This window comes from Gymnoscopelus braueri (genome assembly GCF_963280865.1).
Source record: "Gymnoscopelus braueri genome assembly, chromosome: 6".
NCBI lineage: Eukaryota > Metazoa > Chordata > Actinopteri > Myctophiformes > Myctophidae > Gymnoscopelus > Gymnoscopelus braueri.
The window spans coordinates 51,580,088-51,652,176 of NC_137607.1; the positions used below are offsets into that span (position 1 = coordinate 51,580,088).

Genomic DNA, 72,089 nt, shown 5'->3' on the forward strand with positions numbered 1-72,089 from the left:
AACGGAGAACCGTGGTAAAACTAATAACTAAAGTTTTCAAATAATTGTAGTGGAGCAAAAGTACCATTATTACCTCTGAGAGATGTAGTGGAGTAGAAGTAAAAATACAGACAATTGGAAATACTCCAGTAAAGCAAAAGTACCTCAACTTTTTACTTAAGTGGGCTACAGTAGGCTACTTGAGTAAATGTACTTAGTTACTTTACACTGTGGACCGTGGGGTTTTTCCCCTTCATAATTGCTCCACATTGTATCACCCGTTTGCACTACAAGGCAATTGTTATTGTCTTTCTTGCTGTTGTATTCAAATAAATCCCATATAGGACCATATTTCTCCCAACTTGTTTCTCCGTCGCCATTATAAAGTAACGTGCAGTGCCGTGCAGTCAGTCAGTCAGTCAGTGCTGCTCACGTGCTACGATGCACATTGAAAACAACCGGAGTACCTCGCCCCAAAACACGCTCGCCCCCAATTCTTTCGTACCAGTGATTCTAATACCGCCGGATTTGCCCTGGGGCGACGGTGTTTTGGGGCGACTACGTCAGCGGACCAACGGTGACTGCAACTGACGTAGAACTGCGCAGGGGAAATTAATCAAATTAATTTAAATCTAAAAGGCTTATAGATATTGACAAAAACTAAAATGAAGGGCATTTTGACTTAGTTTTAGTTAGTTTTGTAAACACACAATATAGTTTCAGTTAGTTATCGTTTTTCTTTTTTCTTCACAATATAGTTTCAGTTAGTTATCGTTTTTCTTTTTTCTTTTAGTTTTTATTTAGTTTAGTTAACTGAAATGTTTTTTCACCTTTAGTTTTCGTTATTTCGTTAGTTTTAGTTAACTATAATAACCTTGAAACATACATTTAAGGTAATATGATGAATGACATGTCGAAAGCATAATTTATGTGTTTTGAACCAGTTATACTGAATATATGGACCCGTCAAACGTGCATCTATACTACAATCGGCAAACTGGCTGTAACTGGTAACTGGTAAATTGTCAGTTGGGACACGTTTGTCAGTTGCATGTTAGGTTTCGCTTTTGGTTTGCATGATGCAGTTAGGTTTCGCTTTCGGTTTGCATGCTGCAGTTAGGTTTCGCTTTCGTTTTGCGTGTTGCCAAATCATGTGCGAGAAACAAGCACCGGTGTTGCAAGGAACGTCTACACGCTCTTCTGTCTCTGTCTCCGATGTGCGGGCCAGGCTACTAGACGGGAGGGCCGCGTAGCGGCCCGACCTTCTAGTACTGTACAACTGCAAATTCCACAGTAAATGGTCTTGTTTTTTGTCTGGGGGGACATCCGTCAAAGTGGATTCAATTTCTGAGCAGAAAAAAATACCACAGTTCATATATGTTCAATAGATTTGTCTGATTAACTGAACTATCGTTTAACACTTTACAGTAGGCCTACATACTCAAGTTTCCTCAAGTGGTATGTATGCATGGCAATGCACACACACACACACACACACACACACACACACACACACACATGCGCACACGCATGCACGCACGAAAACACACACACACACACGCGCACACATGCGCACACGCAAACACACACACACGCACGCACACGCACACACACACACACACACACACACACACACACACACACATGCACGCGTGTGCACACGCACACATACAGTACACCTGTCCTAGGGGAAAGCTCACAACCATGGTTCAAAATGTTATATAAGGGACTACATATAAAATCTTCCTTTGTGGAAACTGATGGACCTTTTTATAGAGGTAAAATCACCCACATACACTGCCCAACACACTCTCTCTGGGAGAGTAAGAGAGATAGACCTACCATACCATTACCTTTTTTTTTTGGAAGCTGATATGGGGGACGCAGATGTTAAATTGCATTGGCCAATGGCAAGCAGAGAGGGGCTGGATTGGTCTACACTCTGTATGGCCCTTCTTTTAAAACTCCTGTCCAGCCCCAACAATTCTCATATGAGTGAGACTAACAACTGGGCTCTCCTCTAACCACACAGCATTATTACTCCCACCTGGGAACCCATCAACTCAGTCCAGTTGTCCAGAGTTCATCTATCTATGCCCCAGAGGATCCAGGACAGACAGAGCGCCCGGTTGGGACTGACAGAGTGACAGCATGATGGACATTACAACAGTGTTACTCCTGCTCTCTGTGCTGACTGCAGTGGCTCTGGCACAAGGTAAGAGTACTACTATACAATACACTGTACAATTCTCAGTGTTCATTAACCCTTTTAAGACCGGGAACGCAGCATCTGTGTGTCATTTTTAGATTTCCTTGGGCTATTCAAAAATAGCAGATATACAAGCTCATAGCGTGGTACAGAGTGCCGCGCTATGAGCTTGTAGATCTGATATTTTTTGAAAAAATCATGAAAATGGGTGCAAATATATATATATATATTTTTTTGCAGCGGACATTAGTAACTCAAATATATTTTATATTACAAATGTTCAAATATATATTCCAAGATTTTCACGAATTTTCAAAAATAGCAGATCTACAAGCTCATAGTAGATGAGCTTGTAGCACTCTGTGCCGCGCTATGAGCTTGTATATCTGCTATTTTTGAATAGCCAAATAAATCTAAAAATGACACACAGATGCATTCCCGGTCTTAATGGGTTAAACCAATTTATAACTAAATTATAGTTACAAATTGGTAAACGAACACTAAGGATTTTAATGTGTAATGTATTCAGATCTTTTTCCCCCCGTTTTATTAGTGTATTCATGTGGTTTCAAGTAATTTATTGATTGACATTATGACAATAATTCACAGAAAGTTGTCAGAAACTTGACAGAATAACATAAATGTATGTCACCAAAAAACAAAATCTACATTTGAGGTGACAGAGGTCAGCCTGAGAGAATTGTTTTCTTTCAGTGAGTGGTTTCCACTTTCAACTCACATGCGCCTCCGCTGTCAATCAAAAGTGCAGCACATGCGGCAGTGGTACAGTACAGTGTGAATGCCCACACATGCACATCATTAGTGACATAACTGCAGACTTTTTGTTGACGGCATTTCCCAGAGGAGGTCAGTGGAGGACTGGTGGAGAACTGTCTGGTGGTGAGGTCATATGATAAGGAAAGCGTGTGTGTGTGTGTGTGTGTGTGTGTGTGTGTGTGTGTGTGTGTGTGTGTGTGTGTGTGTGTGTGTGTGTGCACGTGCGCGCGCACATGTGCACGTGTTGGGTTACAGACCACCGCAGGAGATGTTGATCCCTATTTGAAGTCAATTGGCACGTTCCATCTTCAAGCTAATCAGCAGCATGTGGCTACAGTGGAGTTTAAAATCTCCCAGGTCAATGCCGTCTACTTTTTCAACCTCTCCACCTCCACATCTCCATTATATTGGGTCTTCACTAATGCTCAGTAGGACGGTACCATTTCCGTGCACATGCTGTGTCTCAGAGGTGGACTGTGGAGAGTTCAAACATGTGCCATCAGCAGTGGTAATTTGAAACAAGATTTTTTTTTTAAATTGAGGCAACAGCAGGGGCTTCTATTTCAGCATGCTAATTTTTCAGGAAGATAAATATTGTAGTTTCCATTAACATGAAATCAGCTACAATGATGTCATTGGTAGGCAAATTTCTGAATTATCCACAGCCCACCTCTGAGACAGAAATGGTTATAATGGGCGTGTGGAGTCAAGGGCCAATTATATGAAGATAATACAGTAGCTAGCGTTCCTTTAAGCCTTAAAGCCTGGCTCAGTAGTTTTTTTTGTATTTTGTTGAACTCAGTTCCCTGCAGTGCAGACAGTACAAGAAGCAAAGCTGTTCATCATACTGTACAACCATTTGAATATAATAAAAAAAAATAAAACAAGTAAAAATGAAACAGAAAAATATGAGAATAAAATTACAGTGTAGGAAAATGATTTAAATAAATCTTAATAAAAGGCAGTGTCAATCAGAAAGGTTTTTAGCTTTGATTTAAAAGCACTAATACTTGTAGCGAACCTGCAGTTTTCTGGGAGTTTGTTCCAGATATGTGGTGCATAAAATCGTAATCCTGCTCCTCCATGCTTAGTTCTGATTCTGGGGACAGAAAGCAGACCTGTCCCAGATGAGCCGAGAGGTCTAATGGTCCATTATATACCTCAAGATCAGAAATATATTGAGGCTAAAACCTTTCAGTGCTTTAGAAACCAACAGTAATACTTTGAAATCAATTCTTTGACAGACAGGGAGCCAGTTTATCGATAGAAGAACCAGTGGTGTAAAGTAACTAAGTATATTTACTCAAGTATTGTACTTAAGTAACATTTTGAGGTACTTTTACTTTACTGGAGTATTTTCGATTGTCTATATTTTTACTTCTACTCCACTACATCTCAGAGGCAAACATTGTACTTTTACTCCACTACAATTATTTGAAAACTTTAGTTAGTTACTTTGCAGATATAAATTATTACATTATAAAACATACATTAACCACTTTAGCCCTATTTTATACTATAATATTTTAGTACTTTTACTTTTGGTACTTTAAGTATATTTTGATGCCAATACTTTTGTACTTTTACTCAAGTAATTTTTTCCCCAGACTTTTACTTGTAACAGAGTATTTCTATATTGCAGTATTGGTACTTTTACTTAAGTAAAACATTTGAGTACTTTTTCCACCACTGACAAGAACTGAAGTGATATGATCCACTTTCTTGGTATTCGTAAGGACTTAGCGTTCTCTGACTCGACTGCATGTCGTCTGATCAATTTCTTTTAGGGAAGACGGTCTGTGAAGAGGGTGTGTGAGTCTTTCTGTTAGTCTGTGTGTCTGTCCGGGGCTAAACTCGCAAACTGCTGGACCAATCACCACCACATTTTTTGTACACACAATGGAAGAACATATTCGAACTTTACATTTATACTGGAAGTCAATGGAGGTGGGATTTGGCTGAAATATTACCCAAACATGGAAATGATTGACAATCATAGTGACATCATAGAACTGACGTCATAAGGCTGGTGTCATAGACTGGACACATAATGTCCGAGATCCACATGGAAACCACACCTATTCAGTGGTGTAAAGTAACTAAGTACATTTTCTCAAGTACTGTACTTAAGTACAATTTTGAGGTACTTCTACTTTACTGGAGTATTTCCAATTGTCCATACTTTTACTTCTACTCCACTACATCTCAGAGGCAAATATTGTACTTTTACTCCACTGCAACTATTTGAAAACTTTAGTTACTAGTTACTTTGCCGATATAAATTATTACGTTATAAAACATACATTAACCACTTTAGCGCCTATTTTATACCTAGGCTATTTGACAATAGCCGATCTACAAGCTCTCAATGCGACGCGTTGTGAGCTTGTAGATCTGCTATTTTCAAACATTTTAGTACTTTAACTTTTGGTACTTTAAGTACATTTTGATACCAATACTTTTGTACTTTTACTCAGGTACATTTTGAATTCCGGACTTTTACTTGTAACAGTAACATACTACATTGCAGTATTGATACTTTTACTTAGGTAAAACATTTGAGTACTTTTTCCACCACTGCCGTTATTACACCCGGTCTTGTTTTTTCCATGTTAGTCAAGTCCGCTGCTGATATGCAAAGAACTGAAATTTGTCTGAAACTGGAATAATTAAAGGCCCATCAGTATTATGACCACGCAAGGTTGATTTGCAAGTGTCCTTATTTCACCTTCAAGCCCACTGCCAGCAGTCCCCAAGATATAAAAGCCGGTCACCAAGGAAACTGGCAATAATAACAAACCAAGCGCTCCACTTTCCCTCCTGCTGGGTTTGTGAGAGAGAGAAAAAGGAACAGAGGGAGGGGGGAGGGGGAGAGCGAGGACAGGTGAAATTAATGCCTTGCTGATTTTCCTTATCTTTCCTCCTTGTGACATTCTGTTGTTCATGTCCCTCTGTCTTTCACTGTTTCTCTTTTTCAGGGGTGCAACAGTTAGTTAATCAAACTATTCGACTTCATCGATTATAACATTTTAAATAAAATAATTGAATTTGGAAAAAAAAATCTTTTGAATAGCAAAAAAATTGGAAAATAGCACTATAAAAGCTCACAACACGTCGCATCGTGTGGGGAGCTATTTTTACACGGCACCATTGTACGACAAAGTATAAAATAGGGCTTGAGTGGTTAATCGGGCTAATTGATTTAGTCATATAAAAAGTTAGAATATTTTTGTGTTGATTTGTCGATGTACTAAATATAAATGTATTTTTAAAACACGCTTCTCATTTATTTGATTTATCGAAAAAGTAATAGATAGAATGATCGCTAAGAAGATAACCGAGAGTTGCAGCCCTATGTCTCTCTCCCCTTTCTGTTCTGATCTTCCGATCTCCCATCATCCCTCTCCCCTTGTTTTCCCAACTCTCTCTCTCTCCATCCTGGCTCTATGTTCTGTCAAGCGAAATCCTATCACCATAATTCTTCACCTCTTCCTCTCTGCCCAACGCCATAAGGCTCTCTCTGTCCCCACTGTCTCCACCTCTTTCCCCTCTCTCTCCACTCATTCACAGTCTTTCTTCGTCCCAAGTCTCTGTCACTCTCTCCATCTCCCTCAGGGTTTACAGATTTATGAGCTGTTTCACTATTTCAAGGGGACAGCTGTTGCAGAATGCCCCGTGTCACCGGGGTGGAACACTGAGGCTGACAGCCACCGTCCAGTCCACAGTAAACCCTGCATTAACTACAGTGCTATTCAAGACCCAGTGTGCCATGCAGTTAAACCCAAATGAGCTGTATTATTATTATCCTACGTGAAACCAAGCACCGTGTGGGCCTGCAATGGGCCATGAGGCACTGGAATCACCTTTTTTTCTCTTTGTACCGTGTTGTAGCCTACTTTGACAGAGTTGATTAGGAGGCCAATTCTATTCTATTCTATTCTATGCTATTCCAGAAGCAGCTGTTACGTTTGCCTAGCTGAAACCCAGACTGATGATGTGTGTGTGTGTGTGTGTGTGTGTGTGTGCATGTGTGTGTGTGCGTGTGTGTGTGTGTGTGTGTGTGTGTGTGTGTGTGTGTGAGTGTGAGTGTGAGTGTGTGTGTGCGTGTGCGTGTGCGTGCACGAGCTGTGAGGAGGCTGAGGACCTGTGTCTGTAAGACAGAAGGGAATGGCCAGTTCTCCAGATGTTGACCACAGTCTGGTCCAGTCACTCTAAACAGCAAGCTGTATAGTCTATTACAGTCCATTGACTAGAATGACCAAGACCGAGACAGCTAGGGCTTCAAATCAAAGGCACAAATTCTCTTATTCCCATCCCATCAACCACAAGATTAGGTTAGGTCCAATAACTCTCTCTCTCTCTCTCTCTCTCTCTCTCTCTCTCTTTTTTTCTCTCTTTATCGTATCTGTGTGTGTGTGTGCGTGTGCGTGTGCGTGTGCGTGTGCGTGTGCGTGTGCGTGTGCGTGTGCGCGTGTGCGTGTGCATGTGCATGTGCGTGCGTGTGCGTGTGCGTGTGCGTGTGCGTGTGCGTGTGTGTGTGTATGTGTGTGTGTGTGTTTGTGTGTGTTTGTGTGTGTGCGTGAGTGCATTCGTGCATGCATGAACGTGTGTGTTCGCAGGCTTACACAATGTACCTGCAGATGAGAAATGCAATATCATTATTTAGTCTAAGGCTATTTTTTTCGATTAGTTGTGTTTAGCTGTGCTATTTTCATTTAGCGGTGCTATTTTCAGCTTCTGGCACGGTGCCGTTGTTGTAGAAGTGCAGAAGTTAAAGTGAGGATTTCCAGACATTTTAATGGGTACAGGGGGGTTCTGTGCAGACCAGTTGGGAATGACGAAAAGTGTGGTGAGGTAGAAGAATCTGCTTGCAAAGAACACAAAGCCACTGTTATTCTTGTTTTGAATCCATCCAAATCTTGCGGTTGATTAGCTAATGTCACAGGCAAAATTGCAAATTGCATTTTGGATAATAGTCCACAGATGCTTAAGGAATCAGCCCTGGGCTTTTGAGATGAATAAGATGAAGTGAGAGAAAGAGAGAGAGAGAGAGAGAGAGAGAGAGAGAGAGAGAGAGAGAGAGAGAGAGAGAGAGAGAGAGAGAGAGAGAGAGAGAGAGAGAGAGAGAGAGAGAGAGACAGACAGACAGACAGACAGACAGACAGACAGACAGACAGACAGACAGACAGACAGACAGACAGACAGACAGACAGACAGACAGACAGACAGACAGAGAGACAGAGAGAAAGCAAATGAGAGAGACAGACCCAGACTGAGAGAGCAGACAAGCATAAAACAGCTTCCACATGACTACATGGTAAACAGACACACACACATGCGCACATGCATGTGCACGTGTCGTACACACACACACACACACACACACACACACACACACACACACACACACACACACACACACACACGCACACACTGGCACACACTGCTACAGCGCAGTTCCCAGGCATGCGCTCACATACATTAATTCATAAGAGGAATGGTTTGCCACATCCTTGTATAAATAAAAATAAAAAATGCCAATGATTTAGAACAAATACCTCTTTATTTCCTAAATCTCTGACTAAAGCAAGAGTTATATGTGACAGATGTTTCCAGTTGCACTCACACGCCACATTACGCACAGTAAAAGCCCTTAGAAGTCAATGTTTACACTCTCAGAGTTAAATAAAAACTCTCCGAATATATAAATGTACACATTGTACAATTATATTTGTGTACACTCTCACTCTCAGGCATATGCTGTGTATATATGCCTGTTATTGTACTTAAGTAGAGGTCCAGAGATGTTGGGCAGTAACTTATTACTAAATCATATATTTCTGTAATATAATTACTTTTCCCAGTAATAAATAGTGTAAAGGATTACAACTGCCAAAACAGCGATTATATTATACGGTAGTTACTAATCGAAGTTACTCAATTTGACTGATTGGTGAGATTACTCTTCCAATAAAGTGACTAATAATACTATAACAAGTAATGTACCTAATTACATTTTATACCAAGTAGCAAGTAAAGTAACAGTATTATTTTCTCTAAAGGAGTAATAAGTACAATTTTTGTAACTTATTACACTATTCTATGGTTATCATTGCTATAAACTCATACATGATACAGGATTAGCAAGTGAAAGTGGAGGTTATGAAACAAACTAAATGAACAGACTAAATTGGAACTGGAACAATAAATAAATTAAGCAGATTCATTATTTTTGTGCGGTTCTCTTTTGTTTGTATCAAGTTTGTATCTTGATCTGAGAATGAATTCCTATTTACTAAAGCTGGAGAGATGGGGAGATGAGGAGATGGGGAGATTTTTTCCTTTTTTTTCAAAACAAATCATATCACACTCCCTAAGCATAAGCAAATCTCACTTTGACCAATCTGTTACATAACAAGGGGAAGAGGCTTTTTCATCTTGTAAGGATCCTATTGTAAACAGCTGGGCCCAGACGTGCCGGAGGAGGCCTGTCTGCCAGCGTACCATCTGGCACGGCGATACCTCTCTGATCCGACTAAATCAATTTTCAGTGCGACTTCATAAAGTACCACCCCCACCCCCGCCCCCGCCCCCGCCCCCCACACCCTCTCTCCTATTCTGCAACTTTTTATTAGCCACTGGCACAGGCAGCACGCAAAAAAAACTCCAGTCTTGGAAAACTCACGCTCACCTTAGAAAAGTGATGAGGAGTGAGAGATTTACCTTGTCAAAGGAATTTCTTTTTTGATTATTATTGGTGTGCCTGCGGAGCAGCACACTCCTCTTATTTCTAATACTTATTTAATAGGATGATTATGATTATATTAGTCTTTGTATATAGCCTGCACATAACCTATTAACAGGAGAACTTCTATGACGTTAACTTTGAATTCAAGCCCGACCTTCAATAGCTCTGTTCAGCAAAATAAAGCTTGATTTATACTTACTGTAGTTGTACGCCGGCAAGTTGTGGATCAGTATTGGTACACTTTATGAGTTACAGACCAGTAAGGATCCATTTGGTTCCTATAACTATCAGTCATTTAGCTGGGGACCCCCTCAAGGACCCCCTCAAGGACCCCTGGAGGTACCCGGACCCCAGATAGAACCAGTGCAATAAACTCACGGTGAGTGCCTATATGTAGAACCTGACCATTAACACGTACAAAAACGCGGGTGCTAATGTATTGTTTCCGTTGACTGAGCTATATTTGCCCCCTCACTGTATCTCGTTACCTTTCTCAGAGTTTATGGCGGGTCAAGGTGAGGTCGGCTGAGGATTTATCGTAAACCTCATTGTTGGGGGTTCGCGTCAAAGGTGAAACAGAACCGGAGGAGTGATGTGTCCTTTTCAAGTATGGATAGGCAGTCCACCATCGTTCAGCATTCCTCTGGGTTTCCAGACAGAGCGCGGTAAAGCATAAAGGAAAAAGGAGAGAGAGTGTGAGGCCAAATGAAATGCATGCACAGTGAGCACATGGATGGGTTCCCAGACTAGTAGCCTACACCAGTTCACTGCAGCAGCAGCAGCAGCAGCAGCAGCAGCAGGGGCACCTTGTGATGGATTTACCTTAACATGGAAGAGGAAATCATTAGTTCTAACCTCGCTCCCCTTAAAGGTCTGTTTGAACTTGACTCTAGATGAGGTAAGCTCTCTCGCGTACCAGACGCATGAAGCAGTGCACGATAAAATGTGGTCCTTTTGAATTCATAAAGTGTTAACAAGCCACTTAAAAGAATGATAAGTGCAGCTCTACCACAACGAGAACCAGGCATGGGGCATACCCTCCATAAGGTCACTGTCCTAAGATTTCCCCGGGTTTGTATTACCCTCACCTCTTAATGGGCTACCATTATGCCCCTCATAAATTACCCGAATAAGCTTTTACTGCTTCATTGTCATTATCGACATCTTGAAGTGATAATCACAAACTAAATGGTCCCGCAGTGCAAACTCCAACGCCTCTGTCGTGGCACAGGCAGGGAGCTATTATATAACAATGCTCCAAAGGGAATGGCTACTCTTTTTAACTTCTATAAAGAAGAATATTTGAAGGGGACAAAATAGATGCACTTGAGGAGAGGCATAATCTAATTACTGTGCAGACACTCCTGAGGATGTGAAGTGATTGGAAGCCATTTCGCACCGAGTGTTAATCAACTCATTACGAAGCTGTGTTCAAGTTCACTTCCTTTAATCAAAGTTTCATCCAAGGATCTCAAGCTTCAAAGTGCTTGTTTTAATTTGGACTTTTCTGTTTGCCACTGCCAATTATTGACGCTTTCTAGCACAGCACTTAACATTATTTTTGTAATTTATCTGTCTTGTTTTGCTTGCCGATTTTCTATTTGCTTCTTTAATAACTATTTTAAATTGTATTAATGTGTTTCTTTTGCACTTTTCCTTAATGCTTTTACTGTTTTGTGTAAGGCACTTTCAATTGTCTTAATGTTGAAATGTGTTCCACAAATCAACTTGCCGTGCCATAAGAAAGCACGCTGTTCTATCTTTTCTTTTTTGTTATCAATTGTTTTTTATTTAGCATACTATTGACTCTTCACAGTTTGAACTTGTGGTTTATTCACTGATTGTGTAATATTGTTTGGAGGAAAACCTTCCATCCTGCACTGACATAATGGAATATGCTCTTTTGTGATATCTAAATTGTAATTGAGGGTAAACAATGCAGGGGAGACGAGCAGGGTGAAAGTATCGGGTTGTGATTGATTTGGTTTGAAACAAAACCATGCAGCAAGAGTCACATCTGCCTGACAGAAACTGTGGAAACATTTGTTTCTGCTTATCAAGCCATTCCATTGTATCTGTAAGAGATTGGTGATATGAGAAATGAAAAGCAATCAAATGGCCCCAAGGCTGCAGGCAGCACAACATTGACATAAAACTTATGTAATATGGTTCAGTCTTTGGCTGTATTAGGCAACAATTCTGCAATGCAAAATCCATCCAGCACAAAGTTAATGATTGAAAAAGAAATGTGCTGGTATAACAAAACAAAAAAATAGCAGTAATACAGTTTTGTTAAACTTCCCTCTTCCCTGTTGAGCAACAATCCTAGTTTAAAGTAAAGAAGACAAATGTGAATGGCTCAACCAGGGTTAGATTTGTTAAAAACAAAAAACAAAAGCAGAGGGGTGATTAGTTACCCAAATACTTATTTGTTGGTAAAATAGCCTTGCCGTTTTTGTTACTTCTCAAATCAAACATTAAATAATTAACATAATCAACATTAAATAAACATTTTGAAACGTTTTAAATGTTTTGAAAAATTAGGACAATTTGTGCAAAATACGGATGCCAGGGTTAATATTTAATTCAATCTGACCAGAAGCAGGGATAAAAATGAATGACTTAATAGGGGATATCAAAAACATAAGCAAAGATCCCATTGCCCCCAGCAAATCAAACCATAACAATTAAGAGTAATAAATCAGTGGGGACTGGATTTGATGCTCGCCTCTGAACGGAATACATTATGTCTCGTTATAAACTCAGAGGTGTGCAACTGTGCATTCTAAAATGCTCACTCTCTCCCTCACACAGACTTGCAAACACACACGCACACATGCACACACGCACACATGCACACACGCACACATACACACACGCGCACGCACGCACGCACGCACGCACACACACACACACACACACACACACACACACACACACACAGAGGTCGTACATATAAGCTGCCTTGTCTCGCAGCATTTCTGTCATAGAGCATGGCATTTATTTTTTCCACACATCCTGAGTCAAAACCCAGGATGAAATGTCAAGCAAACAGCTGACGCTTATTCAAAAACAGTTAAATTGGTACTGTAGGGAAAATTATTTTTGCTTCAAAGCAATAACGAAAAACCATGTCATAGCGTGTGCTTAATAAATCAGGATTTGGAATTAATGAAGAGTGTCAGTGTGAATATCTTTCTCGGTTCAGTGAGGCCATAGTTATTAAAAGTTCTGCGCTCGGCACTGGCAGTGTGTTGTTGCCACTGCTGACTAAAGGGTCACACAGCTGTGGGAGGCTGTGGCCCATCCCCCCCCCCCCGCCCTTTTGATGCCTGGCACAGCATTACATGGGGTGCATCTGTAATCAAAGACAGACTGCTACCCAGCACGGCTAATGAACAGATCAGATAGAGCGAGAGAGCAGAGGTAAGAGGACAGAGCTGAACAGAAGGGACTCCGCTTCATACTTAACCGGCTTATCTGCTGTTTTCACAGTAGGGAAGAATTATGTCGTTCCAGCATCAACATGCAGGCGATGTACAGGACACGCGTGCAGTAGTCATATCGCACAGCATGCAATGTAAAGCAAATTGGCACATGAGCATCCTCATTACGCTAGAACTCTTTCACAGCATGCTAGAAAACGAATAGTATAAAAATAGGCTTCATTTAAGATAAGCATTATTAATAATATGGATTGAGCCATAGACAGTAAAGAATATGGACAGCGTTACGCCCATAGACTCTAGAGACCGTAAATGAAGCCTATTTCTCAGCCATTTCAAATCCGCCATCTTTCTATATCCTATGGACTCGGAAATTAATGCTATTGGTTGGGACCAGAGCGGTGGTGGGGAATTAATGCTATTGGTTGCGTAGCTTGTCAATAAAATCATCACATGGTAACCACGCCCCTCCTACAGCATACCCTACTTTATCATCAATTTTAGAATAATTGGGACCATAATTTACAAAAACGCATATATAGGTGATTGAAAGAAGACTTTAAACTAGCGACTGGAAGCATATAGTATTTATGACAATGTTTATTAAGGTAATAAAATCAAGTGTAAAGTTCGGCAAAAACCCATCCGCTTGAATGGATGCGTCTGACACCAGTAGGGGTGAAACAGTGAGACTACAGGCCATTCATATGAACTTCCTATATAGCCTCAATTTACAACTTGGATGCTAGCCCCTTGCTATTAACTGAATAAAATGGTGTTATGTTGAGTCCTCACAACTCATCTCCCCATCTAAAATCACCCTAATCAATTATAAAGTGATACATTATTTCCAAATGGTCGAATGCAGCATACTGTATATCTGGTCTCTGTGACAGACTGGATTGGCTTCTATGAAACAGTTGAAAACAGACACAGACACAGACACACACTGTGACTGACCGACTTCCCACTCTGGAAAACACACTCTCGGGTCCTCGGCGATACCCACGCCAAGTTTGAAGTCGATCGGTTTGACAGTTCTCAAGGTGCGCTGGGGAAAGTCAGACACACAGACTGAGATTCCGTGCATTTATAGATAGATTACCATATTTTCCATATAAATACAGTATATATACGTGGTATGAGTTTATCCACGTGCACATGTGTAGGTATGTGTGGTTTGTGCAGTGATTGTGGTCTGATTTAGCCGGCTCTGCCAGGACCTTGAATAGATAGTATTCACTGCGGGATATAGGTCCAGGTTCATCAGTCCAAACAGGCTGAGGCACAAAATGGACAAGAGCAGAGGTATATTCTAGGTAACAGGCAGGGTTTCAGAACAAGAATAAATAGCCAGAATAAACTGGATAAATCCACAGATTCTAGGCTTAACCCTTTACCGGGAACGCATCTGTGTAACCACTTTAACCATTATTTGCAGAATCCCCAGAAGCAAAGATTTTAGTTACAAATGTTCGCTTTAAAAAATACACAAGATTTTCAAAAATGTTGACAATTTAAAAAAAATAGCAGATCTACAAGCTCATAGTGCGGCACTCGGTGACGCTTTATGAGCTTGTAGATCTGCTATTTTTGAATAGCCCAAAGAAATCTTAAAATGACACACAGATGCGTTCCCGGTCTTAATGGGTTAAGAAACTGGCAGAAAACTGGTCTGATTACTGGGCAAAGTAGAATGGCATCAGTGGAAATGGCCACAGGTGTAGAAATTGGCACAGGTGTGTGGAGACTTGAGCTCCTGTGATCGTCGGCGTGACAGGCTCAGCCTCCAGTGAACAGATGACTATGCATGCAGTGATTTGCCACAGCTGGGGCTCTGGTCCTCCGTACCAAAAGACTGTTGATAGGGACAACTGGGGAAAAGAAAGGACCGCAAGGTCAACGTTGAAAAGAATCAAGAGAATTAGCATGGGTGAGGAGCAGGGAGGAGAGGGGTGGCGAGAGGATTGTCTGAGAAGGGGAGGAAGATGAGAGGCGGGGTAGCAGACAGAGGTGGAAGATGAAGAGCTGAGGCAGGAAATGTGGAAGGTGATGGAAGCAGAGGGGAGGAGTGGAGAGGACAGGAGGGAGTCTATTTTTAGTATTGGCACTGGTTCATAGAGGTGGGCGTGGTACAAAGGGTTACTGTCTGTCTGTCTGTCTGTCTGTCTGTCTGTCTGTCTGTCTGTCTGTCTGTCTGTCTGTCTGTCTGTCTGTCTGTCTGTCTGTCTGTCTGTCTGTCTGTCTGTCTGTCTGTCTGTCTGTCTGTCTGTCTGTCTAGCCGTCTGTCTGTCTAGCCGTCTGTCGGTCTGTCTGTCTGTCTGTCTGTCTGTCTGTCTGTCTGTCCATCTATCACTTCCTTCCATTCCATTCCATTTTATTGCTCTCTGCATTGATGTTCCATTTTGACATTGTAACAGAAGAAGGACAGCAAGGATAGGAAGGATAAAAAAGCAACAAAAAAGAATGAGTAAAGAGAATAAATACTATTGGATAAAGAGAATAATACTTTTCCATATGGACCATCACCACAATTTTGTGGTGAGACTGAAGATTAAGCTGCTATGCCTGGACCAGGGACTAGAACATGCTTAGACTTCTGCGTAATATAATGTGTGCTGTCAGTGTGTGTGCAATGCCGTGCCTGTGTGTGTGTGTGTGTGTGTGTGTGTGTGTGTGTGTGTGTGTGTGTGTGTGTGTGTGTGTGTGTGTGTGTGTGTGTGTGTGTGTGTGTGTGTGTGTGTGTGTGTTGCGTGCGTGCGTGCGTGCGTGCGTGCGTGCGTGCGTGTGTGCGTGCGTGGTGTCATTTGTGTTTATACAGTACATGAATACAGGTATACGCATTGAAACGTGAGATCCACATGTCATACACACACGCATCTATGCAGTAAAACACATATGCACGCAGACACCTGTCTACTACATGAGCACACACACTGAAACACGTACCCTGAAAAAGCATTCCCAGATGGGATAACAACCATGGATTTCCCCCGTACACCCACGTCCTGGAGTGAGACATTCCACTGACATCCACAGACAGTCTGAGTCCAACTGTAAAGCATTAGGAGTCTATGGGACGGGAGTCGGGACCCTGTCTCCAGGGAAGATGATGGTGGGGTTGCACATTGACAACTGAAAAAATCTATCCTTCCCATCGAGTCTGTTTTATTTTTATTTTTTAAGCATAGTCTAGTGAATTTGATTCTTTTTTCTTTACGGTTCTGGCAACAGACATACGGCAGGGTAAATAATACTGTATATGCTTCTATTTACAAATGTACATAGATTTTAAACCAAGTTGATGAGACACAAAATCAGCAGGAATCACGGCATTGTAAATGTATTTTCAATATATATTATATTCCTATTCAAGGCTACCAATTTATGCTTTTATTGCTTTATTTTAATATTTCAACTTTTGAATGGCACTATAAATCAAGTGTGGGGGTCGCCAAAACAATTCCCCCATAAAACGGGGTCCTGGTATAAAAATGTGTAAGAACCCCTGGTCTAATGCTTAATTTATGCTCCGTCGTACGATGGTGTCGTGCGCCAAAAATAGCAGATAAGCTCACAATGCGTCACCTTTCCGAAACCATTGTATGACGAAGTATAAATAACTTGTCTTAAACCAAATTCACTTCGTGACTGGGGTCCCCCAGGGGTCTGTCCATATGTCTTTGCAAAAAATACCTGATCTACAAGCTTAAACCGCGTTGCAACGTGCCGTGTTGTGGGCTTGTAGATCTGTTATTTTTTGCGGAACATTCGCCTATTATAACATACCATTTTCCCCAGAATAGGGACATTAGGGTTCACAAGCATTGACCATTTCTCTGCCGCAGGGCAGAGCTGAAGAGGCAGAGCGCAGGGATAAGGATATGGGCCTGCTGTTGTTCTCTCTTGTTGATGAGCTTGGGATATATCGTGTATATGTCTGCTTTTGTATTACACAGTAAAATCCTCAGTGTTAATTTAACTCTAAGAATGTAGGTTACAAATGGAACCAAATGGACCCGTTAAAGGTCAGAGTTACAAATGGATAAATTAACACATGAGGACATGTGCTACAAGGGAGAGATGCACCGGTACGTAGATTATGCTGGAGAAGAACCTTTTACAATGGAGATTTACGTACGTATTTAGGCCCATCAATCCTGAGCGAGCCTCGGCCATGGACAACTTGTCTCCATCGCTCTTTCTGTTCTGGGCAGTCCTGACCAGTTCATTCCACCTCATGCTGGTTGTCTTGGCCTCTGCGGCTCTCTCACTTCTCCAGGTGTTCCATGGACGCCCTCTTTTCCTTTTCCCTTGCGGCTTCCAGGTCAAACCCCCCTTGTCTTGTGATGTTGGTGGCGGAGGCGTTTCGGAGGGAATGCCTCATCTGCCCCCATCTTCTCTGAATCTCCTCTTCAGTGACCTGGCTGGTGTACGCTCCCATAAACCAATGTTACTGACACTTTATCTGAACATTTAGTTCTTACATCCCAGGAAACTGGTATTTCCCGCCAAAGCTGTATGGAAACGCAATTTCTCAATACCAAGAACACAAAGAACATACTTGGGTCTAAGGCATACTGTACATGGGCAACTGGCGGCAATATCAGAATACTGATATATTATTGATTTCAGCTGTTACAATTCCAAACATGCAAACATGACCCGCTTTAATTACTTCAGTCTATATTAGTAGCTTAATGACTAGTATTAAAATTCTATTATATTTTTTATGTCCAATGTATTTGTATTTAAGTTCATAAAGTTAACATAAGTATAACTAAATGCATTCTAAATTCAATAAAAATGCTACTTTTCAGCATTCCAATTCAAAAATAGCAAAAAAATTATCTGGATACCAATTCAAAAATAGCAAAGATAGCAGATCTACAAGCTCAAAACACGTCGCACCGCGACGTGTTTTGAGCTTATAGATCGGCTATTTTTGGTACTTTTGTGTGTAGACTGGCGAAAAAAGTTAAAATACGGAGAGACAGTATATGCAATGTGAATGGCCCTCTCCATCATCAAAGTTGCCCACCCTTGGTCTAAGGGGTTCCACCACACCTCAAGCCAAATTCAGGCTGGTCCGGTGCATCTCAGGACCGGGATTGGTAAGTAGGAAGAAGGAAGGCACTGGAGCAAACTCTGACAATCAAAGCCTATTTTAATAACAGGGTGCAGGCAAATAACGTGACAACGTTTCGATGTCAATACATCTTCATCTGGTCGCCTCGTCACAACGTTGTCACATTATTTGCCTACACCCTGTTATTAAAAATTAAGGCTTTAGTTATGTCCGAGTTTGCTCCAGTGCCTTCCTTCTTCATAATGTACATATACTTGGGTCCTTGGGAAGAATTGTTCTTGTCGAATTAATTTGAGGAGAACGTTATTTCAAGTTCAGGGGACCAGAGAACACGTTTTTCTAATTTGAGCCAGACTTGTACTTGAGGTCACGACCGTCACGTGATCATCCACTGCAGTTCACTTCTCGAATGAGCTGGGTGTGTTTCAAGTAGGCATTTTAAATTATTTTTATTTAGAGTAGACAATAATTTGTTTTACCCCTTTTTCTCCCCAATTTGGTCATTATGCCAATCAATTCCTCCCCACACACATTTCTTGTGTTGTCACTGCTGTCGTATCCTACTGACTCACCTGCCAGTGAGGAGCCCCCACCGGGAGGACGTAGAGCCTTCGTGCTACTCCTCCCGCCCAACACTCCCCAAGTAGGCTCTATCTTGATACTGTAAATAAACCACATATGAAAATGTAAACAACTAAACATTCACCTAAAATAATCTTAAAACTACATTTTGTGACACAACAACAGCATATCAAACATTACAGTAGTTATGTTCTGCCATTGTGGCGTGAAATGTATTCTTGGGTTGATTGATTAATTGATTGATTGATTGATTGATTGATTGATTGATTGATTGATTGATTGATTGATTGATTGATTGATTGATTGAATTTATTTGGTGATGAAAAAGCAGAGAGCACATCAGCAAGTCCATAACATTCTGTATAACACGTACAATATCACCGAGGATAAAAAACACAATTAAGCCCTGAGGCTTAATTCCATTGTGGTCCTCTAAAAAACATTGTTGGCTTTTTAACCTTGATTTTAATAGTGCTAATTAAGCTATGCCCTGGACTTTAAAGGCTTTTTAACGATATCCATGTCTCGTTTGTGAGTGTGCTTGAAGTGAGCTGAAGGGCATCCCTTTGTTCTGCATCGCTTGGATATTTGGCTGTCCCCAGTTCACCTCCCAATGCATCATAATGGGTGATTCAAGTTCACATCCATCTGGGTATTTGGACTGAACTTGGCTGGATGCCAACTTTTTAATTGGGACAATTGCACTTGGGCTGTGATGATCTTTCTGAAAATACAGTTATTGAATAACGACTAATATGCTCAAATACGTTTTTAGTTTGAATTCTTTAAATAGTAAACACAGTAAAACAATATAAATACAGTTCGTTTAATGGTAATAAAGCAATAAAATCACGGGATCCCAATGCACCGTTTTTATAGCGGCCATTGTGACGCTGGAGATTCATAATGTTATTGTGGGAGTGTTTCATTTATGTGTTTCTGTGTGTCAGTGGGAAGTTAACTGTACAGGAGCTGTCTATATACTTGCAAGGTAGCACCTAAAAAAAAACTAAACAAAAAAAAAACTAATGTTATTACCTTCAGCCAGCAATGTTTATCCTTAAAAATGGTCACTGGAAAAAAGTGTCTATTTCCAATATTCAACTCCAATTTGCATTCTGTTGTTGTCACTGTTTCTAAGAGCTTTCTAAGAGATTAAATAGCCAGATTTCTGTATGGGTTTAGATTCTTTCCTTGAGCTCCAAATATTCCTGAGAGAGACGTAGGCAATTCGTGACTAATCTCCATCATGTTTAATGCGTGTACCACACAACCACAACATCTTAGGGGTTTGATTCCTGACTCAAGGACCTTGGTTGCATGCCATGTCTCTACGACTTCACTTCCTTTGTACTGAAAACTGTCCACAATCCAAATCATGTTTAAACAATAAGAACAAGAACATCTCTTGTTGAACGGTACACTGATATTTTCCAGGAACAGGCGCTTGAAATTGTCACACAGTACAGTAAGTCTCGCTGCAATACAAGGATTTAAGAGGAATGCAGGACAATATTAAAGGAAAACCCTGAATCCGCGCTGACCCAGAGGGCATTGACAAAATAGATTGAAAGACTTGGGAACAAACTGGGAATTGAATAGTGATGAACATGGCGATATATCACTGTGCTCTTCCATTCTGATGATGTCATCTTTTGCTCTGTCTTTTGACAATGTCACGTTTTTTTTTGTCTTTTGTTATGCAGGGCCCGCCTGGAACAGCTCTCTGCTCAGAAACTGGCGTCAGAACGACAGGAGCAGAAAAGGGACCCACAACAGGCTTACTGATACACACACTACAGGTACTACACACTAACTAAAACATCCCACCCATCAACACATACGCACCCACGCACGCACGCACGCACGCACGCACACACACACACACACACACACACACACACACACACACACACACACACACACACACACACACACACACACAGACACACACACACACACAGACACAGACACAGACACACACACACACATTGCGTCCTACTTCAATATGACTCGCTTGGTTTATTTTAATGTGAGGAGTTACTTTCCAAAATTGAGTTAGAAAATTGGAAAACAATCTCATACATTAATTAAGCCTCATTTTATACTTTAGATATTGTGCACACATTTGGTAGCCTGGGACCAAACGAATCTGCCAGAGTGGGTCTGGCACCGCTCCGTTGTGAATCCATTTCCTGCTCCAGAAGTCTGGGGTGACCAATCAGGGCCCAGTATTCAAATATGGGAGACTGTAATTGGTAGTTGGTTGTAGGTCTAACCAATTGCGTCCAGAGCTATTGTTTTGATCCCGCCCCCTTGGGGGAAAAAAATCCTCATAGAAGCACCAGACTCATATCCACGCAGTGATATAGTCTGGCTACGCGAGGCTACACATTTGGACCCATACCATTTTGTGAGAATCTATTTTGTTTTCTTTGAGTCATGTTTCTTTTACAACTGTTTTTAATTGAACACTGGGCGCCAATGATTGTCTCCATTCTGCAGCGCATATCAATATATCAAACCCTGTCCGTAATGGACAGATTCCTCCATGGTGCTATGCGATTACACTGGAGCAATACATTACAAAGTGAAAGAAAAGACACTCCATCAGTATGGTGCTATAATGCATTGCAATACAGCCTTTCCTTGACGCGCCCCTCACACCCCGCGCCCCATGGAAATGCTGTGAGCTCAGAACATGTGGCAGACAAAAACCTAGACAACGTGCCTCAACCGTCAAGCCAGGGGGCTTGGAAAGAACCTGGACAATGCAGACCTCCCCTGGGTGTATGAACTCAACCTCAAATGGCAGTAGCAGACCTCCTCTTAAACGTTGTAACTCCTCTCCCCTCTCTCTCCCATTTCTTTCTTTCTTTCTTTCTTTCTTTCTTTCTTTCTTTCTTTTGTACCTTTTTCTCTTTTTCACTTGGTTCTGAACCATGTTTCCCCTTCATGTTAGAGCAGCTCCCCTTTCTTTCACCCACACCTTCTCCTAGGTTATGAGTTGTCTTCTTTCTTTCTTTCTTTCTTGTTTGCGTACTTGCTTGCTGTCTATCCCTCAGCTCTGACCAGTAACACCGCTTTGTCCTTGACTTTTCACCCACGTCTCTCTTCCACGTGCCTCCTCCACAGGAGTGACAGAATGGACGTCCTGGTTCAACATCGACCACCCCGGGGGGAACGGAGACTACGAGCGCCTGGAGGCCATCCGTTTCTACTACAGAGAGAGGGTGTGCGCCCGGCCCACGGCCATGGAGGCTCGCACCACAGACTGGGTGGTAGCGGCGGAAACCGGGGAGGTGGTTCACTCCAGCCTGGACAAGGGCTTCTGGTGCATCAATAAGGAGCAGCCGTACGGACGCATCTGCTCCAATTACCACGTCCGCTTCCAGTGTCCCCCAGGTACGGTAGCACGTATAGCACTCAGACAACTCAGGGCTGTGCAGCCAAGACGGTGCAAGAGGGACTCACATGCACAGAACCGACAAACTACAGACACACACACACACACACACACATGCCTCCGTCTGCTCATGCACATGCTTACGTAAGTGTGCACATGTACGGTTACAATGAGTCAGTGAGTGAGTGAGTACTACAGCAGTTATCTGCCATGGTAAACCCATCAAAAGTGCTTTGTATTTTTCCCACCATGAAATTAGTCTATACTCGTCGGCAAGGGGCCGTTAAACACTACATTATTTTTTAACCAACAAAGACCACGCCTCAAGAGAATGAAAGTGAAAAGGTTTATTGTGATGGCGTGCCAAAGGTAATGAACGACAGAAAGGAGCGAATGGTGGATTGCGGTCTCGGGGGGTGTGGGGGGGGGGGGGGGTTAACCCAGGGAGACTCAGGGTGGGGGGGAATCGTGTTGGCTCCATAGTAATGAGGGAGTAGTTAGGCATGGTCTTAACCTTCATTATGGTATTACCGTGATTACATAAAAAGACCTCCTCTGTGATGTCCACGGTGTCACGCTCTGTTTGGTGTGTGTTTAGTCCAGGCCTACTGGACGGACTGGAACGAGTGGGGTCCCTGTTCCACCGTGGCGTGTAACGACGTGGGCGTCCAGGTCCGGCAGAGGACGTGTGTGAGCGCCCAGGTCCTCCCACTCCTGTTGGTACCAGCATGCCAAGGGCACCATTCAGAGAGGAGAGAGTGTGCCACCCCGCCATGCACAGGTACAATTCAGTTCAGTTCAGCCCGTAGCACTTGCCCTAGCCTTGACGACCTTTCAGGATTATGCAAAGGCTAAAATGTAACTTAGATAACATGTTATGTAGACAGATACCAGGTCATTGTTGGCCTGGCATCCTATAGTGTGAATAGTTTCAATGTACAGGCTGATGATAAGTTCTTGGTTTACGTATGTATAAGTTATTATTAGATTATTGGTTTACTTATGTATTACTTTATTATTAGATTACTATTTTTATGCATTTGATGTATTATGTGTATTATGATGTATGATGATGTATTATCTTGTGTCCTTGCTTACTGTGGATTAAGAGCGTCTGCTAAATGCCTAAACTGTAAACTGTACACTGTACAATATAGCAAATATCCTAATCTGTATAGTCATATTGGAACTGAAACATTGGGATAGGATAATGCATATTATATTGTCACTGTCGAGCAGAAAGTCCTTTTATCTCTATATTTCAACTTTTTTCATAAATTAATGCCTTACTTTGTCATACAGTGTCACACCATTTTCTGAAAAACTTTAGACATACAAGGTTTCCACCCAACAGTGACGATATTTAATAGGGGTGTGGGAAAAAAAATATTCAAATACGAATCGCGATTCTCATGTTGGACGATTCAGAATCGATTCTCATTTTCCATTTTTTTTGTTTTTTTAATATTTTTTTTTCCCCCAGTATTTTTGTATAATGACATTTTTGAGAAGTGGCAAGTTCTGGGCTGAATCGGGGGGGGGGAAATCGGAAAAACACGTTTTTGAATCGAGAATCGTTTGTTTGGAAAAAATCGGGGGAAAAAGGAATCGTGACCCCAAGAATCGGAATCAAATCGTGAGATAGCAGACGATTCACAGCCCTAATATGTAAATACAAAATACCCAACTGCTTTTGTTCATTTGTTTTCTATATCCTTATTTGTAGCAGTATATGGTCTAATTAATAAATAAATACTTTTGGCGAAGATCAAATGCAGTGTATGATGAATAGCCCCAAATGACTTGCAGCAGCCTAGACCGGCTTCTCAATTTCATGGCAACCCTTTCATTCTCAAAGTTTAATAACCAATGTGCTCACAGACTGTGAGCACAACTGTTCTTTTAGTTCAACCCAGTGCTGGATCACGCCATAGCAAAGATTCAATATGATCCGCACTCAGGAAAAATTTGCATCTCTCTTTATTATTATCATTATTATTATTTTTTTTAATTATTTATGCATCTTGTAAAACAACATGGGATGGGCCTAAGCCAGCAATGGGCCTCGGGCCCAAACTGTTGGCCATGGAGCTATACTCACAAAGGCTGAAGCTGAAATGTTTGGCTACAAGAATGGACATCATGTTTCTTTAAAGGATGTATAAATAAAAAAAGTGACATTTTCTCCTGAGCTTGCATATCATATTGAATTTCATTGGAACCACTACATTATAACATCAAACAGCCAGCCTGTCATGGCCATTTCAGATTTGAGGACAATCAGGGGCACATTAACAATTCCTTCCCATTAAAAAGAAAAAATGCAAAAATATGCAGGAAGCTGGGGAAAAGGAAAATTAACGACTGGCAAGTCAGTAGAGGTTTATCATATAAAAGTATTTGCAGCTTGTCTTTGTCTTCTATGTTCTTTTGGGTTTTTTTGGTACAGGATTTTTTTCCATCCAATTATCTGCCATTCTCTTTGAATTCACCTTTGATGTTAGCAGAGCTCCAGGAGTTTTGATCAGTAACTCTTTCTACCATGGAGGAATTGTCTCCAGCACCTGAAGTGCTGGAGAACACATGACAGCCACTGCCAAACCACGATGGCTTTCCTCCAGTAAGGCCTCCACCAGTCACTATAGTTTAACCCAGCGGTTCCCAAACAGCACAGTGGTGTGCCTTGGGATTTTGTGACAGCCACATATTATTATTGCAACAGTAATACAGTAATTAACTAAACAAAAAGTTCTGAATTATTTGAAAGAAAAAAAGTATAACAAGAGATAATGTATTTCTTTATTTACTAAATCAGCACTCAATTCCCAATACAGATTATAACCCTAAAAAAACACATTCATCATGGTCTCCCTATTTTGGGCATGTACAGTAGGTGAACATTATACATTTAAAAACAAATATATATTATTTGATGTGTTGTGAGCTTGTAGATCTGCAATTTTCACTATGAATATGGGTGTGTTTTTGACTTGCCACATATTTGTGTTTTGGCCTCAAAAGGTTTGAAAACCACTGGATTAACTAGTTCCTCATGAATTGAATTGATTAAAGTAATCAGTTGCAGCTGTTTATGCCATACTCAAACATACAGACATACATACAAACACAAAGTCAGATGTAGAAGCGGCTGGCACCGCTTAAAAATATGATGGGAGTCTGGCAATGAAATCCTGTATGTTACCTGTTGTGACTTTGTGATTGAAAAGCGTTTTGCCAATGGTTGACAATCAATGCTTGGTAAAAAATCTGGCATTGTAAAATATATATTTTCTTACATCTTCTTGTATTTGTCGTAAATTGGCCATGATCAGACAGGAAAAAACACTATTCCCTAAGTGCAAGAAGAACAAGGATCCAGTTTGAAAGAGGGTTTGTCCACAGAAATGTATTTATTTCCATAGACGTTGACATCTGCATTGCCAATCACAGAGTGTACTTAGATCACAACTACATTGTATTTTATACAGAAAGACATTTGACATAGGACCTCCCTGTCCTCCTCCTTGACCACTCATAAACAAACTTCTAAAAACAACAGGCTTCCTGACCAGCCCTTTTCTCAGTCACACAATCTGTCTTGGTTTAAACACAGAACATTTATCTATCAACCTGCACTTTTACACAAGCTCATATTATGAAATCCTTGTTTAACATGTTATTAGCTTCAATATAAGACCACAAATATATGTATTCAACCTTCTATGAATGATTTAGACAGAAAGAGATGACTTAACCAACATTACATTATTCTTAGATTTGATAGCAACTGGTTGAATCAGCTGTCTCTGTCTGTTGTGACTCTGGGCCCTATTTACCTTTCATCCTAATGCAGTAGTCGCAGCTTCACACCTGTTCAGAGCAAAGGGTCTCACAGCACTATTTTCTTACCATATAAGGTCTCACAGTCTATTTCTCAATTTAGAATGCTATTCCCACACTGTTATTAACCCTTAATAAATGATATAGTCCTGGATATACCATACAACTTCCCCTCTTGGAGGATGATCAATAATCCTCCATAAAAAGGGATATCCAGAGACTCTTTACAATCTTTACTTGAAGGTGATCTCCAAAATCTTTTTTAGACAAACAGATTTTCCTGTGTATTGGTTTAGCATAATAATGACCCCTCTGGTGGGTTATGGAACTAGTAACAAATCAACGCTTATTTCTCTGTAGACAAATGGAAATGAAAAGCAATCTTCATAGGGTTATGGGTCAAAACACATCATATAACATACTTTAACATGAAATGTTCTTAGTGTTCACGCGCACAGATATGATCTCTGTTCTTTCTTTTTTCGCTTATACTAACAACGCAATGTTTCTGGTAGGTCTCCTTCTTTGAATGTCCATGTTTGCACCTGTAGAATGATCAGTCATTAAAACGAAAACTGTTCCTCATTGTCCAAAAACTGAAGCCACAAAAAAGACTTTTAACAGGCCACTTCCTTGAAATCACTGCCTTTTTGGGTATTCGCCCACAGCTATTTTCAGCGCTGGACGTACAACAAAGAACATATATGAAATTTTGTTGAATCTCAAAGGCCAGTAGATCTGGATTCTGAAACATCTAGCTGTCTGCTTGATGTCTGTGGTTCTATAAACCTCCGTCATTCTGCCATCCTGTGTTGTTGTGCCGAGCTGTCAAAACCGGACCTCGTCGTGGACATTTGTAGAGCTGGGTTCAGAAGTTGTCCTCCTGGCACCCCCTCTCTGCTGATACGATGACACAGAGCTGTGTAGATGGTGTCGGATTGAAACGGTAGATCTCAGTAGAAGCAGTGGAGATGCAGTGCAGTGCAGATCGGAGAATCATTTGGGTAGAGCAGCTGTCCTAGCGATATCTTTGGCGTGCTCCTTTTGACATCCCACCGACTCTCCTTGCTGCCACACCGCCATGGTCACCCCTCTGGACTGTCATCATCTCCAAATTCCTCCCACGCCAGTGTCTCCAACTTTCTCCATCTCAATCTGTTCTTAGTCTATAAAAACACTTGGAAAAAACTTTCCTACAGAATCTAAACATATAGTATATTTTAGCTATGACCTAATCGTTTTATTCCTACATAACATTGACTCAATCTTACATTACAGGCTACTATGTTACTTTTCAATTTTTTTCTCTTTGTTATATTTTACAAAACAATGATTCCCATTTGTTACTCATACATCAGAACGTTTTAGCATTTTCCTAATAATAAATACAATTTTTACTGTCTCAGCAGCTATTTAACTCTATGTCCTGACAATAATTCAAAATGTGTAGGCCTACTATAGTAATCTCTGTATAAGCGTTCCCCTCTGGATCCTACATTTTATAATAACTTTTACTCTCAATATTTTCAAAATGTGTACACTCCTTAATAAATCTATTTTACTTAAGTACAGATTACAATGGTCAGTGCTGGGGATGTCCATCACATGGGTGTCAGAGCAGTTTAAACAAATGGAACAGACCCCCCTATCTGTCTGCCACCTATTGACTAGCTTACTAACTTTTCCTACCATTCGACACTCGGGCATGGGAACTGCTAAATCAATTCCCTACCCCAAGATCCATCGCTAAAAATAAACACCCACTGACATTTCTAACATGCCAGCTGCTTTAGGTCTGTTCCCAAAAACTACTCTTATCCACCATTGTAACCAACACCCCCGCACTCACCTTAAATCTCCAAAATGAAACCAAATGTTCCCTCTGCTCCTGATTAGATAAGACAAACAAACAAAATATGTGGTAATTTCAAGTCACAAATGAGCACAGATCTCCTGTTGCATGCTTAAGTATTATAAATATTATCTATTCCTTGGACAAAAAGTTTCAGCTTATTTTTAGCCCCAGTGGTGAGCCATTGAATTAGGTTTTTAGCTCACCATTGAAACTCTGCATTTTACTCAATTTGTGATATATAAAAGGATATGACTCAGACCGGGAACTGTTAACAAGTTGTCACTCAATTTAAGGCAAAGTTTTATCTAACATCCAAGCACAACAAAGAAAAGTCTGTATCTTTTCAAGAAAACCTGCAAAGAAAAGGTGTAATACCCCCTCTTAACCATCAGAGGTAAACAATGGTTCTCACTTCAGTCCTTCGGATCTCCTAAAAATAAACCAAAATCTAATGCATTGTAACAAAATATGGATCACACAGAATCTCTCTGGTGCACATGGCTCAATCCTCCAGTTTAACCTCTAATTATATCCAAAACCTTAATTTTAAAATCAGCTCCATCCGTGCATCACTCATGGCTCAGTTCAACTAAATCATTTGTCTATTAATTAAAGCACGCATGTGTAGCTAATACATCCGTTCCTCAATTTCTAGGCACCTTTTAACAGATCCAAAATATGGCCGTGCCATGCTATCCCCGTCGTGATCAATCTCAGCGTCTCCCCAGAGAAAATACGAACGATTCCGTTTCTTGGCCAAAGTAACGAAAATCTCCCATGGGCGTGCACTCCCAGGTCATATCTCTCAGGAAAAAAGCCTCAATCTTACACAACAGGGACAGCACGTTCACAACAATACATTTAGACCAGCAAAATCATTAAAACTGACATGAATAAAGCACAAAACAGACCGAAATCGTTTCTATCTAATAAAACTTTAGTAGTATTTAATTAAATATTTTTCCACACGGACATCAAGGTCTGTAGTCGATCAAATTTAACCCTTGCTTATAACATTCCAATTATATTCCTAAATTCACTTTTTACTGTCTTCTTTGTAGATTACTTTAACAGTTCAAAAAGATTCTTTCACTTTCACTATTATTTTGACTATTATTTTGAATAGTTATGTTTCTGTTCATCAATTGAATATCTAAACAATTATCTCACATCTCTCCCCTCTTTCAACACATTCAACAAAAAATGTGTTGAAAACAAAAATTAAACCCTCCAACCCCAAAAAACAGCACTGGGTCCAAGCTATCTCAAGCACACATCGGCACCAAAAAAACTCTCAACATCCAGGCATAAAAAAAAACCAAAACAAAATAAAATAAAACCACCTAACCTTCCCAAGACACAGATCACAACAACCACAGACCGCGCCCCCCCCAGGGAAAAAAATCGCGCGTGTCAACAAACAACACACACACACACACACACACACACACACACACACATACAGTCACCTCTCCTAAAACACCAAAATAATCACATAACTTTTAGCAAAAACACCTTTGGAAGGCAGGCAATTGTTACAAGCACAAGTCATGCTGTTATAGCCGAAAACATAATTACATCAGTTAAAGCTGATTTTGTGTTCCATAAATAACAATACTAGACTTCTCAACAACACAAAGACACACTCAGTACAAGACCAACATACAATGAGACAAACATCACCTTCTCCTCACATACACTCTCACATACACCCAGAACACACATCACCAACCACACAACAAAGACACAAAACAACATTACCGCGTCACCACCGCCAGTAAACAAACAAAGACAAGACCAGCTTCACAACGTGAAGAACGCTCAAGCCCAAAACAAGACAAAAACAGAATCAAAATCAACTTAGCATCAACACTGCCATTTTGAAATGAAATAGCATTACCACGAAAGTGACAATTCAAGATAAGCAGTACACAGCCGAAAAGCCATGACACCAAAGAGTCGCGTTCACCAAGAAGGCCGAAAAGCCACCACAAAATGAAACACAGAAGTCAGGAAAATCAGCAGAACCACAGGTCTACTCCACCATCACCAGAAAGCAAGAAAAAAAAGAGATGAAAACGCCTTCTCACCGCCAATCAAAACAAGTCAAAACACCCCTTATCATCAACATCATAAAACACCCCTTATCATCAACATCATAAAACACCCCTTATCATCAACATCATCATCACCATCATCATCATCAACATCCAGCCACATCCATCATCACCCACACAAGGCCATTCAACATCCATCCACAACATCCAACCTTATCACCATTCAACCGTATCATCATCATCATCATCATAAAAGACATTTTAGTCGCCCCAGAAAAAGCATCGTGTTTAACCAGGGAGCCGGTGCTATAAACGCCTGATCAGAGCCGAGTACCCATAACCGGAGTCTTTGCTTTAATTCCATAAAAATAGTAACACTTTAAAAGTCGAGACTATAGGCAGGAAATGTAAAGGCCATATGAGCCCCGTCTTCCATCCCTACCCTAAGGGCCTACAGGATTTAAGAGATTACATAAGCAGTAAATGTACTACATTAAGGCCAGGAAGTAAAGGCCACGTAACCAATTTTTGTCGTTTAAATGTATGCAAAGCGCCACATACATGTAACCGACCCCACCTGTCAGAACCGGAATCCGTAACATCATTGCACAGGAAACAGCGAGAAGCCTCCGTCGGATCATTAAAAAACCAAAATACAGATTCTTTGCACCCAGTCAACAAAAGAAACAGATGCCACTATAAAATGAGATCGTCTCCCGGAGGACACAGGGCCCCGTGGTTGCCAATTATGTCGTAAATTGGCCATGATCAGACAGGAAAAAACACTATTCCCTAAGTGCAAGAAGAACAAGGATCCAGTTTGAAAGAGGGTTTGTCCACAGAAATTTATTTATTTCCATAGACGTTGACATCTGCATTGCCAATCACAGAGTGTACTTAGATCACAACTACATTGTATTTTATACAGAAAGACATTTGACATAGGACCTCCCTGTCCTCCTCCTTGACCACTCATAAACAAACTTCTAAAAACAACAGGCTTCCTGACCAGCCCTTTTCTCAGTCACACAATCTGTCTTGGTTTAAACACAGAACATTTATCTATCAACCTGCACTTTTACACAAGCTCATATTATGAAATCCTTGTTTAACATGTTATTAGCTTCAATATAAGACCACAAATATATGTATTCAACCTTCTATGAATGATTTAGACAGAAAGAGATGACTTAACCAACATTACATTATTCTTAGATTTGATAGCAACTGGTTGAATCAGCTGTCTCTGTCTGTTGTGACTCTGGGCCCTATTTACCTTTCATCCTAATGCAGTAGTCGCAGCTTCACACCTGTTCAGAGCAAAGGGTCTCACAGCACTATTTTCTTACCATATAAGGTCTCACAGTCTATTTCTCAATTTAGAATGCTATTCCCACACTGTTATTAACCCTTAATAAATGATATAGTCCTGGATATACCATATATTGTAGCTGAATGTCTTGTTGCATGCTGTCCTCTCCTGTCTTATAATGCGAGTAGCCAAATGGAGCCCATGGGGTCCATGGGGTTCCTGCTCAGCGACCTGTGGAGGAGGTCGAATGGTCAGACGGAGGACCTGTGTGAGGGATTCGCAGAGAGTGCAGTGCACTGGACGACCTGCGGAAGTCCAGAAGTGTGGGAAGAGGCCATGCCCAGGTAGAAGTGCACATCAAATGATATGAACAGATGTGAATTCATGCTATGTCATATAAAATATAATGTTGTATATAGCATATAGGATCATAATATAATGCTGTAAGCATTGAGTCATACATCTCCAGCTGTAATCAACTGTCTGCTGATTGAATAAGTGTTTTTGGACCAATTATATGAAGATAAGGTCGAAAAATATGGGGAAGTTTAACAGAATGTCAAGGTCTTAATTGCTTTGGGTCTACTCTTGTATACCGCTGTGGAGTTTCTGCATCGAGTTTCCTGATTTAGCTTAGCATGGTTTAGCTTGATTTGGCTTAGCTGGTTGGCTCATTCGGAGAGCATATTAAGAGTGGGGTCATCAGTGCCAAGTATAACTGTATTCCATTTGTTGAATAGTTACATCTATGACAATAGTGTACATCATTGGTTCTCAAAGTGGGGTCCGGGGACCCCCAGGGGTCCTTGAGGAAGTTCCAGGGGGTCCCCAGCTAAATGATGAATAGTTAGGAACCAAATGGACCCTTATGGGTCTGTAACTCAGAGAGTGTACAAATGGATCCAAATGGACCCTAACAGGTCCATTTGGATCCATTTGTACACTCTCAGAGTTACATTAACATTGATTTTACAATACATATTGGGGTCCCAGAGATAGAAATACTTTTAAATGGGGGTCCGTAGCCCTAATGCATGTCAAATTGGGGGTCCTTTTTGACATGATTCTCTAATTAAAATGGTAGAGAATCACTGCTAGAGCCGAAAAAATCTTCTCTTATGGGGGTCCCTGGCATATCTTTTCAAATGGGGGTCTGCGGGGTAATAAGTGTCAATTTGGGGGTCCTTGACATGAAAAAGTTTGAGAACCACTGGTGTACATGACTTAAATATGCACAGTAGCCTAGAATCCTCAGTATAAATTTTACTCTGAGAGTGGGACTTTGATCTGTGTTATTACTCTACACGTGTCTTTGTGTCCTGACATCTGTTTTTCTCTCTCCTTAGCTAAATGTCAGCGTGTGTGTGCTGAGGGTCGTCCCAGTGAGGACTGCAACCGCTGTGTCTGTGACGGCCACTTGTTGCATGGAGAGGTCTTCACAGTAACGGGTGTTCCAGTGGCAAGTGCCAGGGTGGCACTGGCCAGCCGGCCAAAGATAATCCGCGCTCGGACAGACGCCAAGGGCCGGTTCACCCTGCCAGGGGTTTGCTCCTCCAGCCTGACTCAGCTCTCTATCAGAAAGGAAAAGTTTGCCCCGGCTACCGTCTCCACGTCCAGTAATACCACGGGGTCATCCTGGGTTCGGGCTGTGCTCAAGTCAGCTGGTGAGTATCAAGGAGTTTAAAAGAGCATGGCATGTAAACTCATGGTTATGAATCAGTGTTGATTTCGTCGACTAAAACTATGACGAAAAATGTTCGTCGACTACCCTTTTTCACTGACGAAAACTACATCAAAACGAAATAAAATCTATTCTATGATGACTAAAACTAAGACTAAATGTAGTGACAATTTTGTCAACAAATAAAAACTAGACTAAAGTGTTAGTGAGGGACTAGTGGAGAAGAGATCCTCGTAGAACTAAAAGACAAGTCTGCGACGCGTTGTGAGCTTGTAGATCAACTATTTTCAGCATGCAACCAAGTCTAATTCAACTGTAGATTTAGTCGACTAAAATCTTATGATGTTTAGTCAACTAAAACTAGACTAACATTTAAAACATTTCAAATATGACTAAATGGAATTTTATTCAAAAGACTATGACTAAAACTAAATCAAAATTTGCTGTCAAAATCAACACTGTTATGAATAGCAAAAAGGTAGAGGCTATGTAATTAATTCACATCTGAACAATGCACTAAGTCTTAACAAATTGATCTACAAGATAAAGCACTTCATGATTTATTGTGGGACAGTGCATTAGCAACTTATTTGTAATCTTTAGGTTATTTATATTGTCAGTAATAGGTTCCTTTGAGAATGAGTGTTGTCATTTATATGGTCCTACAGAGGCAGGCATCAATTCATGGAGCATATAGTCACCACCTATGGGAAACACATATACAGTAAATATAGAAGTGACATAGACTGCAAGAGGAAAGCCTGAAGTAGTCTGAAGCAGTTATACACATCACCTCCATATGGAAACTAAATAAACAGAGTATTCGCCTCTGCAGTATTTCAAACTACAATCCCCGCACCACCAGTTTTTCATAAGCATGGAGACCAACAAGAGTTTAAAGTTTAAAGCTTGATTGAGTTTTATGTGTTCTGAGGACCCGACGGTACCATTTACAACAGTCTGAGTGAGGTCTTGAGGGCTCATTTCCCTCTCCTCTGTTGTCTGCAGAGAAGCCGTACATCGTCAAACACCCGGAGGACAAAGTGCGTTATGAGGGAGGACGTGTACTGTTGTGTTGCAGGGCAACAGGAGCGCCGACGCCCGACAAATATTACTGGTGAGATGACGACGGATCGCACTCTCAACTTTTAAAAATGACAAATGAGTAACAGTGGCAGAGTTTGGACCTGTGTGAAACTGCCAAGTGGAGGAGATAGCTCTCGTACGTGACTATGCATGCATGCATGCATGTGCAGATGTGTGGGCCTCACGAACATATGGAAGCTGTTTTAAATGCTTGGCTTGCTCCTTGATTGAGGTGTGTTCTTCAGGACGACTTAGAGAAACTCTTAAGCTCTTTCTCTCCCTCCTCTTCAACCCCCCACCCCTGCCTCTTCACCCCTGCCATTCAGGTACCATAATGGGACTCTGCTGGACAGGAAGTTGTATAAGTATGAAGAGGACCTTGTACTGAGAGACCTGACCCATGAGCAGGCGGGTCACTACCATTGCAAAGCCAGCAGCTCTGCAGGCAGCATCAAGTCCTCCCAGGCCTTCCTCACCGTGGTTGGTACGTATGCAGTATTTATTTATGACCATAATCGTGTTTAATAAAACATACTTGTTTAGTAAAAACAAGATGGGGGGGGTCTAATAATGGCATGGCTTATCTCTGGATCTCTGATGTCATGTTGATGACGTCATATTGATTATGTCAGGGTTCTCCAAATATGGAGGGACTGTGGGTTTGAGAAGAGGAATTTCACAAAATGTGAAACATTGTCACACCAAAAAAAAAAAAGGATTCGCAATATGTTTTTTTTTGGTTTGCTTTCTTGGCCATACTGGCAGTGTGCACAAGACATTTGGCACTGAGTGGTCCAGGGTTTTCCAAGATTAGCCGCTTGCTTGGTTTTATTTATTTATTTTAATTTACCCAGGGTAGTAGCTGAGCACATTAAAACCTGGGAGCTGACCAGTACAACCACAGTCTTATACTGTTGGCCACTGAGCAGCTCCACTGGAGCAGTTGTTGGCTTGCTCAGTGCCTTGCTCAAGGGCACATCAGTGGTGTTGGGGAGGGGTGAGTGGTGGCCATTCACTTCCCCACCCATGTAATGTTACACACACACACACACACACACACACACACACACACACACACACACACACACACACACACACACACACACACACACACACACACACACACACACACACACACACACACACACACACACACACACACACACACACACACAAACGCTCTTCTAGACAGTTCTCCCCCTTGGTGCCACAAACGGCAGACAAGGGTTAATAGTTGTTTTTCCAATTCACCTGAAACGACACATTTTGACAAAAATTCTGGAAAGGAGCACTGCCACATTGAATTTCATTATACAACGTGCAGCTGCAACGGCAATTGAATATACATCTTCATGGGAAGTTCCAGCCAGCTGACCCACTGTATACCTCACCTGAAAGAGAGAGTAAGAAAACAAAGTGCTCTACCTGTGTCATTTAATAGAACTATATACAAGGAAAGTAAGATCAGAAACTATTTAGACTCCCAGCATCTGGGTGCTTTTGGAGCATTACATTTTTATTATGTTTACATTGGTTGAAATGGCTCCTTTCTAAACAAAGATTCTTTACTGTGAGAGATGGCCCCTAGACACCGTAAAAACCCTAAATCCCACTTCTCCAGAGCGCCACATACTGAATGGAAATCCAGGATTGTCTATAAATCCTGTTCCTTTTCTCAGCGGTGGAGTCAGACAAGTCCGTTTCCATATCCGTGTGGGAGAGATACACACGGCGCACATCCCCCAGGTGCTTGTTATAGCTTGACAAAAAGTTTCTGTGTGGGGGTGTGTTAACCGTTTAAGACCGGGAAACGCATCTGTGTAACCACTTTAACCATTATTTTATACTTTGGCTATTCAAAAATAGCAGATCTACAAGCTCGTAGCGCGGCACTTTGTAGATCTGCTATTTTTTTTGAAAAATCTTGAACATTTGGTGCAAATCTTTGAATATATATGTTTTTTTAACACCCAAAATGATATGCATTTGTCCGCGGACCCCCCCCCCCCCCCATCTCAAAATATTGTTCCAGGGACCCCCAGAAGTAAAGATTTGAGTTAAAAATAAATATATACATTTGCACACATTAAGATATAAGATTTAAACACATTTTCAAGATTTTTTTCTCAAAAAATAAATAAATATATATATAATATAATATTTTTGAATAGCCAAATAAATCAAAAAATGACACGGATGCTTTCCTCCCGAGCTTAAAGGGTTAAATCAATCTACCCCAAGCCTCTTCAGAAGAATCACCACACCTCCTGGTGCTTACAGCATGAATGAAAAAAACACCAAAAAATAGAACAACAATACCTTGGGATCAGTGTGTGATCCCTCTGCACGACAAGGCAGCTTTTGTTCATTATTAGCCTCTTTTCATTCAAATGGCCTGAAGCTACGTAGATGTTTTATTTTCTGAAGAAATACAAAAGGCTCCTTTGGTACATTAATGGTATTCCAGACTAATCAGACGGTTCCATCTGTCTGCAATAATCAAATTATTTGGGAGATGGGGGTTTTAACAAGAATATTTGCCGGTAAACCAGACCATGATATCATGCACATTAATAATTTTGCCAATGTCTGGGTGAACAATAATCCTTTTCTTTCCAGTTCCCATCTGGATGGTTGGTAAATAATGTTCTCCTCAACTTCATGTCTAATTACCCCATCGTGGATGTTTCACACAGCCCGACTTGGCCCGTCACGCGTGTTCTCAGTTCATGCAGTCCTTTATGCGTTTAAAAGTGTGTGTGTGTGTGTGTGTGTATGTGTGTGTGTGTGTGTGTGTGTGTGTGTGTGTGTGTGTGTGTGTGTGTGTGTGTGTGTGTGTGTGTGTGTGTGTGTGTGTGTGTGTGTGTGTGTGTGTGTGTGTGTGTTTGTGTGAGAGAGAGGAGAGAGAGAGAGGGGGAGGGAGGGGGAGATATTGTTTTTGTTATACACTCAAGAGGTTACAGTACAAGTTGCTGCTTTTGCTGTATAAAGTTCTTGTTCTTATAGTTGCACTTAGCTGAATCTTACTTTATATTGCAAAGCCCCTGGTGTGCATGAATGTAACCCTTCCCTAGCAAATGCATTCCTTTGCCATTTCTATTTAAAAAAAATGTTTATTTGTGTAATATTTAACATTATCTTAATCCCCAGCGACACTGATACATATTACAGTAATAATATTACTGTGATATGTATGTATCTAGCTATTAGTTTTATTCTGTTTCCATGTATGTGTATGCTGCTGTATATCCGGTGTAAATGTACTACATATATTATTCTGTGTCAACATCAGCACTAATTCATAATTTGTTGTGTAATTCACAGCTAAAGGAACACCGGCATGTAATTCCACTCCGGAGCATCACTTAATCAGGCTGCCCATGGACTGCTTTCAGCCCGGGACTGACTCCAAGTATTACAACGCTGGCCGGTGCCCCCACAACAAATGCGCTGGCTCCTTGGATTTTGATATGCGCTGCAGGGATGGCGGTGCTTTCTGCTGTGCCGTCGAAAGCATGGAAAGTCAAACCGTCGACTGTGGGAGCTACAGCTTGCCCGTCCGCGCTGTGTCCAAGTGCAGCTGCCAGAAGTGTGTTGAGCCAATCATACTGGTTCGTGGCAGAGTGGTCACGGCCGACAACGATGAACCACTTCGTTTTGGACATATCTACATTGGTAAAGAGCGAGTGGGCACCACTGGATACCAAGGCGGTTTTACACTGAATGTTACCCCAGACACAGAGAGGCTGGTGGTGACCTTTGCCGATCCGACACTGAAATTCATTGACACGCCAAAAGTGTTCATCTTTGACAAGAGGGGAGGATCCATTTACCACGATGTGAAGGTGATGAGAAAGCAGGCACCAATTGATATCAACGCAGGGGAGACCAACACCATTGAATTAGGCGAAATCAAAGGGGAGGATCCCATAGGCCAGTTAGTTATTCCCCCCAATTCCTTCCACAAGGAAAACGGAGAGATCTATGAAGGAACTGTAAAAGCCAGCGTCACGTTCATTGACCCCAGAAATATCACGACAGCCGCCGCAGCCCCCGGCGACCTCAACTTTGTGGACGCTGAGGGGGACATGCTCCCGCTGAGGACCTACGGCATGTTTTCTGTCGACTTCAGAGATGAAACAAACCAGGAGGTCCTTGGAGCGGGCGCTGTCCAGGTCCTCCTCGACACACAGCATATCACAATGGAAGAGCATATCCCCAAAATGAAGCTGTGGTCCTTGAACCCAGACACAGGGGTCTGGGAGGAGGAAAGTGACTTCAGCTACACACAGAGGACCACTGGCGGCCATGGGAGGAGCAAACGAGAGGAGCGCACGTTCCTCATTGGCAACATGGAGATCAGGGAACGTCGGTTGTTCAATTTGGATGTGCCCGAAAACCGGCGCTGCTACGTCAAAGTCCGGGCCTACATGGGTGACAAATTCCTCCCCACCGAGCAGCTGGACGGGGTTGTGATCAGCCTGATAAACCTGGAGCCCAAGCCTGGCTTCTCGTCCAATCCCAGGGCATGGGGCCGCTTTGACAGCGTGATAACCGGACCCAATGGAGCCTGCTTACCAGCGTTCTGCGACGCCCAGAGGCCTGATGCTTATACAGCCTATGTCACAGCGATGATGGGAGGGGAAGAACTCGAGGCAGCTCCATCTACCCCCAAGATGAATCCAAATATCATCGGAGTATCCCAGCCATATCTGGATAAGTTAGACTACCAGCGCTCAGACCACGATGATCCCGCCCTGAAGAAAACAGCCTTCAGGATCAACTTGGCAAAACCTAACCAAAATAATTTTGATGAGACCAATGGGCCAATATACCCCTACCGGAGTTTAGTAGCCTGTGAAAACGCCCCCGTTGACGCAAACCACTTCAGATTCTTCCGAGTGGAAAAGGACAAGTATGAATACAACGTTGTTCCCTTTCAGGAGACCGATTTGACGACCTGGATGGGCGACTACCTCTCCTGGTGGCCTAATCCCCAGGAGTTCAGGGCCTGCTTCATCAAGGTCAAGATACAGGGGCAGAAGGAAGTGATGGTCAGGTCCAAGAACACGGGAGGAACACACCGTGAGACCAAAGGCCAGCTCTATGGTATCAGGGATATACGCAGCACCCGGGACATGAGAGAGGCCAATGCCTCAGCTGCCTGTGTGGAATTTAAATGCAGCGGATTGCTGTTTGACCAAGCCGAGGTGGACCGATCGCTCATATCAGTCATCCCACAGGGAAATTGTCGCAAGATTAACACCAATAGCCTTCTACAAGAATATCTCATCAAACATACGCCAGTTGTTCAAAACAACGATTCCTTTGCATTCAACATGCTGGCACCTTTCGATCCGCTGGGACATAACTATGGTATCTATACAGTCACAGACCAGAACCCACGGGTGGCAAAGGAGATCGCTATTGGACGCTGCTTTGATGGCTCCTCGGATGGTTTCTCTCGGGAAATGAAGTCAGATTCCGGAGTAGCCCTGACTTTCAGTTGCCCAGAAAGGAAAATTAGCAGGGAAAGCCTCTTCCAGCGTCTTCAGACCAACCCGCAACAGACCCTCTCTCAGATGGCCAGGGATATGAGGGAGTCCGAGGGACTGCAGGTCCAGAGATCATCCACCCAGGTGGTGGCCTATCCGTCCGAGCAGCAGGGCAGAGCCCAGCGTCCCAGAGTCAGACCTTCAGCCAGGAGGAGAGTGGCGCGCACACAGCAGCGCATGTAGATCTGAGGTGGGTAGAATTGAATGGATGAGTGTGTGCGTGTGTGTGCGTGCGTGCGTGTGGTTGTGTGTGTGTGTGTGTGTGTGTGTGTGTGTGTGTGTGTGTGTGTGTGTGTGTGTGTGTGTGTGTGTGTGTGTGTGTGTGTGTGTGTGCAAACCAGCAAGGCCCCCCAAAAATGGTGGTATTAACCATTCCATGCATAGTTCTAATACAATATAATCATTTTATAATGCTTTATACTATATATTTATATATTGTGTGGTTACAATTAGTATAATCACTCTTAAAATGTGTTATACTATAAAGTCACTATAAGTGGTCATTTGTTGATTTAAAATCTATGCAAGAACAAAAAATAAATTATTTAAAATGTTTAATGGGTTATAACAGACAAAAGGATTTAGTACTGGTAAGGAACTCTCTTTTTTAATTGTAGATCAGAACATTCAGAATTACAGCAATACATTCAGTTAATAAATGTTAAGACTTACCTTACCAGAACCTTACCACTACTGAATGCATTGTCTATTATGAGCCGTTAAAATGAGTAACACAAATGATTTTACAGTGTTTTGTGTTGTTATTGCATAGGGTTAATTATATTTTTTCCCCTTCACTCCTCCACTTCACCCATTTACGACTTACATCCATATACTGCTCGTCCTATACGTCCTCACTAATGCTCTTTATAATATGGTACAATTTTTGTCTATTCAGTCTGTGTCTCAGAGGAGGGCTGTGAACAGTTCAGAAACCCGCCTAGCAGTGACATCATCGGTAGGCAGGTTTGGTCATTTCAAACAAGGTTTTATTCTTATTTCATTTAGAACAATATTGGGCCCGCTAAGCTGGTCGTAAATGTCAGTGTAAATATGGGATCACAGTTATTCCTCATTTTTGCCTGAAGTTCAGAGGCGCGTTCATATGGAAGATTCTTTGCATTGCTCCACGCCCCCACGTAAGACCATAAAGCTGTTTACATTCAAAATATGGGCGTAAACAGCTTAGTGAATCGGGCCCATTGTCTTCTATTATTAGCATGCTAACTTTCCAGGAATAGAAAGCCTGCACTTTCTATTAGATTCAATTCCCCATCGATGATGTCACACTGGTAGGCGGGTTTCTGTACTGTCCAAAGGACAGTACAGATAGGTTGCATATGTGAAAAATGCAGGGCAAAGGTTTTTCCTTGGCCTCTAGGGAGTGTGCGTGCAAAGTTTCACGCAGATCGGTGCAGTTATAGCTAAAAACGTGAATCGGCCTGTTATAGTGCCACCATGAGGCTGATTTGAAAGTTTTCAAGTGGCATTTCTTCCTGGGCTAAGTGGGAATCTACCTGGAAGATTTCACGGAAATCGCATGCTGCGTTCATGATTTGAAGCATTTTGTTCAAAATGAACCAATCCTGCAAACTTTGGAAGCCAATTTTAGCCAATCAGGATGGAATATGGAAAATCGGACAGAACCGTGTCGATCACATGGCTATAGAGATACTGTGTACAGATTCGCGTGTTTTTTGGACAAAATCTGTAGGAGTAATATAAAGAAAAGACAGGCTGATCTGAAAAATGTGGGGCAGAGGTTCTGCTGTGGCATCCAGGGAGTGTGTGTGCGCAGTGTGCGGAGATTAGCTGGTCGCAGACAGAAGGACGGCGGACGGATGGACGGGCGGACACACGGACAGACGGACAGGGGGCAAAACATACTCTCTCGCCATGCTTTTCGGCCTAGCGGAGACAATGAACATAGAAATACATTTGTCCAATTGTTTCAAAAAAAAAATTTGGTAGAAAAATGGGGATCATTACAACAGTATAGAAATCTGGGAAATATATATTCATTTTAATAGAGTTGGCACGTCCTGAAACTGGAAGACTCAACCATTGCATTAGATTGAACTTAGTGCAGTCTGTGAGTGGAATAGAATTGTTTAAAAAGTGCTGAAACTATGTTATATGTTTGCCCATATATGTATAATAATAGAATTACAATAACCATTTCTTTTCATTTCTAGGATTTGGGGATGGAACTGACAAAAAGGCATCCATGCACAAGTCAAGGAAGGAAAAGTCATTCTTGGTCAGTCTATTGATGATGGATATGAACTCTGTCCTGTCGAAGAAAATAATAAACTGAGATGGACAGCAAATCCTGTAAAACCATTAAGAGCAATGGAAATTCATTGGTTGAACACATTCATTAGTCTTACACTTACTTGAAGCTTGGCAATAAATATCAGAATTAATGTGCTCCTTCTAAAAGACATGCATCACTTGCTTGTACTGTATTCATTCAGCGTTTTTTTTTTTTTTTTAATTGGCTTTAATGTGCATTCTAAATGAAAAAGCTGAATCAATTGTTGGAAATGTGACTTTTACAATTCTGATCTTGGCATTTGACATCAACCATGCTGACGTGTTGTCTCTTAGTGCTTGAGGTAACACCAAATGTAACTGTAAAAGCTGACCCAGACCAGGCCCCAACCACTTCATAACTGGCAGACACTTTCTGTTGAACTTACACAATCCCTTTCAGATCAGAGGGAAGAAAAGATGAAGTCTTTGGCATTTCCAGTAGACAAGTAAGAGTTTTTTCTAGAATGTGGCTTAACATGTTTAAGAGAGAGACACTGGGGATGCCCATGGAATAGAACACGTTTTTTCAACAACAACAAAAACATTATTCAGGCATACTTCTTTCCTCTCCTGGCTACAACTTGCAAGGGATGCTTGTTGTTGCCAAGAAAAGCATCCCTTAACTTAAAAACCAGTAGACTAAACACATCCAGTGGTAGGCAATCTGAGAGAAGAGGGTCTTAAAGATAACGCAAAATCCCATTGTCCTACACACATTCCACATTACTTCCTCACTCAACAATCCTTAAATACATCCCTCAGTATCCCTTTCTTATGTCCAGCCAGAAATGATAACTGGTTCAGAGGCTAAAATTGACACTGATGTTGCTGTTTGTTGTGGGTGACCGTCTTAATCTCTTGAAGTGCAATAATTGTATAACATTTTAACTTGAGAAACTTTGCAGCTCAAACGTGACAAGCCAGATATGTACATAAAGGGTTGCTATTGGTTATTAAGCAAGCAATCCTTCAGTATATGTGGGAGGAACTTTGTTTAGGTATTTGCAATGGACCTTGTACAGGATTTATTTGAATCGTGAATTTAAGCAAATAATTCAAAAGTTGTTTGGTCATTCTTTGTCATTGCCCATGCCACCTACATTTCATGTACCTTTTCATATCTTGTCGCATGAACGCAATTAGTACAATACACAGTAACTTGCAGCTTCAGAGAGCAATCAATTTCCTGGCAATTCAACCCTCAATGGAGTCTTCTCTTAAAAACACAACCCTCCAACTGTGATTCTTAAGAGCTGAAAAAAAAAACTGAAATATACTCAAACAATTTCCATTGGTGTCCCCAGGGATACAGTATATTTCTGACTCAGCTAAATTGATTTAGACATATCTTTCAAAAAAAGCCAATGATATAAAAGGATATTTTCCAGACTATGCCAATGAGATTTAGATAGTTCCTGATTTGCCATTACAGTAGCAAGTGGAAAGACATTCAAAGAGGACTGTTTAATTGGAGTTGCTAATAGGAAGAAATGATTTGATAATAGGTTCAGACTTGTTTATCTACAAAATGGGTGCCCTTTTAGACCAATGGGGGAAACTCCTCAAGCTGAACTAATCCAAAACCAAATGAGGTGAGCCTGTGGTCCGTGGAGAAAGTAGCCTTGGCTGGCAAGTAAATACCAGTCTGTTGTTAATTAGGAAATTAATTAAGGATACTTAAAACTGTTTGACCATGACTTTCATAAACAGCCAAACAAGTTCATTTCCAAGATTAAGCTTTGTATACAGCTGTAAATCAGGCCCAAGTGAAGTGTGGACAAACATATTTACAATCAATATGGCCTATGGCCATAGTTCACTTTTCTTCTTCTGGATTATAAACAGCTACAAATTCCAATAATGTTGGGACTCTTTGCAAGATACTCTGGGAAACCATTCAGAAATGAGACATGCTGTTCAGGAGTGAGGACTCATGTCAGTGGCCAATCGTGAATGAGGAGTTCAGATGTTGCGATGAAAACAAACAGCTTCCTGTCGCAGATATGACATCCGAGCTGTGTGGAGGATGACAGTAATTCATTACAGGTGTAGGGAGCGATATAAGTCCTGTTAAGAAGCAATGGTGTGTGAGGTGAGGTCAATGAGGGAGACCCACCAGCAGCTGTACAGCAACTGTAAGAAATGTTAGACCAAAGAGGACATGAAAGAATAGGAACAAGATTATCCAGTGATGGATTCTGAGCATTTGCGGGAGCTTTTTGAGGAGGGGGGAAAACAATGGGGAAATATTAGTGGTCTTTGGCCCCAGAGTCCATCACTTATGGCATCTCAGGCATTGAAAGTGGTTACATGTGGAGGAGTGTTGAACGCTTTGACAAGAGAATTGGTTTGTTTATGAGGAGAAGCTACATTAGGGTTTGAGGGACAGCCTAACACTAATAGCCGGAGTTAAGCATGCAAGGTTAACATGAGAATGTAACAGAGCTAGCCCTTTGTTTTGTGAAGAACTTCAACATTATTGTAACAAATCACTATTTCTCCAAGAATGAAGTGGAATAAACTATTAATTACACAGAACAAAACATTTTATATCAATTAAACCGTATGTATACTTCTATACGTCTAGGCCCCCTCCTTTTTTCCCTCTACACCAAATATCTTTGCTGAAAATAGCCGATCTACAAGCTCGCAACGTGTTGCAAGCTTGTAGATCAGCTATTTTCGCAGGATGTTCGCCCCAGGAAAAATCCGCCAAATATGTGCATGTTTTGTGCAGATTTCCTGCAGATATAATGTATGTGATTTTTGGCAATTTTGTCAAAAGATTTGTTTTTATTTGCTTTCTGATGTTTTAATCTTTCATCTGTAATAATGACTGAAATTAAAATAATGACTGTGTAGAGATCAAACATAAAAATGTTACCCCCTTAATCAAGAAGGAACTAATACCCAAAACAACAAAATAACCAAAGGAATGGAATTGCATTGAGGTCAGATATCACTCACTGTTACCATGTAACATCAATTACAAAACACAAAGCACAGGGTTCTCAAATACCAGGACCCACACAAGAATTTAAGGGTTTAATTGTGCCTTTAGCATGAACTGATCAATCAGTCCTCGACTTTCCTTTAAAGTCTGACCAGACTTAAAGAGACCATTATTCAGAAATATTTCTTGGCAGGGCCACCCTAGGATCTTTCCACCATTGTCTGGACTGTAAAAAGAAAGCTGTATATTTGCAACCATGCACCAGCAAACTGCCCAGGGCCCCCCGTGGGTGTTATGTAAATTGATTTCTGGGAATACTCTGTAAACCCTATTATGCAACATTAGCTATTGCATGGCATTGCTGATTTCTTTGTTTCACTCTTTGAACAAAGTTTTTATGTGTAAATTGTGCATTGTATGAAATTTGCTATAAACGTGAGAACACGGATTTGTAAATAAAAGTTTTGCTGTAAATGTTTGGGGTGATATGTCCTGATTATAACGTGTGTTTTAAAAGAGTATTTGAGAACATCATTAAAGTGTGATGATTTCACACAAGAGAAATATTTTTTGTTATAACGCAGGTGTATCACAGTGTTACTGAAGGTGTCATTTATGCAACCAGAAACATGCAAGTGCTGTAGCAGAAAAAAAAGTGTACTGACAAAAGAAAAGCCAATCTAGAAAAGGCTGAATTAAATATAGGCCATATAAACAGTACCCCAGATAAGAAAATACCAACCGATAAGCCCAGCATGTGAACTAAACATGAGGTAATAGATAGCTGAGGGCTGAGATAAATGCTGGCTTCCCCAACGTCTCAGGAAGCTGTGAATGTAATAAACCCCCATAAACAACAAAATATTTGGAAACATCTGACTGCCAAAGATGTGAAAACCATTCCTGGACCATAGAGTCTGCTGGACACTGACGTAGATTGTTCTACAAACACACAATAGCTGCATCTCAATTGTGTGTGTGTGTGTGTGTGTGTGTGTGTGTGTCCATTGCACTCCACAGGTGATGAATTAAAATACACACAACAGGGCCCCTGCTGTGCATATAGACATTCACAGCCAATGGAAATATTATTGTAATAAAGGCACACCACAGGGGAAGCAGAGGGGAGGAAAGCTAGAATGGTGAGCCACACTTTCACTGACATGTTTTTGGCTGGATCTCTGCAGCGTGTCAGACTGAGAAAATGTCTATGGGGTGAGTTGTGTGTAGAAAATGAAAACACACATATAAATACATTCACTTATGCATATATCATGGAAGGAAACACATTTACACACACACACACACACGCACGCACACACACACACACGCACGCACGCACGCACGCACGCACACACACACACACACACACACACACACACACACACACACACACACACAGGCTAATGTACGTCTTTCCTTGTTGACAGTATCATTACTCCTCAAGTGTATTATTCTGCCAATGGATACACAGTCAGATCAGTAAAGAAAGAAAGAAAGAAAGAAAGAAAAAAAGAAAGAAAGAAAGAAGCAGGTCTGGGTCTTGAACGTGTAAACTCAGTGCGGAGAATTTGCGTATTTGTCCACTACACCATCACATCTCTGATGTGTAGATTTTTTCTCCTAGTGATTTTGAAGAGTTCTTTTGTATGATATGATAGCCTCAAAAATAATCACACATTGTCTGGGACTCAAACAAGGAACATCTGGGTTCAGAGTCAGGGCACTAGACCACTGCAATAAGACCTTCACATGAAAGATGTGTCTTTCTTTTGTATGTTAGCCTCCAAGCACACAAATTATGCACTGACAGTCCACTGTACCAACAGACCTTCACAGACAACAGGTGTGCCCTATTGTTTTTGAAATGGTCTTCTAGACACAATGACTAGTACCATATAGACAAAATGACCAACTCTGTTTCAGCGGGCATGGAACCATCTATAGTCTGGTGTTTTACTCTGTTTCAACCTGTCATGGATCCGTCTATAGCCTGGTGTTTTACTCCGTTTCAACCTGTCATGGATCTGTCTATATTCTGACCATGATACTGACATGATACTGACCATGACTAACCATGATACTGAAATGGTACTGACATGATACTGAGTAGATACTGAGTTGATACTGATTTGATACTGACCATGATCCTGACATGATACTGACCATGATACTGACATGATACTGACCATGATTCTGACATGATTCTGACCATGACTAACCACGATACTGTCATAATAATGACATGATATTGACACGATACTGACCATGATACTAACATGATACTGTCATAATCCTCTGTAACATAATTTTGTATTCCTTGCCTTAACTGCACAATCTTGTAGGAATTGTTCAGTTAACTGCACTTACGCCTTTTGTGCTCCAAGTTCAATGCACTTACGCCTTTTACGCTCTATACTCAATAGAAGGATTTCACTTACGCCATTAGGTTTTCAGCCTTTATTTTAAAAAGTAACGATTATAACTATTATCTTTTACCATCTTAAAATTATATATAAAAGTATATATTTGTCACAAAAGCCATTTGCACTCCAAGTCCTCGTTATGTAAACATTGATGTAAAAAACAACAAGTGATTACACTGCAATAGAGGATTATGCTTTATCCCATTCCACAGTTTTCCTGTATATTATCGTATTCTTCTGAAAAATAATGGTTACACTAAATGACCAGGATCAAAGGGGTAGTAGTGCACATTCGACTTCTTAACAGGTGCTGGCCCCGACGTGAACTCAGATCAAAGGCACCAAAGTAGAGCCACACACTATATGCTCCCATAGATGAATCTTTTACTTAAGCAGAGTAACGTTTCGGGGCCCATGCTCTTCTTCAGACGGCATTTAAGCCGGAACGTTGCTTAAATAAAAGATTCATCAATGGGAGCATAATACAGTGTGCAGCACTACTTTGTTGCCTTTACACTAATTGACACAACCCAGTTACACCACTACAGTCAAATTCTACTCTTTGCTGAAGAAAGTCACACAAAAAATCAAGCATGAGTGGCAATAAGGTCAAATTAACGTCGTTTTATTTCATTTCACCTGACAACAATTAATCAGGATAAGTGAGGATGAGTGAGTGAGTGAGTGAGTGAGTGAGTGAGTGAGTGAGTGAGTGAGTGAGTGAGTGAGTGAGTGAGTGAGTGAGTGAGTGTGTGTGTGTGTGTGTGTGTGTGTGTGTGTGTGTGTGTGTGTGTGTGTGTGTGTGTGTGTGTGTGTGTGTGTGTGTGTGTGTGTGTGTGTGTGTGTGTGTGTGTGTGTGTGTGTGTGTGTGTGTGTGTGTGTGTGTGTGTGTGTGCGTGCGCACACGCGCGTGCGTCCGTACGTACGTACGTACGTACGTGTGGGTGCATGCGTGTGTTTGGAGCTAATTTCACAAGCTGCTGGAACAATCAGTCACGGTCCAAAGTCTGCACATATTTGGGGCACGTTTATCCCAGTGTATGGACTATAGTTCCAATTACAACTACTCGGCATCATCATCTTTTCTCTAGTCTGGAGCCGGCCACAACATTTCAGCCACATCACAAGGGCTGTTTTCCCTGGCCAGGTAACACAGGAAATATGACCAGGTATGTCTAATTCACCCTTGGATGGCTTCTATGGACACATCCCCACAGGCCTTCTCCATGGAAATCATGTTGAGGTTTCTGTCATAAAACACCACTGAGAAAAATCTATTGCATTGAGGAACCAGAAATTGTGCAGGTAAAAGGGGAGGTTGTGAATGTGGGGTGGTCGTTGAAAAAATACTAATAGCTAATGCTCATCCAAAGTAAAACATGTGGAAACGTGTGGTAAGATAAATAATGGAGATTATGTTGGGCAGAGGCAATACATAGCTACTGTCTGATGTGTAAGATCAGCAGCAAGCATTCCACTGTCTTTTGTGGTGATGTTGATGGCTTTCTACCCAGTATTTCAAGAGGGGGGAAGAAAAAAAACATAATGCCGTCATGTCCTCTTCAGACGATGCTCCTGATAGTGACCTGAGAATACGGCATCGCCAGATGAGCCAAGTGGAAAAGGTCTGTGAAAATGATAGATAACGCTTATGGAATGTCTCAAAATAGCCAAAGTGGGTTCGCTACAGGCGGTGAGGCTCCATGAGAAGGGGATTGATGGTCCCGTGAACAGCTTGAGGATCAGACGGCCATTCAGACTGTCCGGTTCTTCTGGCCCACAGGAAAAGGCTGTAAGGAGAGCGGACTGCTGTGCTTCACATACACAGTGCCATCCTCCAGCTTGACTTCGTACACTTGTTGCTATAACAGACAAAACAAAAAGTAACAGCTGTTAAAATAGAGAGGAAACGCAACACCTTGCTTTAGCTCTAAGAAGTGAGCAGCCAGTGCTCATGTGGCACCATGTCTCAAAGAACACATTTTTGCAGAGGTGTTTTCTTACTGGAAGTGTATAGGCTTAAATTTCATTCTTTCACTGATTAAAAATAAACCTTAAAATGATTCCGTCAGCTAATTCAAATACACCCATACCTGTCAACCTTCCCTTTTCAACAGGATTCTTCCAGATTAATCAAATTCCCGCTGTCCTGCCTTTAGAAAAATAAAATACAACCCTGAACCGGACTATTTTTGTCTCCGCCAGGCCGAAAGGCATGGCGAGAGAGTATGTTTTTCACCCTGTCCGTCCGTGTGTCCGTGTGTGTGTGTGTGTGTCCGTCCGTCCATCTGTCTGTGAGCAGCTAATCTCAGGCACCGTTGGCCCGGTCGCAGCGAAACTGTGCACACACACTCCCTGGATGCCAATTCAGAACCTCTGCCCCAAATATTTCTCATGAACCTTTTATAGCGCCACCAGGAGGCCGATTTGTGCAAAACATACTTTTTGACAGTACTCCTACAGATTTTGTCCAAAAATCACGCAAATCGCTACACAGTATCTCTAAAGTCATTAAACGACACAGGTCTTTCAGATTTTTCTTATTACATCCTGATTGGCTAAAAATGTCTTCCAAAGTTTGCAGGAGTGCTCTGTTTTGAACAAAATGCCTCAAATCATGAACACAGCATGCAATTTCCGTGAAATTTTGCACGCACATTCCCATTAGGCCGAGGAAGAAATGCCACTTGAAATTCAGCCTCATGGTGGCACTATAACAGGCCGATTCATGTTTTTACCTATAACTGCACCAATCTGTGTAAAACTTTGTATGCACACTCCCTAGAGGCCAACAAAAAACTATTGCCCTGCATTTTTCAAATCTGCCTTTTACAGCGCCACCAGGAGGTCGACTTATGTAAAACACATTATTTTATACAACTCCTTCCAATTGTATCCAAATTTCACGCAAATCGGTACACATGATCTCTATAGTCATGTGATCAAGACGGATGTGTTTGATTTTTCATATTCTATCCTGATGTCCTGATTGACATCTAAAGTTTGCATTATTGGCTTGTTTTGAACAAAATTCCGCAAATCATGAACGCACTGTCCGATTGCGGTCAAACTTTGAGTTTGCGCGCACATTCACACTATGTTGAGGAACAAATGCCACCCTTTTAACATTGGCCTGTTATAGCGCCACCAGCAGGTCTAATTTAGCAAAACAAGTGTTTTTTAACAAAATGCCTCAAATCATGAATGCAGTCAGGGTCCAATTGTCATGCAAGGCCTAAGAACAAATGGTACCCTTTTCACATTGGCCTATTATAGCGCCACCAGGAGGCCACAATAGCCTACCTGACCTGGCGGAGACCTGTGCTCCGAGGAGCACTTTTTCTAGTTTATTACTGTGGTTAGTGACTGTACTGTGGTTAATGAACTATTTATCTTCCCTCAGTTTTAATAAATAGAACCTTTGAAAACAGACCTGATGTTGTGGTTGAGTTTATTTAATTTGAGTGTTGTGTAAAATGTGTAAAAGTAATTTGTGTTGGAAAAACACTTTGACTGGTAAAAAAAACTACGTACAAAAATAAATAAATAAAATAATAATATCACCAATATTCTCTGAATATTTTGTTAAAAGTAGAAAGTATATTAAAAGTACAGAGGAAATATGATGCAAATAGCCCCCCACCATTGAAGTTCCAAAAATGTTCCTTATTTTCAGATCACAATGTTGACAGGTATGACAGGTATGACAGATCTAGGGAAGTGTGTAGGTTTCTCACAGACAATACTATAACCACTACATGCGGTCCCAAAACCACAGATACCTCAGTTGATAGCATGATACTGTAACTTTGAACACTCATACTTCTGTGATATTTCTTTGTGGGAAGCTGTGATGTCATGTAATTAAACTCTCTCATAAATATTAGCCACCTACTGTTAGTTGGTCCAGCTTGATGTACGGTATACACTTAGAAAAACACTGAAAACAATTGCCAGGGGGTTTACACAGGTCATAAGTGCAGGACAAAGTAGTGTAACGGACCCGCAGGGCGGTTTCCTTGAGCACAAATGTGTTGTCCCTGAGACTTCTATTTTGAAGGGCTTCCTGCCCAAACATCAGGTCTGCAATAGTCTCGCGTTACCAGACTGTTGCCTCCCACAATTTTCAAATGTTTACGGCATACAGTCTGGGACTCGGAAGCTCTGATCATGATTAGAATATAAACCGGATGTGGAGCCTCCTCTCCATTTCATTTTGTCTGGCTATGCGAGACTAGGTCTGCAAGACCTTTATTTGTAGTGTTTCCTGCCCACAGGAACACATCAGCTCAGCTGCAATTAGAACTAGAAAGTACTGTTCCTGAAGAAACAGTGTGGGATCGCTAAGAATGTTGATGGTATTGAGTATTGATATTGTTAGTATTGTTAAAGGTTTGAAAGGTTTAAAGTTCTAAAAGTTCTAAAGGTTTGAAAGGTTCTAAAGGTTTGAAAGGTTCTAAAGGTTTGAAAGGTTCTAAAGGTTTGAAAGGTTTGAAAGGTTTGAAAGGTTTGAAAGGTTTGAAAGGTTTGAAAGGTTCTAAAGGTTCTAAAGGTTTAAGAGGTTTGAAAGGTTTGAAAGGTTCTAAAGGTTTGAAAGGTTTGAAAGGTTTGAAAGGTTCTAAAGGTTTGAAAGGTTCTAAAGGTTTGAAAGGTTCTAAAGGTTTAAGAGGTTCCAAAGGTTTGAAAGGTTAGAAAGGTTTGAAAGGTTTGAAAGGTTTGAAAAGTTTGAAAAGTTTGAAAGGTATAAGTATTTTTACTCATTTGAGTACTACTGGGTATGTTTACTCAATTTAAGTACTCTTAAGTATTGTTACTCAATGTATTTACTTTAAATTATTTTTAGTCACTTTATTTACTTTAAAGTATTTTTTACTAAGTTTTACAACTTTTAAGTATTTTTACTATTTTTTTCAACTTTTAAGTATTTTTACTCGTTTTGAGTACTTTTAAGTATTTTTACTCAATATAAGTACTCTTATGTATTTTTTAGCTTTTACTAATTTTTACAACTTTTAAGTATTTTTACTCTTTTTATCAACTTTTAAGTATTTTTACTATTTAAAAAGTGAAATATCTCTAAAAGTACAAATTATTTAAAAAATTCAAATGGTAGCCAATATGTCCTAAGTAGGCTGAACGTTATAGAGTTGGAACGGAGTTTCTAGCTAAAAGTATGAATTTCTCCATTGAAATGAATGGGAGTTTTTTAGAAGTAAAAAGTGAAATATCTCTAAAAGTACAAATGATTTCAAAAATTCAAATGGTAGCCGATATGTCCTGAGTAGGCCGAACATTGAAGAGTTGGAACGGAGTTTGTAGCTAAAAGTATGAAGGACTAGTTAGCCATCAAAAAAACGGCGGGAATATGGAATAATAAATAGTGGCAATAACATTAGTGTGATCGCTTTAGCGATCCCACAATAAACAAGTTCACCTGGTGCTGGTGGACAGTATGGGGCTGCATGTGCCTGGCAGCAAACAATAAAATGGGCTCAGTGGTAGTGGAGCATTAAGGACTGCACAGTGTTGCAAATGTTTGTCTTGCCGATGGACACTGGAAGGATGGGTTAAGGACGGACGGAAGGTTAAATGACAAACTATGAAAAGAATGGACGCCACGCACCATGCCACTGTCTACAACACTTATAATAGCACCTAGCTGGAAGGGGAACAAGGTATATGTCTGTTTAATGGTTGTTGCACTGTTTTCATGGTCTTATTGTTATCTGAGTGATCTTACTGTTGGCTTTTATTGTCTGAGGGTTATTGCTATAGTTTGTACCCTTTTAATGTATTTTTCTATTAAGATGGTTTATGCATTATGTAAGTTGGTTTGTGATGTAGGCCCAAAGATTTTATAGGAAAATGTATTTTGCCATTTGAGATTTGATGACATTTATGGATTATTGTATTGATTTATGTTATGTATTTTATGTTTTCTTTGTAGTTTCTACGTTGATTTAATAAAGAACCATCACAAAATCATCAGTCAGACTTCACCCTTTTAATGGCCAGCCGGGACCGCTACAAGTAGGCATATTGTATTCAGGGGGCAAACCAAGTTCACTTTTCCAATCACAGAATACAGAAAAAACACAGTCAGGCCACACCAGGATAACCCCAGGCACAGTACAGTAACATGAAGTAGCAGAAACAGACCATTGGTCACAGACTAACCAGAGGGAAGGAATTATATACACAGACTAACAAGACACGGGTGAACACAATGCACAATCATCATACTGTAGTAGGTATAACGCATGACATACTGTAGATGAGGGGGTGGATCAAGATGGGAGGACACACTGGTGTAAACCAGTGGTGGAAGAAGCCATATTGTTTACTTAAGTAAAAGTATCAATACCATAATGTAGAAATACTCTGTTACAAGAAAAAGTGCAGTTTTCAAAATGTACTTCAGTAAAAGTACATAAGTATTGCCATCAAGATATACTTAAAGTACCAAAAGTAATCATTATGCAGAATGTCCCAGTTCACAAGCGTGAAAATAGCAAGTCTACAAGCTCACAAGTAAAAGTAGAAGTGAAAGTACCTCAAACTTGTACGGTACTTGAGTATGTGTACTTAGTTACTTTCTACCACTGGTGTAAACAAAAGCACATGGTGGGCAAAGACTGCGAGACAAGAAACAGCTGACTATCACGGGGAGAAACCACTCAGGATGCAAACCAAAGGTACAGTTCAAGGACAGGGAAGGCAACAAAGACACAAGTAAATAACTCAGCATGCAGTGAGACAGATGCAGATTGTGATCATAACAGAATAGAACAAGGCCATGCTGTAATGCAACATAAATGTCCATTTCTCATGCCATGTCAATTCTCTGAGCTATACTGAATTGTACTCAACAGTAAGAGTGCACAGCTTAAACTGCCAGGTAAGGTTAACTGGAAGGACAAGCAAATCTTCCATGACTATACAGCTACAAATATGAGGTTGCACAAACCAGATGTATGCTTTGCGCAACTGATTGATGTATTTTACAATGGGAAACACATCTATAGGGAGAACGGTTAAGATGACCCAGTGGGTAAGTTGACCCACATCCTGTATCTATAAAACTAGAAAACTGTGGCGACATGTGACCTTAAATCTAGTAAACATCCATCGTTTACACCTGGCTGTGAAGTTGGGAAGCATTCTTTTAAACAAAAATGTTACTTGTTGGTCAAAGTAACATTTCAGGTATAATATCAAAGCAAATTGACCCAAGTCTAAAAACATGGGTGACATGTTGGTGATTTGCCAATGTATAAAACCACGTGAAAGTATTATTCTAGACAATTTTGTCTAAAATGGTGGCTGTGGGCCAGAAATGAACCAAATGCTCTGGGTTAAAATGAGTCAGTTATTATATTAATCACTATTCATATTTTGTAGGCTATTTCTTTGCTACTCAAATTACGCTGAATGACCTTTGTTTTGGATGAGTACACTCATTTAAGAGAAGATTTCAATATTGTATTAACAATTGCAAATATCAAAAGTAGGGCTGGAACTTTAACTGATTCATTTCGATTAATTAATTACAGAAGAAATAACGCAATTAAAAAATTTTACACATTTTAATCACTCTTATTTTTGCACCACAGAACCTCACTGGACGGGTTTCAGGCGTATCGACCGGTGCACCAACCAACGTTTATTGATTGACGTCAGACAACAAACCCTGCAGGGCAAGTAAGAGTACAATGACCCACACCCAACCCACACTTGACCACTTTATGTTGAACTGTTGGTCTGTTTATTATTTTGGCCAAGGATATTGAGGGAGAGTTGGACTGAAGGGGTCTATTTTATTTGTATTTTTTAAATCAATATGGACTAACTAAATTGTTGGTAAATCAACAAAGTAACTTAGTGTTATGGCCTTTGAAGCAACAGATAGTTTTGTTTTTGTTAGTCTGGTTTGTTCATACAGGATATTGGACAATAAGGTCAATCAAGACTTCTTTATTTTTATTTCTCCTAATGGTCAATGTTTCCACTGTTCTGGAATGCACTTGAAAGTATTGTGTTTTACTTGTGCTTGAGTTTACAGAAGGTCCTTGAATTTATATAGGCTACCTGAATCTCTGAATATATTCCTAAATTTGCTGCACTTTATGGTAAAACTTGCACTGATCTGGTGGTCTGTTTAGTACCACCTTGATAAAAAAAAATCATCACTCATTGATTCACTCGTATACCGAAATGTTGTTTTAATTGAACAAAACATTGCTTCTCCGATTAAACATGCGATTAATTACGCGCGTGTGTGTGTGTGTGTGTGTGTGTGTGTGTGTGTGTGTGTGTGTGTGTGTGTGTGTGTGTGTGTGTGTGTGTGTGTGTGTGTGTGTGCAAACGCGAACAGAGACACACAGGGAGAGAGTGACAGACAGGGGGAGAGAGAGAGAGAGGAGAGCGACATAGAGAGGAGGACAGAAAGAGAGGGGAAGGGGGCGAGAGAGGGAGAGAGAGGGTGGATCTGGCCGATCTGCGCTGCGAAGTGGGCGCTACGTCACGCTAGATGTGAGCCCCGCGCAGCGGGGCGAACTTCTAGTGATTTCAGTTGATAGAAGACATCATGAAATAAGGGTTTAGATTTTAACTTAATTAAGTGAAAAGTGGCTCATCTTACCCCGTTCTCAATATTTTTGTATTTGTGTGGTTTTCCACCACAATACATTTTTCCTGATCAAACAATGGTAAATTACACTTTGACTGTAAAAGTAATTTACAAAAAAAACAAGCAAATTATGAGGAGCATATTAAGCATAATGCAATAATGCCTGGAAAAGGCCATGACCCCTGCCTGGCAATATACATAATTATGGCGTACTGGACTGACCTGTAGCCCGGTACCTGAATTCCCAGTCCTGAGCTCAAAGTCATAATCATGCCAGGGGCAGATGACCTGCAGGACCCCGTCAGCCTCCTCAATCTCACCCTGACACAGAGGTCCACCTGCATGCAAACACAGGACATTCACATTATTGGTGCTGTTCCGTTTTAGGATGAGATGAGAGGATGAGAGGGAGGTTGTTGCAGTAGGCTAGCTACTTTACACTTGAACCCCAGCATCCTATTGTGGGGAAAGCTTTTGCTGGGAAAAAAAAGCAGAAAACAGAAAAGACACTAGTATTGAGCCCTGAGGGTCTCCGGTTACTCATCTAAGTGGTCTAAGGTCTAAGTGGTTAACCAGATGGAAAACAGACAACTAGGTCGTGACAGCATGGGGCATGGATGGATGCTGCTTTTGTTTGGTTGATGAATAGTGTTTTTGTTTAGTTTTTTTGTTTTATTAGCCTAGGTTATAATGACACAAAGTCTGGCTCACAGCATTTCTGCCTAACAATTAAAGGCAGGGCTTTTCAACAGGGGATCCGTGACCCCTAGGGGGTCCTCAGAGTTACTACAGGGGGGGGGCACCAAATCTTTGTGTGATGGCTTTTTTCTTTTTACATTAACCACTTGAACCCTAGCATCCCTATTCTGTGGAGAACTTTAGACAAAAAATGCAATGGCAGCGCGAGGCCTTGTGAGCAAAAAGGTTTGGTGTGGAGGGGAAAAACGCAGACAAAGTACAGAGTGAAAGGTCAAGTTTACCAAGTATTGAGGGTTTAAGTGGTTAAATGTCTGAAAATACACATTAACGTGAATCCAACATACACTGATGATAGTGCTGTCAATTAAACGTCTATGAAGCTCTGTAGAAATCTATGAAAACGTTTAATCTGCAACACAATTGTATACAACATGGTTCTCAAAATTTTTCATGTCAAGGACCCCCAAAGGCCCCGGACCCCCATCTCAAATATTTTGTTCCAGGGACCCCCAGTAGCAAAGATTTTAGTTACAAATGTTCGCATAAATAAATATATATTCAAAAATGTTGCACAAATGTTCACCCATTTTCAAAAATAGCAGATCTATGAGCTTGTATATCTGCTATTTTTGAATAGCCAAAGTATAAAAGGTTAAAATTATTGTGATGCTATTAACACATTTTGCTGGGGACCCCCTGGAACCCCCCCAAGGACCCCTGGGGGCCGGACCCCACTTTGAGAACCAATAGTGCGGGGGGGGGGGGGCTGCTTTATCTCTCTCTCAGCTAGGGGGTCCATGGCCTGAAAAACGTTGAATACCCCTGATTAAAGGAATATGGTTTACGCTCCGCAATCGTTTCGATTCATTTCATATAATGGATGTATCGCGCATTTTCCTCTATTTTTAAGGCCAACTAAAGGGTTAAATGTGAGCAGAACGCAGTGATGTGGTTGTCGTTGAGGAGGAGCTGTTGGTTTAGGTTGGTTTCATTACCGGCGTGAGCGCAACGGGCATCCATGGCAAAGAACTCTCCCTTGACGTGGAACAGGCAGACGTCCGAGTCGTAGCCCAGAGAACAGTACATCAGCCGGCATTGCTTCTTACAAAGCTCCGAGGCTGGGCCGATGAGCCTCCACGACGCACTCCCGATCATCACGTCTCCCTCTTTATTCGCCGAGTCGGAAGCCATGAAATAACGGCGAAATCAACTGCTTTCTGATTGAATCGACTGCTTTCTGATGTGTCACTACTCGTTATATAGCCTAGTCCGCATTCGCTGGCGCGACTGGACTGTTCTGTAATTATTCCATAACATCCATTATCCACGACTCTGGGCTGACCATATCCCGTTTATATGTGACTATCGCTTCCTCCCAGCCCTCTGTCAACACTGTGATGCCGTTTGCTGCTATTATGCTCCAATTGCTTTAAGTTTGTAGTTAAAATGTGGCGGTTCATAGCTTAACCAGGCAGTGGCGTAAAGTAACTAAGTACATTTACTCAAGTACTGTAGTTAAGTACAATTTTGAGGTATTTTGTTTTACTTTACTTGAGTATGTCCAATTTTAAGTACTTTTACTTCTACTCGCCCTACATATCTATATGCGTTGCGATGCCACACATAGCTTGTAGATCGGCTATCTTCTATTTTCAAAAGAGTTTGTGAAATTGGACATTCTGCATAATGAGTACTTTATACTTTTGGTACTTTAAGTTTGATTGATTGATTGATTGAATTATTTAGAAGTTTGCAGAAAAAAGCACATGAAAGTAGCCTATAGGCTACAGTTTAAATACAAGGTCAACTAATTAGGATTGAAAAGCCCATGAAAGCCTATGGCTTGTTTCAAATGGGGTCCCCATGTAGCCTACTCAAATCATAGTGACATTAAATGACAGACAGATATACACTAGCCTACTATGCAGAACATCATATAAACAGTTTACAAAATGAAAAATAAGAAAAACAAAAATATGTACAGTAAAACGTTCGAGAAGAAAAAAGGGGGGGTTAGGTTATGACTTTTACAGGGGCCACCTAAAGGTACTCAAGGTACAAAGTACATTTTGATACCAATACTTTTGTACTTTTACTCAAGTAAATTTATAATTTCGGACTTTTACTTGTAACAGAGTGTTTCATTGCAGTATTGATACTTTTACTTAAGTAAAAAAATTGAGTACTTTTTCCACCACTGTTATTGCTTCCTATCAGCCCTCTGTCAACACTGGTGATGATGTCTTTTGCTGCTTATTTTGCTTTTAATTTTGTAATTAAAATGTGGCATTTTCATACAGATTGAGGTTCATAAGCTTAACCATGCTAAAAAAAATTGCCTGCTGAACTTTAATACAGAGTTCATCGCAATAATCCAATTAGCTTATACAAGTTGCATGAGAAACAAATATGAACAACTTTTGCAGATAGGCTTAACATGTTGGCCTAAAATGTAACACATAAGAGCTGCCATTTTCACAGGCAGAAACATGGCTCAATCATATACGCCTATTCCATTATCATTGGGGAAATGACTAACTAGTTTATAAACAGCTAGTGCAAAGTTGGATTTTCATATATATATATATATGTGTATATATATATATATATATATATATATATATATATATATATATATATATATATATATATATATATATATATATATATATATATATATATATATATTTTTTTTTTTTTTATCAATGCAAGTTAGTTTTTGTTTTTATATTTAAAAAAAGCCAAGCTTTCAGTCAGATGACTTTCATCAAGGCAAAGCAAAGCACCATATTTTGGTAGCCATCATAGACCTACACCTGGCTACTAACACTTTCACCCTGGAGCCCCTATTTTGGGCATGTCAGGCTAAAACTTCCAACATTTTCATAAAGTTTAAAAGAAAATATAGAAAATATATGTGCGGTGCAAATTGGCTATTTTTGAACATTTTTGAATAAGGCTTTAAGTTGTTAAACAATATCATGGCTAATATGGAACATGACATTTTGCTAATGAGTCAACCTAGTCAGTGTGGTTGCCCGAATGGGCAACCAGACTATAGTACTCTACCGACTTTATTCTTTATTCTAGATAAACTTTATTTTGCCGTGCTACTCCTCCCACGTTTTTTTTTCCCAATTTCGTGCCATATGTCAAATTGACGGGCTTCATCGGGAATCCCAGGCGTGTACTTTGCTAAGAGATACGTTGTACAGTTTAATTGATATTGATTTATTAGTGCATTAAATTTCCCCATCCACTTTAAAGGGAAAATGAAAAAACTCAAATTCAAGTATTTTTTTCTCAGAAACCGTAAGGGCTAGAGTTACAAGACTTGGAGGGGACTGGGAGGTTCATAATTTAGTGCGAAATTATCAAAAAAATAATTATATCATTCGGCCACACGGTGGCGCTATAAAAGCCCACTTTACGTTTTGGCCTATAACTCTTGAACCGTAGGTCGTAGAATAAAAATCTTTCCCCCCCTAGATACCTTGGGTCATGACGGAACTCCCTATATAGGCCCCATTTGCGTCTGGATAGATTTTCCGCCATTTTGAATTTTCTTCAAAACACACTTTTAGCTCCTTTTCCCACATATTTTGTCCAATTCTCACAAAAATCAGTACACATGATCGCTGGACCCTAGCGATAAACATATTTTGATAGTCCTTACCGTTCGTCCGTAATTGGCTTCCAAAGTTAGTGGGAGGGGCCCGTTTTACAAAGAATGCCAAAAATCACGAACGAAACATCCAATCAATCCCAAATTTGAATCACATGTCGAGGGTGGTTCATTCAACGAATCCCCATAAGCATTTCCACTTCATTGGCGCTACATGTGTGGGAGGGGCCTGTTTCTTTAGTGGGAGGGGCCTATTTCCTCAAATCAAAACGGCACGTGTCACGAACGCGGGATCCGATCGGCACCCGATTCGAATGGCACGTCGCGCGGCCTCCGACGGTAATCCTCCCGGCGTATTCCTCACGTCCCGGTGGCCGCCTGCGACCCACGACCGGCGTCGGCACAACCACACTTTGCAATTTCCCAGAATTGCGACGCGTCTAGTTCTCAACTGTTTCTCAACTATGAGAGCTATTATGGGCCTAACATAGTAGCCGTGCCACAATGTGTTGGACAACATTTCGGACAGATATTTGGCAGGAATTTTTCTTCATGTTGAGTTTGTCTTTTGTAATGTGTACCAATACTTCAGTTTGCCTGGCAATTCTAAACTACTATTCCACATAAAAGAAGCTTCTTTTTTTAAGAACAGGAAATTATTTGACTAGGATCTTTCTTAACAGAAGTGGCACATGATTTATACAATAAGTAAAACTTAAGAAGGATAGCCTAAACATTTCATCATAACATTGGCTGTCCAAATTCTTGTCAAGCCTCTGCTCCTGTTGACAGCTTTTATAGAGTGCCCATGGATAAGTCAATTGTCTATGTAGGATCAAAGAAGATTAACAAGGCCTATTAATCATCGATACACAAAACAGATTTTTCCAATAGCACTGAGGTATTTTGGTAACGTAAGACACAAATTTGCCCAAGTCACACAATGAAAGTTTCTTTTGATGATCTGTTCTTCTTCAACTTGTATTCACTTTGTCTCCATCTCTACTGTGCCAGTAGTCCAAACGGCCCTGGCAATAGTGTATAAGTTATGTGACTGACTGTCTGGACTGAAACAGGGGCCTCTTGTTCAGCCTTAAACAACTGGCGCATGTATAGCATGGGCACAGAGAAAGGCTATACTGATGTTACAGTAACACATGCATGCAGGAAGTTCTGATGGCTGTCCTGTCAGAATATTCTGCTTCTGCACTGGAACCCAGCGAAAGCAAATTGTGATTTGGAAGTTTAAGGAAAAATCAGCATTGGGGAAACATGAGCTGGCTCACATTGTCCAAGAACATGTTGTGTGCTAATAGGATAAACATACAGACAGCAGTTTTAAAGAGAGCCCCTGATAGTTTTATGGACTAGCATTTAACATGTTGAATGTGGTAAAACATTTTCCAGATATCCTCTGTTCACCATTGTTCAGAATCATTTTTTATCATTATCATTATTATTAATTCCACTATGTGTGCGTGCGTGCGTGTACATGTGCGTGTGTGATAATTCATGTGCATGCTGTCAGTTGACCAAGGCTCTCAATTCCCACATATTGTTTCATACACTTTTTTTCAAAAATCATAATCTCATACCAATGGTCTCTTCAGGCTATGGGATACATGTCTACGAGGCTAGGAGCGGAACTAACCAATAAGGTGCAGGCAGTCTGTTTGGCTATTGGATGCTTCAAGTAAAGCATTATGAGTACTTATGAGTGCTTATTACATTACTGTAATTACATTGCCTCTATGCTTGACGTTATAAGTAATTATAAAATGCTTTATAATGTGTTATTATTGTTCTGAGTATTTATGAGTTCTTATAACTAATTACAGTGTTATAGATTATAATGCACTAATAAGGCATTATAGAAATGGGATGCATAGCAAGTGTTGCCCAGATGGTAAGATGGAGGGAGGTATGGGTCTGCCTCCTGGTGGACATTTGCATTCTACTGAGCAAAATTTTCTAGTCATTGAGATATTTTGTCACACATTTTGTGCTGATTAATGATCACATGTTCAATTTATCTAAAAATGTAGACAAAACACCTTACTAAGTAAATAACAACAGTGTTTTACTTTTAATTTTTTTCAGCATTCTTTTTTCCCCCCAGTGTTAGCACTGACGGTACCTCAATTTACTTGGAACGCATAAGACATAAGTCATGAGCAGGCTACTTTTAATGCCAAGTAAATAACATACTAAAAGAAAGCAGAGTGAAATAAAGTCTTCAGCTGATTACCGGGATCCAGGTACGTGACTTTGCTGTGTCAGCGTTTACCATATGTGAACTATTATGAAATACAGTACGTCTTTTCTTGGGCTTAGACTGACATTTTCACAAATTCTCACAAAAGGTGTATTTTCAACAATCTGGTCGTTTTCTTTTCTTTTTCTCTGCAACCCATAATGTGCAGGTGGGCTGTGCTCTGTGGATATACGGTGGCACTGACACCCAGACAGGCAGCTGAGAAAAGCTCCTTTTTGACATCTGAAAAGTGAGAACAATTTACATGAAACTGCATGAACTCATCTCCAAAGGTTGTGTGTGTGCTCAGACAAAAAGAAAAGAAGAAAAATATCAGGATAAAAATGTCAGGTATATGGAATAAGCAATCTGTAAGGGCCCGGGGATATAAAAACAAATTAAGCTGCAGAGAGCAAACAACAAGTTCATATTGATAGAATTGCACGCACTGGGCAATGCTCCCATGAACATTTATTTGTATTCAACCAAGTAGGTGACAGAGGGTCAAGCGCTTCTTCAGAGAATAGAATTGCCCATAAATCTCCCAGACATTTTGTTGTAATGTATCCGCCACTGCCACTGGTCAGTGTAACTTCGAATGTAGAGGGCTAAATGTGGATAGGAGAAAGCCAGGCTCAGATGAGATATTAGGTTAGTGGAGCCCAAACTCATCCATCATTAGCCTAGGACTCCAAAAACATCATCACTCCAGCAACAAGCCTCAAAAGTCTACTAACTCATCAGCCAAGGTTGGATAGAGAACTAACCAATATGGTTTCCATTAACTCAGTGAATGCACTGACAAAGCTCAGAGCACCATTACCTAATCTGTCCACAAATCCCATCCCCTATAGTTTAGGTCCAATCTTATTATCACTTTCTCCTGAGGTTAACATGTTTAGTGCTGGATTGCCACGGAAATTGCATGTGCACACTCATGCAGTCCGTAGGATGAACCTTATTGATTTTAGTGACCACACACAGGCTTTCTTCTGGTTCCACCCTACTGTATATGCCAAAATTTCCACTTGCGCGCAAGATAGCTCAAAATCTAATGGGTGGATTGCCATAACTGACTGAGCACATCGATACTCCCCAGAGGGTGAACCCAACTGATTTTGGTGACCCAGGGCAGTGTAGCAAACAAGATATCACAAAATAACATGGGTGGACTGCCATTAAACTTACTGAGCATGTTAATTTATTTAGGCTCCCATGACACCATGACAGTTCCTCTAGTCACAACCTCAAACCAATATTACAAATTATCTTTATTTAGGCTCAAAGGATGTCAATATCATTTGAGGCTTTCTCATCTGTGATTTTTACTTGACCAGATTAATGGTCCCTGTCACGGGGCAGCCCGTGCCCTATACACAAACATTGATTGAGGACAATGGGCACACACCTAACTACACAACGGCTTCCATTTGACTAACTTTGCCGGCCGGCTTTGGAAATTACTGTTGAAGTGTTGGTTCATGGACAGTGTTCTTAACAGCGTATTTCCCAATGCATTTTAATGTTTGAAGTTTCTGTTTATTGAATCTTTGGTAGTTCATTGGGGTGGTGGTGGTGATCATTGGTGCTGTCACCTCACCTGTTCTCCTCTGCAGTGCTGGTACTCTGTAGATTGAAGGGTGCCAAGTATTGCAGAGGAGGAGGGGTGTTTGTTAATGTTGTTTAGCATTTTGCTTGTATGTGATTTGTGCCTGAAATATGTATTGAAGTGTACTCATTGACATTATGTTTAAGAAGCATTTATGTAATTGTAGATTAACTCATGGGCCTTGGTTTGCCCTGTTTGAGATAATGGATACAAATTACTTTCATGGTGCTTGGTTTATCCCACCTGGTTAAACGGCAGGAATGCTGAGGGGTTCAGTTAAACTTGGAGCAACCAACTGTAAGCACCTAGGGGAGAGCTGCCAGGGCCCTTGTTTAAGGGTGTTACCTGTTTGCCAGTTTCTTAAGTTTCTAGGTTGTTTTCTTTAGTTTAGTTTGCTGTCAAGTATGTTCATTTTCTATATTTTGTAAAGTCGTATTTTGATTCTTGTTATTTAAGGCCATCACTATGTATATGATGCACTGGAACTGTTGGTGAAAGATGTTTGGGTAAAAATGAAATCCCAAACTTTGCATCTCTGGACTTTTCTTTTTTTTTTGGAGCCTTGGCCAATCGGTCACTTTTACAGTCCCACTTTTTCTCCCTAATTTAGCCGTTATGCCAATTGTATCTTTTTCATCACACCTCTCTTGAATATCACAGACATTATTAATGTCACTTACCAGAGCAATTTGACATGTGGAGAAATGTAGAGTAGATTTGTTGTTAGATTAGTTCTAGGACAGAATTCTACAACTGTGTAGGTGAGTTGATAGTAGAGAGAGTGAAACCTATGATCTCAATACATTCTCTCATTGGGCTAATGTCTAGCTCTAGCCTGTGAAATAAGAATAATAACAGTAGTAAACTGTTCCGAATTTTGCTTGGGACCCCTGCAAAGACCCCTGAGGGTCCCAGAATCCCACTTTGAGAACCACTGACTTAAAGCTTGCTTTGTGTCCCCTCTCCACCTCTGCTGAATACAGACACATTCCTCTCTTCATCTCCTCATTCCTGAATCCTGAATATAACCCACACACATACACAGCATACATTAGTCTACCTGTACAGTAGCCTACCTGTTTTTCATGGCCCTGTCTGCTATCCCCTGCCTTTCAGACAGACAGGGGGGGAGGAGAGGAGGATGGGATTGCAGAGACAGAAGGCAATAATTCACCACTTGAAAATGCAGCCGCCAACAACACAAGGGGGAGTCAAGGCTGGATGTCTGTCTACGTCGATGACTATGATGACTTCATGGTGTGCCATATGGTTTATGTTGAGTACCGTTAATGCGTTGTGCTGGCGTTGGAGAAGAATTTACAGGTATATGTGATGAGTTGTGATGAGTTGATTTATTAATAATCTGTTAACATAAGGATAGGTGGGCACAGTACATCAGGAGTAGCCTACCTCATGACAGGAGAAAAGGTATGCAGCCTCTAAATCCATTTCACGCACTGTATGGCGCCGCCGCCACAGGCTCCAAATGCACGCTATGGAGGGGGAAATCACTGCTCCCTTCTTGACAATATTTGCACGCATGGCTGAAAAGAAATTAATTCCCACACCTTAATTCATAAAAACATGGACCCTGACCCTTTCTTGCCGTCGCTTCTCCTTGAGGAGCTACAGGTTTCTGCTAAGTTCATTAAAGAAAGAAAACGGAGAGAGAAAAAGAGAGAGGAATAGTGGGGCAGCTGAGGAGACTCTCTTGGAAGCACGGTAAGGTAACCTATAAGGCTATTGCTAAAAGCCTGGTCTGAAATTGGAACGCTGGCTTGCAAAGTGGCCCATTGAGGGGTGTAAAGCCTGTTCCCGTCTGCTGCTACCAGGGGTCAGCTAACTGCTGCTGCTGCAAATGACTTCATTTTGAACTCAAACTGCTCCCTATTCTCCTCATATTGATACTTTACATCTTTAGCTTATTGTAGAAACTCCACGCATCCACAGATCTCCCAGGCCTAATGTCCTACACGTGTCCTGCAGCAGCACTCGTGACACCCCCTGGCTCCTGCCGAACAACACAGATGACTGAATGAAAGGCTGTCGCAGATGGTGAGACTGTACAGTTAGTTATGACTCAACCCTCGTGGCTGACGTCTCACAAAGTAATCATTCACAATTGCAATGAACTAGGGGTGCAACAGTTAATCGATTTAAAACGATTATAAAAAATAGTAGATTTATAATAGTAATAATCGATGATAATCGATCGATAATCCCCAATCACTAAGAAAATAATCAATCATGGTATGGGTTCCAGCTTGTACTCTCTCTGTGTGTGTGTGTGTGTGTGTGTGTGTGTGTGTGTGTGTGTGTGTGTGTGTGTGTGTGTGTGTGTGTGTGTGTGTGTGTGTGTGTGTGTGTGTGTGTGTGTGTGTGTGTGTGTGTGTGTGTGTGTGTGTGTGTGTGACCAATAATAATAACTAACCTGAGCCACCTTCAACAGAAGACTTCAAGACATACGAAGAGCTCCTTAAAACTCCTGCATTAGCAATGCAGGGGGCGGCGATGGGACCCTCATTGATGGACCCCCCTCATAAAATTTTAAAGACTACCAGAATGCAGAACTAGTCCTCCTAAAATGCATCCAAGAAGAGAGCTTCCCAGAAGAGCTAAAACATGTCCAAGTCGAAACCAAACTACCTAAATCCAGTAAGATACGGACCAGAATATCACTCAGGTCTCTTGAGAGTAGGAGGTAATGGTATAGGCTCTGCCGATGTCATGATCTAAACTATGGGACAATTCATCTCAGTGGAGCGCCCTATGGTAGTCAACTGTGAAGAGGAAACAAGTGATTATCTTCATAATCAACAACGTTCGTCTACAGTACCTACCCTGCCAAGAGGAACCAAGTGCTTATCTTCATAAGCAACGTTCGTCTACCTACCCTGCCAAGAGGAATTTAAGAAGTATTGAGATTAACGCATAATCCCCAATTCCATACTACCACAGAAGTCAGAGGAAACAAGATCTATCCTCAGATCTAACTAGGGATATACCAATACTATCGATATCGTGGAGTTAATGCCCTGTGATCCGCTGTGAGGTTGCTACAGTACGTGTTACTTGCTAGCCATTAGCAAAAACAATGTATTGTTGTTTTTGTCTTGACTTTCAGAACCAACAGATCTCTGAAGAAACCCACATTCCAACAGGCCAATAATGTCACGCCAAGAGAGAACTCAGAGGTGGGCCAAACCATTCTATAATGGACGTGTCAGATCAGTTTTGTTTCAAGATGTGATACAAAAAAAGTGAGGATTAAGGGAAAGCACGACCAGCGGTCACACAAGATCCCATGTGAGGGAAGATGATATCCGCAGTGGCCTGATCGAGTCTAACCACATCACAGCACTGTGTCAAGCAGCCTCTCTGGCCAGGCTGTCTCACTGAAGATGATAGCGTGGTAGAGTTATGGAGCGGTGATAGATTTGCAGAGGGACCCCTCCATCTGTTAAAGTGAGCATTGAGAGACAAATGTGTAACAGAGCAAAGCGCAGCATGCTGGCTGTCTTTGTACCACTTTCAGACAAAGCAATATCCTCTGTCCCAGTGCTGGCTCCTAACAACACAAGCACTATGTTGAAATAGCTCTAAACTTTTTTCTTCCTTTTTTCATGTTTCATGTTCATACTGTTGTTGCATTACAAATTCATTCTGCGAACTCATGAGATTTATGTCACAACATATATCTTCTATAGGAAATACACCAATCACTGATCTAGTGTCTCTTTAAAATGAGTTTGCGCCACATCCTGATGCGATAAGGAAGTGGTTGTGTGAAGGTTGCTTCTGCCTGAGGTGCTCACAGCAGATAAGAATCAGCAGAAGCAGAAATACAGCTCAAATAAAGTGAATATAACTAGTATTACTTAAAAGAAAACATTTTCTTTTTTTCTGTCTAAGAGTTCAACATAGTTCAGATTATGCTGTTATGCTGTATACAGTTTACATAGATCATTTTTTCTTTTTCTTTTACTCATGAGTCATGATGCAAATGTTTTAAGAGCAAATACAACATAATGGTGCGTTCACACGGGCAGATTAAAAGATACAAAGATACAAAAATACACCGCATCTTTGTCGCTGTGTTGCTTACTTGCTTTGTATCTGTGTTGCTCAACGCAGTCGATGACGTCATCGAACGTGCGGACATCGAAGCTACAGTTGTAGCGTTGTAGCTTTATATCTGGAAATTGAACCCAGCTCAACTTGAACTTGTAGCTTTGTATCTTTGTCGCTAGAGCTACAGCTACAAACGTCGGATGTATCTTTGTATCTTTGTATCTTCATGTCGCTGGTTTCTTTTAATCTGCCCGTGTGAACGCACCATTAGGCCTCAAAAAATTGCTTTGTTTGCAAATACTGGCCACGCAATCAAGTCACAAACCTCTCCTTCTCGCACGCATGCACACACACACACAGTATCAAACATCAGATATGCCAACTTTTACAAGCTGCACTTGCTCAAACTAGGTCAGGAGTAGTTGGCCGCATGGCCTGTATATTGTCCCAGAAAAGTCACTGCCTCCATCTGACATTCTTGTGAGAGAAGCTGGAGCAGGCGCAGTGGAGCACTTAATGAGGTGCTGAGTGTCTTTCCAGTCTCAGACCTGGAGGGTCCATGGTCCACTCAGGACCCAATTTCATACTTCCATCGGATCCTGCTGGGAATGGGATTTGATAATTCAATCCCCAAGCGCCAGTGTGCATCCCCAAATACCCAAACATCTATCATTGAGCTTCAAGAGGTTCCTCAAAGAACAAGAGGTCATCGAGGACTGATATTTGGACTGTGCACATTACTTGGACTGTGTGCACATTACAGGCAAAAGTTGTGGTTTTATGTTTCTATCTCTTCTACAAAGTGCACCTTGCAGTGTGCAGTGCCAGGCAAGAGACTATACTGTCTTTTTTTGTGAAGCCTGCAATTCATCTATTTTTGTTACTCACGGCTCTCACGGTTGGACCATAGATAATTGTTGCAGCTGTTCTGGCACTTACTGTATCATGGCCTCGTGCTTTGTTTCTTATTCTTCTACTTTTTGGGAGGGGTGAAGGTAAGCTGTGGAAGTATGGAACACAAAAGACTGAAATTATTTCTACAGATGTCGTATATAAAATTTCCACTTTGTCCATATCCAATTGTAATTTTTTCCCATTCTTTTTTTTCCTTTTTCTTTCTTTCTTTTTTTTTTTACATTTGTTTGCCTTTACCTGTGATAACCATCCACTCGTTTGAGGTCTTCAAGAAATGTAAGCAAAATGATGGATCTGGAATTTTAACATGAATGTTTTAAAGACCTTTCACACTGAAGCAACAACCTGTGATAGACTGTTGTTTGCTGTATATGTTGATGTTGCCGTTGTTGTGTGAAAGGTTTAACAATTGTATGCAATCAAAGTAACACTTGATACAAATGCAAGCTAACCCTGCCTAGCAAACAAACCTCTGTTCTTTCAAACTGCTTACTGCAAGTGAGTTTATGAGTGAAAACAACGCCAAAAAAATCCACAACCGATTCTACAGCTTAATCAACTTTGAATGGTCCACTTTTAATGACATAAACACACGACAACTGTATTCAGCAGCGACATGATGTGTGGATATAAATATTTACCAATTATGTGAATGGTGATCCTGACCCTGATCAGGGCGTACCTGACCCAGGTCTTAATGAGAACGAAATGGGTAGAGCCTGTGATTCTGTAACCTGTGTCAAGAAGACACATAAGATATAACCTTGCATAGACACTGCATGTAACAGTATAAATCTTCAATCGTTAGCATAACCTACAAACAGAAGACAGCTATGGGCAATACACATCTGAGAACAGTGGCTGTAAGACTGTAAAGATCAGAGACATTCATCATTATCTGATCAAATGGATGAGATAATGAGGAAGAACCTACTTGATCGATTCACTGCAATTAAATCGCTGTGATTAACCTATTGAGAGATGCTGACACACCCAATCGTAAGTATAAGTATTCCTAAGTTTTTCGAATTGTCATAAAAAAAACATAAATTTTGCATTTGTAGCTCATTTAATTGTTCAAATGTTATAGCCAAAACCTTTTCCAGTCGGTGGCCATATTGGATTCGGCCGCCATGGTAACCCCGGGTGCCGCCAATCGATACATCATTAGAGCATGTCCTGGGCTACATCTGGGCCAAATTTGGTGCTTTTAAAACGATGTTCATAAAAATATCCCTAAGGCCCTTGACTAGACAGCATTCCATCATCCTGGCAAGGATTTAAGGAACATCAATGTCTGTAGTGTGTTTTTATAGAACACAATCCCCCACCGTTGCTCAAAGCTCTCTGTATCTCAAAGTCCCATCCCTCCATCCTGCTGTTCCCAGCAGCTGTTGTTTTGGACAGCATGTGTTTTTGTTTGTGTGACCACCCCACCTTTGATGTAGTGATATTACAGTACTGAACATATTGTGTGTACACGCACACACGTACGCACGCACGCACGCACACACACACACACACACACACACACACACACACACACACACACACACACACACAGATAATAAAAAATAGATAAAACATCATAGAAGCACATATAAAATCAGCCACTATCCTTCACTTGACCAAAATGACATGCCCCCACATAACCTGTGCCGCAAATCCCAATTCCTCAAACAGCACTTGAACCCAAGTCAATTGACTGTTCTTCACAAGTGAGTTGTTTTCAGGATGCGGAGAGGATCCAGGGGACCTTGTACTATGGCAGAACTTTTGGCATTTATTCCAAGAAAATTATTTTGTTATGGTATTTATGTTGGAACTGAAAGAGCACTTTAAATTTTCAGAGATCTCCAACAAGACAGATTTTTTTATATCCAATTGCCTTTCCAGACCTACTTTACTTTTGCTTGGGTACTATTGGAAAGATACATTTTCACACCAAGACCCAAATCTAAGTCATGTTGGAAACGGACGGACATTGGAGAAGTGTCCTAAGGGTATGTTCTAAGTGTTCTAAGTGTATTTCCATTTGGCCAACGTAGACGTAGACATCACACTATCAGTATGCCCACAAGCAGCCATTTTGTCAATGCGGGTACGATGCCATCTGGATTCTTCCTGTATATAGTGTGGCTTCGCCAGTGAACACCTCATTGTGATTTGTGTGGCCTCATTCACAAGATGCACATCGTAACTTACTATCAACACTTAAAGATAAGACAGGCAGGCCGCGGCTTTATTGGACTCTGATTGTTAAAAAAGGAATAAAAATGGCTCTGATTTACCCATACTAATGCAGTCAGCACCAAGTCAGCTAGCACCAGGTGTGATAGTGAAAAATAGTGGCCATTATGAGAGCTACAGAACTGTTGAATAAACAAGAACAGTAGTCAGGCAGCTTGCCAGGAAACGTATTGACTCACAGTGAGCCAATGATTAAACAGGCATGAAAGATGAGGGTAGTTAATTTCAAGGGATCCAAACATAATGGTGCGGGATCAGCAATATACAAAAGGGCTCATTATAGTGTTATGGCAGTAACTAGAACCTTAAATCTAATGCTGGTGGTGAGATAGAATATACTTTTAGTGAGGGCAGTCTATAGTAAAAAGCAAGCCATGTGTGCTCTCACAAGAAATATTATACATTAAGTAGACACTGACACAAAAAGTGTGTTTACACAATACAGATACCGTATGCATGAGAGCATTTACAACACTGCATGCATGCACGCACACACACACACAGACACACACACACACACACACACACACACACACACACACACACACACACACACACACACACACACACACACACACACACACACACACACACACACACACACACACACACACACACACACACAGAGACACACGCACGGATTAGCAACAGGGCCAAGGGGGGCTTAAGCCCCAGGGACCACATAGGCTGGCAGGGCCCTGGTTGACAGTGGAAGTAAAA

At 41.0% G+C, this 72,089-nt stretch overlaps 2 protein-coding genes across 2 annotated transcripts; one reads left to right on the forward strand and one right to left on the reverse strand.

Annotated features, from left to right (window-relative positions):
• Positions 1–1,987: 1,987 nt before the first annotated feature.
• Positions 1,988–45,365, forward strand: cilp2 (cartilage intermediate layer protein 2). Its single transcript, XM_080430783.1, has 10 exons — positions 1,988–2,194; positions 20,537–20,632; positions 21,966–22,235; positions 22,835–23,017; positions 31,489–31,644; positions 32,647–32,964; positions 33,990–34,098; positions 34,394–34,551; positions 37,392–39,812; positions 41,818–45,365. The coding sequence occupies exons 1-9, from the start codon at positions 2,131–2,133 to the stop codon at positions 39,803–39,805; spliced, it is 3,768 nt and encodes a 1,255-aa protein (XP_080286909.1). The 5' UTR covers positions 1,988–2,130; the 3' UTR covers positions 39,806–39,812; positions 41,818–45,365.
• A 2,880-nt stretch (positions 45,366–48,245) lies between these two features.
• LOC308087206 (Rieske domain-containing protein) lies at positions 48,246–58,008 on the reverse strand. The gene is made up of 3 exons (XM_080430921.1): positions 57,641–58,008; positions 56,169–56,284; positions 48,246–49,179 (listed from the first exon to the last, which is right to left on the reverse strand). The coding sequence occupies exons 1-3, from the start codon at positions 57,834–57,836 to the stop codon at positions 49,072–49,074; spliced, it is 420 nt and encodes a 139-aa protein (XP_080287047.1). The 5' UTR covers positions 57,837–58,008; the 3' UTR covers positions 48,246–49,071.
• Positions 58,009–72,089: the final 14,081 nt, after the last annotated feature.

Excerpts from the sequence above, each read along its gene's own strand:
- cilp2 (XM_080430783.1), top strand. The coding sequence starts at position 2,131 with ATGATGGACATTACAACAGTGTTACTCCTGCTCTCTGTGCTGACTGCA. Across the intron at positions 32,965-33,989 it reads GGCTGTGCTCAAGTCAGCTG|AGAAGCCGTACATCGTCAAA; the intron begins GTGAGTATCAAG and ends TGTTGTCTGCAG. Across the intron at positions 34,099-34,393 it reads ACGCCCGACAAATATTACTG|GTACCATAATGGGACTCTGC; the intron begins GTGAGATGACGA and ends CCTGCCATTCAG.
- LOC308087206 (XM_080430921.1), bottom strand. The coding sequence starts at position 57,836 with ATGGCTTCCGACTCGGCGAATAAAGAGGGAGACGTGATGATCGGGAGT. Across the intron at positions 56,285-57,640 it reads TGCCCGTTGCGCTCACGCCG|GTGGACCTCTGTGTCAGGGT; the intron begins GTAATGAAACCA and ends GTTTGCATGCAG. Across the intron at positions 49,180-56,168 it reads ATTCAGGTACCGGGCTACAG|CAACAAGTGTACGAAGTCAA; the intron begins GTCAGTCCAGTA and ends TGTCTGTTATAG.